Source organism: Hemitrygon akajei, chromosome 18 (assembly GCF_048418815.1).
Source record: "Hemitrygon akajei chromosome 18, sHemAka1.3, whole genome shotgun sequence".
In the NCBI taxonomy this organism is placed as follows: Eukaryota; Metazoa; Chordata; class Chondrichthyes; order Myliobatiformes; family Dasyatidae; genus Hemitrygon; species Hemitrygon akajei.
The window spans coordinates 53,185,228-53,253,118 of NC_133141.1; the positions used below are offsets into that span (position 1 = coordinate 53,185,228).

Genomic DNA, 67,891 nt, shown 5'->3' on the forward strand with positions numbered 1-67,891 from the left:
AAGAGCTGATTCTGGACTTCAGGAAGAGTAACACAAGAGAAAACAAACAAATCCTCAGAGGGATCACAAGTGGAGAGACCAATTTTAAGCTCCTGAAAGTCAAGATCTGACTCTGAGGATCTAACCTGGTCCCAACATATCGAAGCAGCTATAAAGAAGGCAAGACAGAGGCTATATTTCATTAGGAGTTTGAAGAGATTTGGTTGTCACCTAAAACACTCAAAAACTTCTACAGATGTACCGTGAAGAGCATTCTGACAGTTTGCATCATTGTCTGGTATGTGGGGGTGGGGAGAGGGCGGTGCTACTGCACAGGACCAAAAGACATAGAAAGTAATAATATTAGTCAGCTCCATCTTGGGTACTAGACTCCATAGTATCCACGAAATCTTCAAGGAGGAGTGCCTCGGAAAGGCAGCATCTATTATTAAGGACCCCCACCACCCAGAGCATGCCCTCTTCTCATTGTTACGGTCAGGAAGGAGGTACAGAAGCTGATGGCACCCACTCAGCAATCAAGAACAGCTTCTTCCTCTCTGCCATCTAATTTCTAAATGGACATTGAACCCACGAAGGGCTTTAAAAAATACATATTTTTGTTTTACACATTTTTAAATTTACCTATTTAATACATAATTACTGTAATTTATTTTCCTTTCTATACTAGTATTGCACTGCTACTGCCAAATTAACAAAATTCATGATAATAAGCCTGATTCTGATACCTTTGGTATGAAGTTGCTTGGGAGATTTAATTTACGTGATTTGTGATTTTTCAAAATTTTCAAATTAGCATCAAATATCCTAGTTTTAAAGACTAGAAATTTGATCACATCACCCTGGAAATTCATCTGGGCAATTGCCATATGAGTTCCACTTGCTCATGTGCTTTGAATTCCCCATCAGACATGCAAGAAGTGATGCCATTCCTCCTGCAGTGCTCCTTTTGGAAATTGATCTGTATTGATGAAAGGAATCTCTGATCTCTCCTGCCTCTCACCTACCCTCTAGCCAGCTACCACATGGTTCTGATCATTGCCAAATCTCTGATCCCCCAAACTCCCACATTTCCCCATCTACATTCACCCATCAAAGCTCAGCCCATCCCAATGGAGGCCTCGAGCTCTATCGTTACTCCCACCCCTTTCCCCATAACCAGGAACTGATATAGCCAGACAAAACCAATTCTTCACTATCCTAGCCTTAATTAGATATCCAAACCAGCACACCCTCTCCAGGACCCCTTACCCCCAAAGGCCTTTACCCAACAACTTAGATGCTATGTAATGCTGTTCAGCAATGTCAAAGCCTTGCTACAACATCTCCGGCTTATGCTTCTTGTAGACATGCCCAGTAAGACTCCAGAATTACTGAGGTTTTATAATTCTCTTCAGATCATTTTATTCTTTGCAATGGTCCAACACACCCAGCCACCTCACCCCTTGCTTCTCTAATGACCCCAGTCTCTGATCTCAATAATGTACACTGGCTCCTACCCCTTCTGAACACTGATCTCTCCCGCCTATGAACTACCCAACCCCTTCAAACTCACATGCAAGGAGTTTTATTTATCATCATTTGTCCTTTTCAATGTCAGGGAGGGGTGCCATATTTTCATCAGCTGCTGCAGTTTAATCTTGCATTTGCAGGCAGCATTTCTACTAACAGGAAATATTATATACATCATTTGTAGATGACAAGGCAAGAATAAAATGGAGCAAAACAATCAAAAATTTCAGGAGCTGTGGTGAGGAGATTTTTTATTCACCCGGGAGGCAGTGAATCATTGGTGCGTCAACCCAAGAATGTCATGGAGGATTCATTTCTGAGTACATTCATAACAGAGATCAAAAGATTATTGGATATTTATGGAATCAAGGGCTTTGGTAAAAGACTTAAACCCTATTCTAGGTTTCAGGGACTAGCCTATCAGCTTGAGCAGCCACATACCCCACAAATTTTAGACTTTTGCTACTTGATTTATCTGTTAAAAACATTGTATAATGTTCTATATTTCTTTAAAGAATATACAAGGTGGGTCACATCATAAAACATGGAAAAAAAAGTTACAAACAGCCATTTGGAAAATAATAAAGACAGAAAATTTGTTCAATACATCTACCTTGAAACCTTGCCAAAAAAAAAATCACAAAAATTATTTCACAAAAATCAATGGAAAATAACAAGTTAAAAACAAATTGATTATAATGACTGTAGAGAGGTAAACCCCACAACAACCAGAAACAGAACTGAAGAGTAACATGTATAACATTTCAGCTGCTAAACATACAATATACAAACAGGGATATTTTCAGGCAACATGTGGAAAATAACAAGCCAAAACCATAAAAAAGCTGAAAATATATTACCAAGACATATCAGGAGATATCGAAGACATCAGATTGATAGGCAACACTTATAACCACTCTCTCTGTAATATATTGGCAAGTGCTTTAATTAAAATAAAAAGCCTAGCACTTAGAAGGACTGAAAGACTAAAAAAACCTGCATTATACCAGTGATAAAGCCCAGAGTGAAAAATTTGGAAAAATAACTACCGTACCTGCTTAAATAATAGATGAAACAATCTGTCTAAAAATTGCAAAATGACAAAAGGAAAGCCAGTTTAAAAAATGAAGGAGCAACACAGTTGCTCATTCACAGTTCTGGCAATCTAGGTTCACTCCTGACCTTTTGTTGGGTCTGATTGAATTGGCACATTTTCCATGTGATTTCACAAGTTTCCTTCAGGTGCTATGGCTTCCTTCTACATCTTAAATACATGTGGCTGGAGTGGTTAATTGGCTCATTAGATTGTTCCTAATGTGTAAGTGTGTGGTAGAACGTGGGGAGAATGAACTTGGATTAGTGTAGATAGGTGCCTGATCAGTATGGAGCTGATGTGTGACTGACTGTATATGACAAAACAGGACTCCTCAGTGTAAAACGAGTTCAATGTTTCCACTAAAGGTGAGGTGTGATTACGGAATATTAAATGAAGAAACATGATACTAAATGCTGAGATCAACAGGAATGGTTGGCAGAAAAATTTACAAAAGCACAAACAGGATCCAAAGCTCCAGATGGTATTGTGTGGGTTCAACGGAAGGTTTTCTATGCATATTCCCAGGTGAATGTTCTGTTCCCTTCATTGGTAAGCAGTTTTCCATAAACAAATTTAGTCTGAGAGGAAGTCAGCTTTTATTCAGTATGATCTGTACAAGCTTTGCAACTCCTCTGGCTGCCTTACTGAACTCACATGAATTACTCAGTTGGTTGTCCACTGTCCTTTCAACCACCCCCTCCCCACACCAATAGATGGGATTGAGTTTATTTGATGTTTAGAGAGCCTGTTTTCATGACTGATTTCGTGAAATGTCCAGGGATACTTGCTTGAAGAAAGCTGAAACTTCCACAACACAAAATGCTGACGAAGGGTCTCGGCCCGAAATGTCGACAGCGCTTCTCCCTATAGATGCTGCCTGGCCTGCTGTGTTCCACCAGCATTTTGTGTGTGTTGTTTGAATTTCCAGCATCTGCAAATTTCCTGGTGTTCAAACTTCCACAAATTGGTTTTAAGTTGGCAGGTAATAAAACAGAAAAGGTAAAAATGCTTAGTAGATCAGGCTTGAAATTGAAATGTAAATTCTATTTCTCTTTCCACTGATGAGGCCTGACCTGCCGAGTATTTCCAGTATTTTCTCTATTTTTATTTCAGATTTCCATTTAATTTAATTTGGGAGATTTACTGTACATAGACTTGAATTGAGCAGATCATAATTAATGGCTTTAATATGAATTCAAAATTGTAATTTATTGATACATAAGCTAGGCATAATATGACCATAAGACATTAGAGCAGAATTAGGCCATTTGGCCCATCGACCCTGCCCTGCCATTTCATCATGGCTGATTTATTCTCCCTCTCAATCTCATTCTTCTGCTCTCTCACCCTGACTAATCTGTAACCTATCAAATATAATCGATGACTTGACCTCCACAACCATCTGTCACAACAAATTCCACAGATTCACCACCCTCTGGCTAAAGAAATTCCTCCTCAGCTCTGATCTAAATCAATATCCCTCTATTCTGAAGCTGTGCCCTTTGGTCCTAGATTCAATCACTATAGGAAACATTCTCTCCACATCTCCTCTGTGTAAAATGATAGAGTTATAGAAAAGTGCAACACAGAAACAGACTCTTAGGCTTACCTAGTCCATTTAAATTGACTACTCCCATTGATCTGCATCTGGAACATAGCCTTCCATGACAAATTCTCAAATGTTGAAATCAACTTTGCATGCACCACTTACACTGGCAACTGCTTCGACACTTTCATGAGTGAAGAAGTTTCCCCTCATGTTCCCTTTAAACTTTTCACCTTTTACCCTTAAACCATGACCTCTGGTTGTAGTCCCACCTAACCTCAGTGGAAAAAGCCTACTTGCATTTACCCTCTCATAATTTTGTATATCTCTATCAGATCTTCCCTCCATCTTCTATTTTCCAAGGAATAAAGTCCTAACCTATTCAATCTTTCTTTATAACTCAGATCCTCCAGTCCCAGCAACATCCTTGTAAATTTTCTCTGTACTCTTTCAACATTATTTACATTTCCTGTAGGTAGGTGACTGAAACTGCACACAATACACTAAATTAGGCCTCACCAATATCTTATACAACTTCAACATAACATCCGATCTCCTGTACTCAATAATTTGAGTTATGAAGGCCAATGTGCCAAAAGCTTTCTTTACAAACCCATCTACCTGTGATGCCACTATTAATGAATTATGGACCTGTATTCCCAGATCCCTTTGTTCTACCACATTCCTCAGTGCCCCATTATTCACAGTGTAAGACCTACCCTGGTTGGTCCAACTGAAGTGCAACACCTCGCACTTGTCTGTACCGAGTTCTATCTGTAATTTTTCAGTCCATTTTTCCAGCTGGTCCAGATCCCGCTGCAATCTACAAATTTTCTGATTCAGTTAACCACATCATCACCCAGATTGTTGAAAAAAATAACAAACAACAATGGACCCAGCACTGATCCCTGTGGCACTCCACTAGTCACAGGTTTCCAGTCAGAGAGACAACTCTCCACTACCACTCTCTGGCTTTTCCCACAAAGCCAACGTCTAATCTGATTTACTACTGCATCTTGAATATGAGCAACTGGACCTTCCTGACCAACCTCCCATGCAGGACCCTGTCAAATGCCTTATTAAAGTCCATGTAGACAATATCCACTGCCTTAACTTTATCAACTTTCCCGGTAACTTCCTTGAAAATCTCTATAAGATTGGTTAGATATGACCTACCACGCAAGAAGCCATGCTGACTATCCTAATCAGTCCATGTCTATCCAAATACCCTTGTATTTGGTCCCCTAGAATACCTCACAATAACTCTCCCACTCCTGATGTCAGACTCACTGTCCTATAGTTTTCACATTTATAATATAATCATGAAAACCTTCAATCAGCATTGAGATACCAACAAAATGTAACCACTGTTTTTACAAAGCATACTGTTAATTTTTTAAGTTAACCCATCCAAGATACTTAAGACTTGGCATTATTTTATTTTCTCTTCACCCTTTCCAGAGCCCCAGAATACTTTATTGTGCGGTGCAGGAATCTATTCCTACTGTATGTCTGAACAATCATCCACCAAGCAGGTGTTAGACCTTTTATCTGCATATGCAAAGGGTCTATTTCCTATTTGATGAACTGCAGTTGAGAGGGTGAGTAGTTTCAAGTACCTCGGTATACACATCACCAAAGATCTCACCTGGACTGTACACACCGGCTTTGTGGCCAAAAAAAAAGCACACGTCTCTTCCACCTCAGACCCCCAAATCTTCAAGACCTTCTATGGGGCCACCATTGAGAGCACCCTGACTGGCTGTATCACTGCCTGCTATGGGAACTGCACCAACATAGATCACTGGGCACTGCAGAGACTGGTACCGACAGCACAGCACATCTGTGGCTGTGAACGTCACTCTATTGAGGTCATTTACAACAGCAGGTGCATAAAAAATGCCTGGAAGATCATTGGGGACACCAGTCACCCCAACCATAAACTGTTTCAGCTGCTTACATCTGGCAAACAGTACTGCAACATTAAAGCCAGGACCAACAGGCTATGGGACAGCTTCTTTTCACAAGCCATTAGGCTTATAAATTCATGTCTGTACACTGTGGTGGAGCCACAACGCCTCACGTTATGGGATGGATGTAAGATTTAAATATATTCTAAATTCTAAACAGCGCATGCTGACTTTCTTTTTGGCCTCTACCAACATGGCTTCTAAGTTCCCACACTGGAGCTTTCAGAGGCTGCCTGGCAGTAAAAACCATCACTACTTGGTCAATATACTAAGCCTTGTTATACAGCATTTCAAAAGGTTCAGGGAGGCCAAAGAATTATTACACTGTATTACAATATAATTACATACTTGTAGCCTCCTGAGGAAAATAATGGTCATATGTAATCATTTCTAGCTCCACTACCCTTGACAGACAGGTCATTGCACAACTAAGAACCTTGAAGATAGTAAAACTATAACAGATTATCTTCAGCAAATTAACCCCGAACAGTATTGTGAGTATGATTCCTCTCACTGCATCCTTCTGGGGGACTTCCATTCCGTTTTACCTACAATAGACCCTCCAAAAATCACTGATGTATTGAAAGCCAAATAACCTGGTCTGGAACCTGATTTCATTCTTAGTAAATAAGCCAGTGAAACACAGCCTTCTTTTAAACTTTGTCAGACATCCCACCCTGCAAAAATTCATTTCAGGGAGGTAGCACTACAACCCCTGCCCCCCCAACCCCATATTCCCCCTCCCCTGCCCCTCCCCCAGTTGGCCTCCAAGGGTGTATATATACAGGACATTTGATTATGAAAGAACACAATTTATTTGATCACATATTGGAACTATATATATAGCTTTCTTGGGAGATTTGAGCATTTTGCCAGAAGTCTCAACATCATAGCAGTCTGTGTCAATGAATTTGTTAATTTTGCAAGACATCAGATTCACAAGTGTTTTGTGAGACAGCTGAATTCTGAATTCTGTCTCAATGTGACTCGCCATACCAAATGCCCTTTCTACATCACAATTAGAATTTGGCAGCACCAAAAGCAGCTTCATCAACTGGCAGAGCTCTTTGAATCTCAACTGCCCTGTGCTCACAGATTTTACTTTGGACAGCTCCCCCAGAACTCACCAACTGGCAAACTTTTGTAGTTTGGCACCAGTCCTTCAAGGTTAGTTGAAACATAATCCAGGACTTCCAAGTGGAGCTGTTCTCTTGCATCTGTCTTAATCCCATTTGGAAATCTCTCTGCTAATGAACGAATGACACCTGTTAAACTCACCTCAACATGTTTTTTACAGTCATTTAACCCACCATGGGCAATAGTTGCAAACAGTGCAGCGAGCAACGCTGACATTATTTTTGACCCCTATTAGGCAGGAGTACACTTTAGTGTAGTCTGGGGTGAAGTACGTTTTATATTTTCTTTTTTTTTTGGAACACTCTGCTATGGCGCTGCAGGACACTAAACTGAACTGATGGACGACGAAAGAGAGAGAGAGAGAGGTCGACTGTAAAGCCCGCCCACAGAGAAAACTGATAGGTCTACTTAGCACAAAGAGAGACCAATCAGGATGCTCCCTCTGTCACTCTCTCGCTATGTCTGTCACTCGCTCTCTCTCTCTCTCACACTCTCTCCCTCTCACTCGCTCTAAAAAAAAAAATCGATTTCCAGGATATTGTATATAATTTTCAGGCATCAGGGAACAGCTATCAATATGCAGGATACTTCTGGGAGAGGTGGGATGTCTGCTTTGTGGTTTACATGAATAAGAGCCATTGTTGAAATAATTTGTTTAAAGGCAAATTCAAATCATTTTGTTATGCACTTGTTTTCAACTCAGATCCATCTTCCTCAAACACAAGTTGACAACCTATTCAAATTACTCGATGTAGTTGTCAGGAAAAGGGTCCAGTTCAGTTGGCACTAGGCAATTATTAACAATATCCCATTAGATCCATCTGTTTTACTGACAGGGAATGTTGTGTTTCAATTCTCCACTCTTCAGAATAAAAACGTAGCCTCACAATTAGTCACCAAGCGTGTAGTAGTAGTGGCTCTCAACAATAGGTTAAATCTGACTGAGATGTTCATGTGTGTTTCAAGTGTACTTAGATGTTACCCTGTGGGAGTCAGTAATCTAAGCTGTTGCTTCTCAACAAGAAAATAAGTATGGCTACAAGTTAAAAATCTGAATCTGTTTTTGTCTCCAAGAGTTGCAGTGCAAATGCAAAATCAATCTAATGTAATATTTGTTTCTTCTCTTTTTATCATCTGTTATTTTTTTTTCTCTGTGTGTGTTTCCCTGGCTTTCTTTCAGTCCAGAGAATGGAGTTTTATTATGCTGTAAAATCATCAAGGATAATTCCTTCTGTATCTCTACAGTCAGATTCTGTTCTAGCGACAGAAATGGCTTAAAAACCAACCAACTCTATGAATGGATTAAATCTGTCCTCTAAAGAGATGGTTGTGTCATTCCACTCTCAAATGTTCCTATCCCAATTACTTTATGTACTCTATTTAAATGTTTCTGTATCTAATTGTGTATTGTTACTCATTTTGCTTTTTTTCTTTATTTTATATCTTCCCACAGGCAGCTGACATTTCCGGTCAATGTTTTCTTTGTGCAGTCTCAAAATAATAGATTTATTTGCACGTTATAGTGATGCTGTCAATTGTACTACCAAAATACTACACTTGGATTTCTTAGTTTTTGGAGAACAAAATTAATTGCTAAAACAGCTCCTTCAAGTACCATCCTTAAGGTTGAAGAAAGCAAGGGAGATGCACAAAATATGAAGAAAATATAAGAAATTGTTCCACTTCTATTCATATTTTTGCAGCAGTGCAGCTGCAGTTAATGTTACTTAAGCACTGAAAAGTCCAAAACTCATGTATGTTGCAGCATTTAACGTTGAATTTAAATTTCTGAGAATGAACTTGCAGAAATTTTAAAAGTTGAATCTCTAAAAGCTCTGGAAGAAATTCTCTTGCTTCCTGGATGAAAGAACAAAATAAAGCCAAAATAGGCCCCTCTTATATTGCTAATGGGACATAAAACATCCTAGTAATAAAACTTGGGGGGGAGACAGTCAAATTATTTTATCAGTATATTAACTTGTATTAAATTTTGATGGAGTCACATTTAGTGACTTGTGCCGAATTGGGTTGATCAATGGAGTTTGTTTTGGGAATTTATGCTGGGAATGTGCAGAGTGGGCAGTTGGCAACTCCTATCCTTACATATTGTTGATGTCGTATCAGCATTGACTAATTGGGGTGTAACTAATCAGCTAACACCATGTATTAAATCACACGTGAGCAAACTGGTGCTTATCAGTATGAATGTTGATCGGAGAACCTGAATGATAGAGATAGCTATTTGGTATATTTAGAAGATATGTAATAGGTTAAGGCCAATTGTTGAGGAATGAGACAAAGTCTTCAATGATAATTATCAGCAGATGAAATCAGTAAATTGTATACACAACTGTGTTCATTTCCTTAGTACTTGACTCTTGGCATTAACCTTGATTCTGAGCTCCATCCACTGTTACTTGGCTATGCAGTTGTCTTCCCAGCCCCATACAGATGGAGGTCCTCTCTTTTTGTATACCAAGCTATCCTGAGGAGTGATGGAAAATCAGGGTGCCTGTTCCATCTGAGCTGCAAGTCTTACCAAATCTGTGAAATAATGTCTGCTAACGATTCAGAATATAAACACTTCCCCTTTAAGAAGTACAGGCATGACTCAATCAGCAGTGGCCAACTACATGGAGTAGCTCCAATGACAGTAAACAACAAGGTTGTGAGTGTGTTGTGGTGAGTCAAACAGGCACACGTTGATCACCTTATTCCAAGTACATGTTTTCTAGTACTATTCAATTTATGTCCTTTATGTTTCAGATGAACTGGTAAATAAATTACTATGTTGTTCTGAATAAAATGGCAAACTGATTAACAATACATCACTGTTTATACAAATTACATTAAAGTGAATGATCTTCTTTATGTCTCTCCAACTATTCCTCTTTCTTCTCCTTTGATTTATATCCTTCATCCTTGCTGCTGTTCTCACAGGCAAACCCAAAGTACTTAAATAAGTTCTTCTCACACATTCTAACCTCAAATATTATTGTTTGTATACTGACTTTTCTTGGGTAATGGGGTGGAGATATGTCTCCATCAAAGGAGATGCAAGGTGCATAATCCCTCTGCTAGCCTGCAGGTCACCCCTGGGCTAGGTGTAACACCTGCTTAGCATCCCCCCCCCCCCCGATCAGGGTCACGTTCAGGCCATGGGAGCCGGTGGTGGATGGTTGGAGCAGCTGGTGCAGATCACAAGTCCTGGTTATGTGACTACTGATGCCAGGCAGTCAATCTCTGAAGATTATTGATAATTACTGGGACACCCATCTTGTAAAGACTGCCCAGAAGAAGGCAACGACAAACCACTTCTGTAGAAAAACTTGCCAAGAACAATCATGGTCATGGAAAGACCTTGATTGCACACGTCATACGACACATCACGAACGAACAAACTGACTTTTTCATCAGTTACATGTACCCTGTAGCAAAACAGTAACTTTGGTAGTATACTTGCTACATTGTGAATATTTTCATGTGTGTTTTCATCTTATGAATCCAAATATACTTCCTGGTTAATTATTATTTATTACAACAAGAGAAAATCAGCAAATGCTGGAAATTCAAGCAACACATACAAAATGCTGGATGAACTTGCAGGCCAGGCAGTGTCTATGGAAAAAAAGTACAGTCAACGTTTCAGGCAGAGACCCTTCAGCAGGACTGGAGAAAAAAAGATGAGTAGTAGATTGAAAAGATGGGAGAGGGGGAGGGAGAAACACAAGGTGACAGTTGAAACCGGGAGGGGGAGGGGTGAAGTAAAGAGCTGGGAAGTTGATTGGTGAAAGAGATACAGGGCTGGAGAAGGGAGAATCAGATAGGAGAGGACAGAAGGCCATGGAAGAAGGAAAAAGAGAAGGAGTACCAGAGGGAGGTAATGGTTCTTTGTTATATAGTTTGGCTTCATCTTGATGACTGAACAATGGAAAATGTATATCGGGACTTTGTTTGAGGAAAAACAAGTACAGACTTGTAAATAAGATGATCAACTACTTACCTTTTGGGTAGGAGCTATGTATGGATGCTAGCTAGTGATGAAATAAAGCAATCACAGAGATTGCTGGCCTTTGACCAAGGAGTGCTCTGATCTGCACTCTGAACACAAACTCCTGCCCTGCCTCCCATTAACTTCCCCTAACCTGACCCCTAACTATCCACATTGTCTCCAAAACCTATATAATACCAATGATAACACTCTGCAAAACTCCAATTTGGTCAAGCTTTAAGGTTCTCATTTGACTGTAGAGTTTAGATTTCCCTTTCTTTGGTTGCTTTGGAATGCTCTTTACCAAATTCATTGTCACAGGGATAGAGTTCAAATCAGTATATAGAACATTTATTCCAGTTGATTAAGATTGGTCTCAAATTATCCATGCAGCTTTTGAACTAATGACCTTGAGAGTGTCATCTGCAGGCATCATCTTCCTGCAAAACAGCTCGGTCATCAGGTACCAAATATTGGGCCATGCAACTTGTTCATCTTAGCTCAACTACTTTAACTGTGAGGGGAGACTTGCAGCTTGGGCAACTGCTGGTCTTCCACAAAAAAAAACTTGCCCAGGCTTGCACCCTGGAAACTTTCCAAGGCGCAAATCCATGGTCTATCAAGACTAATGGAGGCCTACACTACTACTTTAACTGTGCCACAATTAAATTACCATGAGCAAAAAGCTCAGACCAAGTTTTCTGATGTGAAGACTGTTCCAGGGATTGCATTAGCACAATATGGATCAGAATCACTTTATTGGCAGTATGTGAAACATATCAGAATTGATTGTGGTTCAGAGCCAAGCGCAAAACACAGGACAATCCCAAATCACAACAGCAAGCCAACAGTTTACGAGACAATAGCGCAAATAGCCATGAGCAGAATGGCCACATGTGCAAATGTCAACAATCAAGCTTAAATAAATATGAACAGATTAAATAATTATCAACAGAACAAGGAGAGCAGGAAAGACTATTTAACAGATGTTGTGCAGGCATGGTTAGCTTATTACACCTGAGTGAGTTTTGTTGAGAAGCTGGATAACACCAAGAAAGAAGCTTCAGATATAACATGTAGTCCTGGTGGTGATGGATTTGTAACGTCTTCCTGATGGCAACTTGGTGAATCAGGATCAGGTTTATTATCACCGCCATGTGTCGTGAAATTTGTTAACTTAGCAGCAGCAGTTCAATGCAATACATAATCTAGCAGAGAGAGAAAAAAATAATAAACAAACAAGTAAACCAATTATGTATATTGCATAGATAATTTAAAAATGTGCAAAAACAGAAATACTGTATATTAAAAAAAAGTAAGGTAGTGTCCAAAGCTTCAATGTCCATTTAGGAATCGGGTGGCAGAGGGGAAGAAGCTGTTCCTGAATCGCTGAGTGTGTGTCTTCAGGCTTCTGTACCTCCTTCCTGATGGTAACAGTGAGAAAAGGGCATGCCCTGGGTGCTGGAGGTCCTTAATAACGGACGCTGCCTTTCTGAGCCTATACCAATTGCTCATCGGAGCTATTCCCTGAAAAATGTCACTTTTATTCTATAACATCACAATGAATCTTAATCTCTTTTCGGGGTAGAACACAGCAGGCTAGGCATCATCTCGGCCCAAAACGTCGACATCGCTTCTTCCTATAGATGCTGCCTAGCCTGCTGTGTTCTACCAGCATTTTGTGTGTGTTGTTGTTTGAATTTCCAGCATCTGCAGATTTCCTCGTGTTCGCTCTTTTCGGGGTCATTTCTTTACCAGGACAGCATCATGACATGAGTATTTTTGAGGTCAGTCAAATTATTTATCATAGGGAACATGCATCCTTTATCATTAATGATAACTGGAACATGTAATTCCATTAACTAGCTACTAAATACTGTAAAAACTAAATATTGTAGATACTGGAAATCTGAAATTAAAAAAAAATATTGGATATACTCACCAGATCAGGCATCTAAGGAAAGAGAAACAAAATCAGGTGAGTGATGTTTCATCAGAACTAGATATGTTCTGCAAAAGGAGGCTACGTGTCTCACAGATTTCTTGTCAGAAACCTTCACAATGACGTGCTCCAAATGGCTCTGAAGGCCAGGGTTATCAGGAAACAGGGCCTGAATCCCGTGTATTGTTTTTTGCAATGCAGAACAGATAAACAAGATGGGAACCCTGGGACTTCCACACAACAAAAGGTGGCGACTGAAAAGCGTTTCAACTGGGTTTATACCATGCACTAATTGGTGACTTAACCATCAATTTTTTGTACTCCTTGGCAGCATTAGAACAATTTATTTGCTGATGTCAGCTAAGACGAATGTAAAAGAGAAAAACACAAACAATGCACTCTTCAAATTTATAGCAAATTGGCTTTTTGAACTGCAATAAGCAAATAACAATGATTTCAGTTATTGACCAAGAGAAAATATTTTTCATTATTTTTATTATGGTGATGACGTCAAAGTTGGTAGTAAAACACATTGAGAAACAATCATGTGACTGACAAAGCTTTTGATTGTGACCTCACTCATTAACGTTGCTATGGAGCATTTTATGACGCTCATCCAATCAAAAACAAAGTTTGACAGCTTGGAGTAGCGTCGACACATCCAGTAGCAGTAGAGCAAATGAAAGAACGATCCACCTCATGTCAATCAGCCAATAGGTGCTTGCAATCCTTGGCACCGTTCCAGAGATGAGCCACTACCTCCCTGTCATTGGCTACACCGGTTTCGAGCAGCGGGGAGGGTAGCCAATAGGAAATAGGAAGGTTGGACGCGCGCCCAGTGAGAGAGCGTGAAGGGCTGGTGGAGGCGGCCTTACCGCAGCTGAAGGAAAGTTAGAGCGAATGTGAACTGCAGTGTCAGGCAGTGGGGAGTAGTGAGGGGAGGGGAGTGGAGTTCCGTTTGTGCAGCTGGTTGCTGCCGCCATTTATTGTTCTTTAAATCCCATTCCCGAGTTCGGTCGATCGGCGATGTCATCGCAAGTGGCACAGCGAGTGCGGCCCAGTGGCTCCCCGACCTCCAGCCGCCCCCAGCCGCTTCGAGCCACCGTCCCCTTCCAGCTGCGAGCGGCCGCCAGCAACAATACTCCGACCGCCGTCGCCGGCCCCAGGCTGGCCGTCGGCTCCTCGTGCTCGCCGCCGGCTCCGGCCACCTCCGTGTCTGTGTCTCCGCCGACAAGTCGCAGCGCTTTTCACACCGTGGCCACTTCCACTAGTAATGCCCCCGGACCGGGCGAGCAAGAGATGGCCTGGAGAGCGGTGCCGTCCGTCGAGAGGAAAGCCAGTCACTCTGCCTCCTGCTGCACCTCTCCCGTTAGTAAAGGTACTGCACCTGCTGCCAGGCACAACGGTGCGAGCCCTGCTCCGGTAGAGCCACTAACCCTAGCCGTTTCAAACCGTCAATAAGTTGTGTTAACGGTGTTTAAATTTATTTTTTCCCCCCGGCAGAACCATCTTGGGTCAACAGCTTAATTTATTTCTTCCCAATTTCACCTCTTCCTTTCTATGTAAACATTGCAGTTTTTGCTTAGAAATCTCTGCTTGCAATATGTTTGATTTTTCCATTTGTGTTTTTGTGCACTATCCTCGCAGAAGAGACTCCCCTTAATGACAAAGCTTGGCATTGCAATCTGCTGTCAGAAGTAGCTGCAAGTTCTGAAATAAATTGCACGTTTTTTTGGCAAATTTTCTTTTTCGGACTCTTAATATTCGTAATGAAAAGTCTGATCGATATGTTTAATAATATGTAAAGCTGTCATTTGAACCTCAGATTTAAACGTCTCTTATGGCTGCAATCTATCTGGAAGCATGAATCAAGAGAGCCTGAAAGGGGAAATTAATTTCATGTCAGAAATAAATTGTAATCTTGTGTTAGATTTTGCGCTATTATGCAACAACTGATTAAAGCTGCTGCTCTTTTGATAGCACATTTTGTGGCTATGGAAGCTATGATATTTATTAAATTATACTCAACAGTATGTTTTTAATCCTATAATCCAGTGTTGTGCAGTAATAGATCTGTCAATACAAATAATGCAACTACCACTGCTTCATTTTTGAAATACATTTAATCAGCGCAAAATCTAAATATTATGCTTTTAATGGTTTAGCCCTTGTTTGTTCATTAAACTGTGTCAGATAAATGGGTATGAGTTTTTTTGTATTTTGGAAAATGATTTCAGATGGAATTTGAAAATTTTAATCAGTAGATTATAACTGTTGAAATGTAAATACGTTACACGAGTAATGTGCTTCCAACAAATAGAATCTGGATTTCACCATTTGCATCTCTCGATGTGCACAGCCATAGGTTTTCATAACTCCAGTAATCATCGTTTGAAATGATACTATGGGGTTCACTTTTTGTACATGCCTACCTGAAAGAGGCAAAATATTGGAGAGGATGTGGCCAGTTTAACTTTGAGCAAAAACTGGTATTTCAGCTTGTTATTTCCTCAGTGCAGCAGAGAAGTACTGGCTATAACACTTGTGTTCCGGTCTCTGGAATGGGATTTAACTTGTAAACACTTGATTCGAATTGTGCATTTACCTTGCAGCTAAAGTGAACTTAATTCTATTTCTCCATCTCTCACTATCTGACTGGAATTTGTATGTTCATCCTGTGAGTTAATCTCCAGATGCTCTGGTTTCTCTATCCTAAAGATGTGCTGGTTATTAAATCACCAAAACTATGGGTGGCAGAAGAGTTGGAGATGAGCATGAGAAAGTAAGTGGTGAATGGTGTTGATGGAATTGCACAGAGCCTGCACAAACTTGATGGGCTAATTCAACAATTTATTTTAACTTGGTTAACTAGATTATCATTAAAAACAATCTGGGCATTACTGGCAAGACTTAATATTGCTTGTTCACTGCTGATTGGTCTTTTGGAAGATTGGAGTGAGATAGTGCTTTAAGCTGTATGGTCTTTTTTGGTGTGGGTGTTGTTAGATCAGGAGTTTTGGTATCTTGACCCAGCAACAGAATGGAATACATTTCCAAATCGAGATGTATAATCAGAGAAATGTAGTATTCCCATGTCCTTTTTGATGGAAACCATCCATGTGAAGGTTTCTTTGTAGTGACCAAGGCAAGGAATTGCAGTGCATTTAGTAGATGGTACCACTGCAGTCAAGGCTCATGCTGGAAGAGATAAGCACCAAAGATGCTGTATGGGGGTTAGCAATAAAACAGTTGCTTTTTCCTGGATGAGGTTTGTATTCGTGTATGCTTTTGCTGGTCTTTTAACAGGATGACAAGTGGAGCACACTTGATCACACAACTGATTTGTGTTTTGTAGATGGTGGAAAGGCTTTGAAGTGTTTTTTTAAAATGAGTCATTTACTGAAAGATATCTAGTCTTGATTTGCTTTTCTACAGCCCTGGTGTACATGTTGATCCAGCTGACTTTGCAATCAATGGTATCTCTTGGAATATTAAGTGATTATGTAATTGAATGACATAACTTGTGTGGTTATATGATATCCATTCCAGTTTTGGAACTTAAATAATCTCACTATATCTGCCCTATGACCAGATTTTCCTGTTTTGTGGTTTATAAATTCTGATTGTCTGCATTCCAAATACTTCTATAAATATAATTAGTCTTTAAACAAAACCCTATACAGTTTACAAAACATTCTAATGACAGTGGGTAAATGATCTTTACTTGCAATGCTGCAGAAGAGGAAACCAATCATTTTTTTGGTGCAGATTTGTTTCACATCCAAAATCTAATGAACAGAAAAGTAGTGCTTTCAGAATAGAAACTTGCAACTTCTGTACTTTATTTTTTGCCAAAGTAACTAATTTGAGCATTTAGTTAAATCTTACTTGCAGGATATGAGATTAACCATCAACTTGTTTCTTGGTGGAGATTGGCTCATATCACTGAGGTGCACATGTGGAGGCTTGGGTTGTGAATGGCACACAGATGTTTCCATTTAGCACAGTCCCATGCAAGGGGTGCCACCCTTCCTCATGAATTTGGCCACCATCTACTATAGTTTGTTTTACTGTACTAAATATTTGGTTATAATGCTTTGTTCTTTGTTCCCATGCATGTTTGCCACAGCTGTTAAAAAGCTGAAGGGCTGGGCTTTATGTAGATGAAATAGTCTGCCTATTGTGTTTATTGGAATATGACTTAACAAAATTAGGATTGCCAACAATTTGCTAATAATTTCTTTTAAGGGTAAGACTGGAGACCTCAAGTCAATATTATTCTTCATAATTCTGGAATACAAAATTGGCCTTTGAATGTGTTCTGTAGAGTTGGCCTAAATTACACATTTATTTTTAAATGAGGCTTTTCACAAAATGTATCTGAAGGTAAAATTTTCTAGTTTGTTGCCATGTAATCTCATTTAAGTTGCAAGTATTAAGATTGCTTCTTAAAGTGAGGCTCTGGGAAGTAATTAACCATGGAGGTTGAAGGGACGGTTCCAAATAGATAAGCAAAGAATTCAGAAGTGAAAGAGCACTCATTGCTACATTCCCAAAGAGAAGGCTTGTCAGGAATTCATAACTTTGTCAACTTGTCATTTTGAAGTTTCATCGGCTGATAAGATATTTTGTGCATTTTTTTGCAGGTAAGTGATCTTGTTTTAAATTGTGAATATACTAAAATGGAGGGCATACAATACATTTCTTCCAGCAATTCATTAGTTACCAATAATTCCTATTGAAAAGATTTATATGAGCTGTCTAATCGCTGCAAACTCATTTCTGATGCTGGATAGCAACGTGAAACAATGTCCATCTCTTTCCCTCCATTTTGAAAGTAATGCATACACACATCTGTCAGTGATTTTTGCTACTTTTTTTTTCCAATTGTGACTATTTTTTAGTTTTTTAATCGACTGAAATTTTGACTTGGGCGGAGCAAGGAAGCGTGGCAGGTATGAGTCAAGTGAGTCTTTAATAGAAGGTGTAGAAGAAAATAGGAGTGCATAATTAGGAAGAAACATTTTTGGCCCTAGATTAAGGAGTATCCCAAGATGTAAATCAGGAAAAGTGGGTCCCATTAGGAACTGAAAAGTAAACAACGTGTACCATGGAAGTGTGGTGCTAATGAATACTTTTCATCCATATTAATCGAGACAGGCAGGGATGATGGTGAGTTCCCGAAGGGGTACATGGATTCTTGGGAAGAGGTCACTATTGAGATGTTGGATGTTATGGGACATAAAAGATGTTAAATCACCCAGGACCAAATGAGGTCTATCCCTGGTTTTATGAGAATGGAGAGAGGACATAGCTGTGGCTTTGATAGGGCTCTGCGTCTTAGCTAGTCACAGGTGAGGTTGTAAAAGACTGGAGGATAGCAATGTTCTTTTATTTAAGTAGTAGTAAGGGCTTGGTGAGTCTTTCTTCAATGGTAGAGGAAGTTATTGAAGGAATTCCCAAGGGATAAATTTGTGTACATTTGGAAAGGCAGGGCATGAGTAGAATACTAAGGAATGTTGGGGAATAAGGGGATGTTGGAGTTCAGATTTGTATTCCCAGATAGTCTGCATGGTTTTGTGTGGTGGAAATCCTGCCACACTAATTTAACCACTGTTGAAGAGGTAACAAAGGACATTGTAGACGAGGTAGTGGGAGATGTGTGTGTATGGACTTCAGTAAGACATTTGACGTGGTCAGCTGGTCCAGTAAGTTAAAGCACATGGGATCCAAAAATCTCCTGGAAGGAGGCAGAGTAATGACTGAAGGATGATTTAGTACAGTGGTTCTTGTTGGTGATGCATATTAACAAGTTGGAAGTGAAAATTGGATACAATTCGTAAGTTTGTGGATGATAATTGTTGAGATGAGATTGATTACAAGAGTTGTTTAAGATGAGAACAGGGCATACAATGGATCAAATGGAATGTTTGCCATCTGTTGGCAGATGAATTTAATCCTGGCAATGCATTTTAGAAATCCAAATAGAAGTAGGACTAAAAGTTGTAAAAAGTAGAGCACTAAGGAATGTTGAATAGAGGGGGCTGTTGAAGTTCAAATTTATAGTTCCAGCAAAGTGTCCACATGTAAAATTAAGATGATATGTTTGCCTTCATGGGTCATGCCAATTAATATAAGTTGAGATGCCCTGCAACTTTATGAAACACTAATTAGACCACACTTGGAATGCTTCATGGTTCTGGTTACTGTGCTACAGGAACAATCTTGTGGTGGAGAGTGCAGAAGAGATGGACAAGGGTTAAAGGATTTTAGTTATTGGGAAAAATTGGATAGATTGGGTAAGGAGGCTGAGGGGTGACCTGATTTAAGTGTATAATTTTATGTAGCCTGTTGGAAAAGATACTTGGCCTTCCAATGGTGATGTTATCAGGAAACCGGAGAGAACAAGCTTAAGGTGCAATACAAAATGCTGAAGGAACTCAGCAGGTCAGGCAGCATCCATGGAAATGTATAAACAATCGATGTTTTGGGCTGGAAAGGGGGAAGATGCCAGAACAAAAAGGTGGGGGCAGGGGAAGGAGAACAAGCTATAAGTGAAGACAGATGGGTGGGAAAAGTAAAGGGCAGGAGAAGGAACTGGAGAGGAGAGTTAAACCATGAGAGAAAGGAAAGGAGGGGCACTGGGGGAATTGACAGGCAGGTGAGAAGAGGCAAGAGTGGATAATAGAAGGGGGAGGGGGAAAAGAAAAGGGGAAGGGAATATCAGAAGAAATCTTTGCCATCAGGTTGGAGGCTACCTGGATAGATTATAAGATGTTGCTCCTCCACCCTGAGAATGGCCTCATCATGGCATAACATGTCAGAATGGGAATGGAGATGGGAATTAAAATGGTTGTCCACTGGGAAATTACGCTTTTGGTGGATGGAATATTTGAGGTTGAAAAGGTATCTTAAAGGGATTGAGAAATTTTTAGTAGTTGATATCAAAAATATGCTGTCAGAGGAGGTGGTGTATATACTTAATGGGCACTTCAATGGTTAAGGTACAGAAGAGTATGGATCTAGGGTGGGTAAATGTGTTTAGTGTGTATGCTGTCTTGCTGCTGTTATCAGGAAGAAGGTACAGGAGCCTCAGGACTCTCACCACCAGGTTCACGAACATGAACCATATGGGATAAATTCATCCAACTTCACTTGCTCAATCATGGAACTGTTCCCACAGTCATGGACTCTTCAGCTCGTGTTCTCAATATTTATTACTTATTATTATTTTTTGTATTTGTACAGTTTGTTTTTGTACATTAGTTGCTTGGTTATTTACTCTGTGGAGATCACAAAGATCTGTGGATTTGTAACTTGATTGCTATGAAATGCCCCCAGCATGTAGGTGAGTAGTGCTGTCAGGAGAGTTTGTATTTTGGGAGAGAGAAAGAAAGGTTAGTGTCAATGATTGCTTGATGGTTGATGTGGATTCTGGGCTGAAAGTTTTTGTGACTCTACAAACAATGCATCAGAATTAGAATGTCTCCACAGCAGGCCCAACAAAATATGAATTAATTGGAACTTCACATATTAGGTCCATTTGGTGAAAGCTTAATTTTTATTAACAATAATGGAATTGTTCCTTTTACTGTTTCTCAACTGAAGCACAAGTTTGTGGTACCACTCAACTATTTTGAAATTGCAAATACAGGTCCATACCCACTTTCTGCCATTGGGTTTTGCCACTAAACTTTGTAGATACAAATTTATTCATTAGTCCTCCATATTCTTCCAATGTGGTGTTGATGTCATTTATCATTCTGGCACATAGTCAAATTACTTGAGTTGCAGCAAATTCCAGCTGATTAGCTGGTTGAATCTTATCTGGAGGAAAAATACTTTTTATGTAGCAACTTGTCTACTTGGGATGATATTTTAAAATAAATAAAATCCCCATTAAAGTACAGTTTTTGATATGAAGTGAAATATTCATGTTTGATATTCTATCAGCAATTTTTCAATCTGAAAATGATTGTGAATTGGTTGTAAATACAATTTGTAAATGGGGGGGGGGGGTGCCATAATGTAGGCTTCAGTTATGGCATTGGAATCCTAGTTAAACAGAAACTTGGAAATGCCTTTTTAGAAGCAAATCCCTGTGGTAACTTGAAGCCAGCTTCTGAGATCATATTTTGAATGGGTACCTAAATTATTAATGGATAGGGGTTTTGGTTGGAATAACTGGATTGCAAGTGGTTATGACATGGCACCACTAATCCTGAAATAACCGGTGAAAGTGACTAAATTGGAGCCTATGGGGGGGGGGGGGGGGAGTCTAAATACCACTTTTTTATTACTTTTTTATTTAAAAAAAAACTCACTGGAGAAATTCAATTGAAAGGGCAGCATATGTGGTGTGAGAAATAGTTTTTTGGTCAGTAATCTTTAATGTGGCAGTCATTTGAGCATCTTTGTAGTTACAAATTTTTTTTGATACACTTGTTCAGGGTATTTGCTGTTATGCTGTGAACACCTGGCATGGAAAGAGCGTGGAAAGAACAGAACTGAAAGAAGACATGTGCAGAAATGGGTCAAAACTTCATGCTAGTGAAAGCTGCTTTTAGATGGGTGTAGCTGTCTGTGGGCCAGATCAGATGGAGCTTAAGAAAAGGAGAAGAATAAGGGTGTAACTGCTGCTGAACAGTAGCTCTGAAATGCAACTTGCACTGTTGCAGTCATTGTTCAAAAGTACTTTTCAGACAGGAGGTATGTTGGGAAGGTAAAATATTCTATGAATAGAGGGAAATGCACTCCTACAAGGAATGTATGTTTGTGGTTTTCTGCTGCTGTAGCCCATCCACTTCAAGGTTTGACAGGTTGTGTTCAGAGATGCTCTTCTGCACACCTCTGTTGTAATGCATGGTTATGAGTTGCTGTTGCCTTTCTGTCAGCATGAACCAGTCTGGCCATTCTCATCTGACCTCTCAGTAACAGGTGTTTTTGCCTACAGAACTGCTAGTCACTGGATTTTTTTTTTGGTATCATTCCCTATAAACTTGAGACTGGTATTTTCGCACACAACAGAGAATCAGCAGTTTGAGTTATCCAAACCACCCTGTCTGGCACCAGCAATCATTCCACAGTCACTTAAATCACATTTCTTCCCCATTCATATGTTTGGTCTAAACAACTGAATCTCTTGACCATGCCTGCATGCTTTGCATTGATACCAGATGATTAGATCATTTGCATTAGGAGCAGGGGTGCCTTATAAAGTGGGCACTGAGTGTAAATGCTAATACATGGTGTATATTAATAATCAGCCATTTTTCTTAGTCTCGCTAAATAACTAGATTTTTAAAGTGAAGAGTTTTTGTTGTACCATGGAAATTGACTTTGGACACAAGCCTTTGATTAACTTCTGGATTCACCACAACTTCTTTGACTTCGTCCTGCATCTCGCAAGATTACTTTGCTATCTACCTGCAATATTCTGCATTCTTTTGACAAATTTCGGGTGTTTTTGCATTATTACCTTTTCCACGGGAATTGGGGCTATCTAAAATTTAATGGAGCAAGTTGTATGTGGACTTTGCCTATGATGTTGACTTAAAGCCTGAGTTGTCAGTTTATTCCACCATTCATATACCTTTTTAAAATGTAATGCAGCTGTGAAAGATTGGTGGTTGTATGACTGTAAAGTGGAGGGAGATGTTTATTTGTAATAACTATTTCCTATGAATGAATGGCGTGGAATCAGGGTCTACAAATCTGAAGTGATGGGCAAAAGGGGTGGGTGGTGGAAGATTCGTGTTGGTGTGATGCTAGAAACAATCTGGACAATGAAAGTAATTAAGCCTGTCAAAATGGAATTGCATTGCACAGGCACTGGAGGGGGGGGGGTGAAATAATTGTGGGGGAATGAGACTGAATAGTTGCTCTTCAAAGAGCTAGAGTATAATTGCTGAATGACTTCCTTTTGTGTAACGATTGTTCTGTTATTTTGACGGAAATGTTTGTCTTTTTCCCTTTAGCTATTGAAAAGCCCAAGCCTCAGAAGACACTATCTTGTATACGCCGCACCTCCTCTCTTGACACCATAATTGGACCTTACCTGGTAGGACAATGGCCTCGTGATGCAGATATGCATTCTGTATCATTGGAGAATGAGAAAGCTACACAGGTATTTCAATAAAAAGACATAATGACTAATGTCTTAAATGCATTTTTTTGGCTGGTCTTTAAGCAATATCTGAATGTAGGATGACTTTCTTTTTAAAAAAAAAAATAAACATAATCAAATGTGGATTTGAAATGCTTCTATAGGAAGTGAAGTTTAGCATTGCTTTCTATTCTACATTCAAAAACAGTTACTTAATAGTGTACAATCTGGTTCCTGATCTTGAAAGTAATACTAGATCAGATTTATTTTATTCTGTGTTTGGCTGTGGAGAGAGGAGGGTTACTTTAAAAGGGTTAAACTGAATCGCAAATAGTTTAATAAATAGTTTTCCAGCAATATTCCAAAAATTCATTGGATATTTTAAAAAAACAAGTTTCTTGGCGTTCTAGTGGGCAGGTGACAAATGGGAATGATTTTTGTATTGCTGTTAATATATTTCCATTAGTGCAGCATTTACTTGGCTGTAGAAACCAGATAACAAAATGTCAAATTTACCACTGATGTATCATGAAGATGGTATTTGAAAAGTCTAATGACAGAGTATTTAAAATGTGTTGATATTTTAAGTTGCCTTTGTGACTAGTTTGAAGCTGTTCCAGACATTTCTGCTAACTTCGCTGTTCAATATGTCTGTGTCCAAAAAATGCACAGCTGTTATCAGTAAAGTCACCAGAATGCAGCTATCAGATAAGTAGATTACCTAATGTAAAAAAAAAAGTCTTGAATTAACCAAAGAAATTTGTATACTACACTGAAGAACCTTTTGGGTTTCTGACCTCATTCTAGGATGACTTTTATTATATGATATTCCGAATGAAGATTAAGGTCATGGTGGATAGGTAGCTGGAACAGATTCACCATTGTGGTATCCTACCTGTTTCAAGATTCTATGGTTGATTTGCAAAAGACCAGTTTGCTTTTCATTTAGGAACATTGAAACATTTTTTCTTGGATTTACTACTTTATTGCAGGGGTTTATTATGCATGATTTCTGAACATGATACTTCCATTATGATGGTTTAGATATTTGAGTGTCTAATAACTAGCATTTTGATTTCCTGTTTATTTGCAAATGAAGAAAATAACAATTTCAATTACCATTGAGAGGGGTGCTGGAGAATGAAACTTAATAGGGTTCTTTGTGTTGGATCACCTGGAAATTAGGCTGCCCAAATGAAACATTTTTGATCAATTTAAATGTCTAGTAATTATCTGATAAATCATGAATATCATCATATCAAAGTATAATTTTTCATATTCTGTGCCTGTACCTGGCAGTTGAAGATCACAGCAATGAAATGCCCACCAGTCTGTCTTCAATTTATTTATCTTCTCCCCCTCAGAGGGTAGTGAATAACATTATGCCTGTCTGGTGATGTTTCACTGCTTTTCTTCCCCCCCCCCACACACTTTTTTTTTCCTCTTGGACTGAATTTTGTAGGTTTTCTAAAATTTTGGAGTGACATTTAATGCTGCTTTATGCTACTAGGAGTGTTTAAGGAGCTTTCTCTTGCCTAGTAATGATGGATTTGCTTACTTTTAACTTGTGCCAGATTTCCAAGTAAGTTTGTGACTAGAAGAACTCAGTGCATTGTACCTGGTGCATTTTTAATTTTTTTTCCCCCCAGTTGTTGAAGCTAACTGCTGCTTAAGTTCCTGTAATGTACTTCTGCAAAGAAAATGGCAAACCAATGAACTTTCTTTGGGTGGTGACAGTGGGTGGAGAGAAATCAAGCATGTTGTAGTGCTGGGTATTTGGTGAATGGTGCTTTAATATGCAGTGACATTTTTTATTTGAGTAGTCCTACTGCTGACAGATTGATTAGGGAACTGCTTCTTGATGTTAGTTCCTTAAATCTTTTATTTTGCTAATGACTTGATGTCACCATTTTGAGATTTTTTTTTTTCCATTCAGTTTTGTTTCTCCCCCAAGAATTTTGCAATCTAAGCTAAAATTTCTTTGGTTCTATTCGACTAGGACACTCATAATTTGGGAGACTGGTGTTAAGGGGAAGATGGATCAGGGTATGGAGCAAGTTCAACATTGGTTCTCTTTAGAACCAATGAGATCTCCATCTCCTTCAGTGAAAATTGTACATTTATGAAGAAAGGTGAAATGCTGTGAACCCTGTTAGATTGGACTCTGCACGTTCATTTCTTTTTATGGGGGTGGGTGCACTGCTGGGATCTGCATCCTAAGATTCAAAGTTTTTTCCATTTGCATCTGTTCTATATAAATTTCATGCTTATCGATATGAGTAAGTCTCATGCTGGTGGGTGAACTGCTTTCCACTTTTGCATTTGATGTCTGCCTCAAGCTCTGCCAAATGTGCTTCAGCCATGTTCAGAAGAGAACAGTTGCTAACAGTGAGTTTCAATTTCCCACACCAGCTATCTTTGTCTTTGGACTGAAGCTGTCAGCTTAGTGCTGAATTATGAGCCCTTTTGCACTGTATGCTTGTGACCTCTAGGAACTTGGTTGAGGCTACTTGCTTAGAAGCTTTGTAAAAGCTGTCATACTTTTTTTACTTCAGCTGACTGGATTCAAAGCTAGATTCCAAAGGTGAATGCATAATGTTCGAATTTACTAACCCTCCTGAGCTTTGAAATAACGATACCTCTAACTTTGAGTTCTTGTGTGAAAGAGGCAATTTTGGATTTGATGCTTGTAATCTGCACATTCTAATTTAAAACAGTCTTGTGCACATCTTCTCTATGTTGTCTAGGTGTTTGAATTTGTACAATTCAGAGTGTGGCTGAATATAATCAAATTCAGTTTTCTTTAGCCTTTTCACATTAAGGATTTTTAAAAATTATCTTCTGCTTTAAAATGTAACTACAAGAAAATCGAGCAAGATGTGTTTACAGTGAATGAATGGTTATTGATATTAAGCCAGAAGTTTACATATGTGAGAGACTAAATTCATTAGGTTTGGACAGTAGGGCTACCAATTATTATATAATTGCTTGCTGACAAATGCTGCCCTGAAGTCAGTGCAGATCTCATTAACACAAGTGTGGAACAATTTTAGGTGATTGAGTGTACTTGTGCTTGGTTCATCATCTTGTTTTGCCTTTGATATTTTTAATCTAACTTTTACTCTTCCACCTATTCTATTTTTTTCACTCTACTTTTTTAAAAATAGAACACACTTCCCCTTTAACATCTCCTATATTGGAAGTGAGACAATTTGGTGGAAATCCTAAGTTTCAATTCACAAACTAGAAGAAGGCTCAATACATCTTGAATGCTATGACATCCAGATGAATAAAGGTGTTGGTGTCAGGGTTAAAAGACTGCATATAGCTGTGTTTTGCATGCTCTAAATAATCCAGTTCTCCATTATTCTGAAACTAGGATTGAGTTCAAGACCAGTGAGATAATGTTGCAGCTCTGTAAAACTCTGGTTAGACCACACTTGGAATATTGTGTTCCATTCTGGCCACCTCATTATAGGAAGGACATGAAAGCTTTAGAGATGGTGCAGAGGGGATTTGCCAAGATGCTGTCTGGACTAGAGGGCATATCTTAGCAAAATAGGTTGATTGAGCCCTAGCTTCTCTCTAGAGCGAAGGAGAATTAGAGTTGACTTGATAGAGATGTACAAGATGATCAGAAGCTTGGTTCAAGAGGATAACCAGCAACTTTTTTTTCCCCCGGGGTGGAAATGGCTAATAAAAAGGGGCATAATTTTAAGGTGATTGGAGGAAAGTATGGGGGGACGTCAGAGGTAAGTTCTTTGCAGAGTGGTGGGTGCATGAAACGCCCTGCCGGATGTGGTGGAAGAGGCAGATACACAAGGGGCATTTTAAGAAACTCTTACTAGACATGGGGATGATAGAAAAACGAAGGGCTATGTAGGAGGGTTGGGTTAAATTGATCTTGGAGTAGATTAAAATTTTGTCACAGTCATGAGCAAAAGGGCTGTAATGTAATGTCCTGTGTTCTGAAATGATCTGGTCTAAAATGATAGAATCATTGGTAGGACACCACATTCATGGGTCTACTCCAATCTCCATTGGAAATTTTGTTTGGTTAAAATTAATGCTAGAATTGTTAACAGAACCCCTTCGGGGTGGCACAGTAGCATAGTGGTTAGTGTAATGATTATAGCACCATCAGTTGGAGTTCAATTTGTGCAAACTCTAAAAACAATGGTATGTCTTCTATGGCCATATGGATTTCCTCCAGCTGTTCCAGTTTTCTCCCACATTCCAAAGATACGTAGGTTATGGCTAGTAAGTTGTGGGTATGTTATTTTGGCACTTGAAGCATGGTGACACTTGCAGGTTGCTCCCAGCACATATTCTGATTATGTTGGTCTTTAATGCAAGCCATGTGTTTCACTGTATTTCAATATTTGATAGACAAGTGACAAGTAAGATAATCTCTTTCAAAGGCTCTCATAGAGTATACAAATTTCTTTGGTTAATTTAAGACTTCACATGACATTTTTAGACATGTCTAAAAATTTGCATTCTGATTACTTTCAGTGGATAATGACTTCTGTAATACAGCATCATAAGCCTTCCAGAATAGTTTGTTGATGAAACTTAATCTGTTTATTTTCCTAACATTTTGTCATAGTGTGTATAGGAATTTATTTCTAATCTTCAATTTCCATCAACTGTACAAGAATTGGCATTTGTGTGTTAACAAATGCACTGTACTGAGATGGCTGAAACTTAGAAATAAAGTTGTATTCAACAAAAACTTTAATTTCAAACACATTTTAAGCCTCTTCCCATTTGTGTATGATTCTTGAGAAATCAGTTTAATGTTTCATAAGTATAGTTTCTCTTGTATGCTTTTTTTATCTAGCTTGTCTTCCAACATCTTCCAGGCCATCCTATATATTTTTTTCTGCTTTTTTTTTTCCATTTGTGAATATTTGCATATTTATTCTTGAGTAACCTTGGTCTTGAATTTTTTTTATCAGCTATGTCAATGACTTGACTTGTGACATTGAGTAGAATGTAATGGAGTCTGGTATATTTTTTTTTGGAGTTATAATACTGCTTGATATCAACACTTGCAGAGTTCATAACACTTGTAAAGTAAAATTTCTAGGTAATATTACATTGTGATTTCATATTGTCTGAAATACATTTTGAAAGCAGTCCACTCCCCCCCCCCCCCCCCCCACTGATTAATGAATGGTTTAGTGTTGTGCATTTTGCACAAGCTTTGGAGAGCTTGTGTTCTTCTAACCAAAGCCAGATCAAGATTTTTCTTCCCTGAGCTTTGAGAAAGCAAAAGATAATGGCTGCCTCATTGATGTTATGTAAGCATTTGTCAAGACAAGTTCAAATCTCCAGCTCTCAAAGGAAACTGAGATGCACAAGAAGGAAACTTTATTGACGTACCAGTGGATGCAAGCATTTTAGTAAACAAAATTTTTTACTTGACATGGTTATAATTGGCAAAATCATTTTTGCCTTCTATGCAAGTTGTTTTAAGATGGGGAAATGGTTTTGAGAAATTGTCTAAGAAATTGAAAGTAGATTTTATAATGAAGTTGCTCCTTTACTGTAAACAATGAGTATTTTAATAGGCCTCTATGCTGTATCATTCTGTGCCAAGTGTTGCAGAACTGTGATTAATTGAGATGCTTTGAAAAAAGGATTAAATTCTTGGTGTTAAATCATAAATCAAAAGTAGATTGATAAATGGCTTATTCAATGAGGAAAATGAGTTACTTTCACATTTTTTAAAAACTTATTCATGTGATATGGGTTCATACCACTTTGTCTATTCAACTGCTAAGTATAGGAGATTGGTTTCCTGTAGTGCATCATTAAAGTGAACCAATATGGTTTTTATGGCAGTGTTATATTTGTAATTTAATCTTTTAAATTTTGCTATTTCATCTGTTTTGGTGAAATTGGTGATTTTTCCATATCAATTTGTGCTTCTCTGCCCAGATCACAATTCCAAGCTGCTGGATTCTCATTCTTCTCACTCCTACACCCAACAGCCTTGCTCTCCTAATGAATTGGTTTTCCAATTCAAAACAAAAGCTTAGATAATCACAACCTTTTTCTGTTGTATTGTTTCAAGGCATATGATTTACTGCTGTGCATCTTAGCTAAGAGTCCTCCTCTTCATGTCCCTTGGTTGTCAGCATTTCATCCTAATAGCCCATGGCCATCTTAAAATCATTCTGTATTAATTTATGAGCAACTGATGTGTTCAGTCAGGACTTAAAACTGCAATACATTTTCAAGCATTAATCGTTTGCATTTAATATAATCTACATAATCCATTGTGAAATCTTGTATGCATTTTTCCAAAATGAGAGGGGAATGGGTTAATTAAATGATTTAATTTCTGAAAAATCCATGGTGAAAATTAGTTTGAGGTGCAGTATTTATTCTTAAATTTGTATACAAATCTAAATGTGGGCTATTTATCTAGGCCCCTGACAAAATTGAGGCTTGACTTGGCATAAATCAACCCTGAAACGCAACTGTCTTATTTTTGTGTGATGAAGTAATGCCAAGAAATTTGTTCTGTGATATATTATTTTTTTTAAAACTTTTTTTATTGTGTTTTCAAATAGTTACAGAATAAGTGTGTGAAAAAGAAAATGTGTTACCCCTCCCCCCTAACATCCCTATTAAGACAAAAATAGATCGCAAAACATTTGCAACATGCAAACAACTTTAAAACACATCTTCCATGCGTGTAGTGCACATGTGCATGAATATCTGCCTGCTTGGTTGACTGTTGATCCATGAATATACAGTTGCCACAGATTCTGCCATTTTAATACAGGACCACTCAAATTTGGATATCTGGCCTCTTTTTTCCTTAATTAGCGAGGTGCAGTATGTTCTCAGCCACAGTGGAAGTCAAAGTGGCCTACCACCCAGCCAGGATGAAGCATGAGGATGCTCATTGTGTTTGCAATGACACAGGTCAATGTGAAACTAATTTCATTCGGAGTGGCTCATAACTTGGTGCTGTTATTGTTAAGCAGTCCAACTAAGAAATTTCTTTGCAAAATTACTTGCAATACTTGTACCATGCAGTTCTAATTTAATTTTTGCATTAGCACTTCAAGCTTGGTTTATTTAGAACACTTCTTGAACTAGTAACAAAACAGGATGTCCCAATGTTTCATTTCCTGTGCAAATAGTGTTGCAGTCCATGGATGGAAGAACATTTTGAAATCTCAGTAAGAAATGAACACTACTTTTAATTGCCAGTCTATGTCTAATTCAATTAGCCATGTTTATTTCTGATTTGTTTTTTAGTTATTTGTGACCTGTCACTTGTTATATTATTTTCTTAAAGCTGCTTGTGAAATGGGTTTTGTTTAGCTGGGTTTGGAATTGGTAATTGAGATGAGCACTCTACATTTTTGTATTCCATCATTCTACTTATTAATGCTAAAGTGCAAAAACATTATTGTTTGAGAAATGTTCAATACATTTCTGAATTGCTTTTGTCACTGAGGGATCAAATTTTTTCATTCTGTGGTGTTATACAACTTTAGGGTAGCACGGTAGCATAGTGGTTAGCATGACGTTTTACATTACTAGCCACGTGGGTTCAATTCCCACTACTGCCTGTAAGGAGTTTGTATGTGCTCCCCATGACCACGTGGGTTTCCTCCCACAGACCAAAGGCCTTTTTTATTTTGAAATGTTGGTAGTTTAATTGGTCATTGTTAGAATTTCCAGTTTATCTTGTCTGAACATTCAGACTCCTGTCTGCTCTAATCACTATTTTTAATGTGGTATGGAATTGTATTCTTAAAAGGCAAACTGAATCCTTTTGGGTTTTAAACCAGAGCCCTTTTTTTGGTTTAGGAAGAAGGTTGCTATTTTTCCAGTATTTTGACTTTTGATCAAACAAGTTTTAATTTCAACAGATATTTACTACATTTGGGCCAAAGCAAAAGTAGTAATAATGTTTTTTAACTTTACTCCAATTCTAATCCACCACAATTTAAATTTCATAAAATTAGTCAGATTCTGCACTCTTGGAGGAATTGGAAACTTTCAGTCTTGCTTTCATGATCACAAGAAATTCTGGAGTTGCTGGAAATCTTGAGCAACACAAAATCTTGGAGGATTGGCAAGTCCAGCAGCTACTATGGAGAGAAATAAATCAGTCGGCATTTTGGGCTGAGACTGGAAAGGAAGTGGGCAGAAGCCAGACTAAAGCTTTCATGATCATTGTTTGACAGATAATTTTCTCAATCTGGAGAAATTTCATCTGTTTGTCCAAGCTAGCAACAATTTAATGTGATGTGCTTTTCTAGCGCACAGATGTATTCAGACCATTTTGTTATATTGTTCTTGTCTACTGTGGAAAGATTAGTTAGATATTTATAGGACAAGCACTCTACCAGGTTGCAAGTTTTTTTTGTTGTTGCAGAGTCTCAGATTTTTTTTAAATTACTGATTTCCAAGCCTTGGGTGGGACAGTGAAATTCATTTTAGTTTTAATTTGCTAAAGTTAAACAAAGGAAGGCCAATGCCAGTACTGTAATAAAACTTGATAATGAATTTGAGCAAGGAAATGGAATGAGTATTTGCTCCACTTGTATTTCATTGCTTTTCATTAGAGCTGTTTATCTAGAATCCTTGATAAGGTACTCTGCAAAATAAAATGCTTTATGGTACACTGCATTCCCATACTACTGCAGGGGAGGCAGTGCTTATCATAACTACATCCTTTTCATCTTGCTAGGACCCTGAGTTTCTCTAAGTGAAGCAGTAATTCGCTTGCATTGCATTCAGTGTTCACAATGTGCTCTCTTCCACTGGAAAAACCAAATGCTGGTTGAGTGATCGCTTTGCAAAGCAATTGCATTCAGTCAGCAGGAGCCACCCAGAGCTTCCGTTTGCCTGCCACTTTAATTCTCCATCCCACTCCCTCACTGACCTATCTCTTTGTGGCCTCCTGCACTGTTGCAGCAAGGTTACCTCAAGCTGAGGAACAACTGTTTTTTCTTTTAAGGCACATTGAAGCTTTCCAGACAATGTCAAATTCTCCAACTTTGGCTAAATTGTTTTCCATCTGTAACAATTCCCATTTTAAAAACAATTACAAACTTAACTAACCTAAAGTTCAACAGTATCAAAAGAAATCATCCTAATTTAGATGTTCTTTCACCCCACCCCATTATAGCTGGTACCCCACTTTTAACAATATATGCAAAAATAAATTGTTCAATTATGTACATTTTTCCTTAATCTTCCACACTGAATTAGCTGAAAAACCTGGGCACCTGAAACAAGAAAGTAAAGAATTAAAATCACAGCTACCTCTTAAAGAAACATCATAATTTGGAATTATAATTGTGAAAATGTAGTACCTGCACTAGCTAAAATTTACTTTGTTTTAAGTTCTAACCAAACTCATGACCATTTTTTAATATCTCTGCTATCTATACAATTGCTAATTCTTCTAAATGTTTTTTTCGGTTGAACTCAATTATGATACCCTATCATGATATTGCAGTCATTTACTTAATGTTCTTTTGGGTTCCTTTTCATGGCAATCTTCTACAGTGTATAACTAAGGATTCCTTACTGAAATGTTTTGGTAAATGTAAATTTTGCTAGTGTTCATTATAGCAAGTCAAGAGCACTTGTGCCAAGTGCAACTTCAAACTACCCATGAATTCTTGATGCTGAGTATTTTGTTGCATCAGTTTGTCTCGGCTTGTTTCACATAATTCACTGTATTCCTTCAGCACTATTGTGTTTGCAAAGTTGCATCTGTGTGTCACTTCAGCCTCCATTTACAATGTGTAATGTACTAAAGGGAATTATACCATGAGCAGTATTGGGCTGGGTGAACACAAAGGTAATGAGACCCACTTGTATAAGAAAAATTTGGATAACTGAATTTGGCTAAGCGAAAGGTCTTTTGACTTGTCAAAAATGGCACAGCATGTTGGTTCTTCCCTGTTCCTATGGTAGTGAACTATATAAACCAGAGTTTAAAATTGTAACTGAGTCCACAGGTGTGATTGGTGTGTTTTAAAGATTCCACTAGTTTCCCCATACTGCCTCCATTTTTGTTTGGAAGTGCAGGTTAAAATGGAAGACTGTTGCACAACAGGTGTCGCACAAGCTGATCAGTTTTAATTATTAATGCCTTTGCTTTCTGGTAAACTAATAAGATTACGATAACCTAAAGTGAGTTTGTGCCTTCAGCACATTGTTGCCTGCGGGTGAAAAAAATCTCCCAATATCTGAACTGGCTGTTACTATTTTTGAAGAGATTGGTTGCATTGCAAAATAATACAAAATTAGCTTTTGTGCTGACTTGTGTTACTATGCATTATCAGGGCACATCAAGAGGTGACTGTTAAATGGCCTATTTAACCAATGTCGATTTTTAAAAAAATATAGGCAAGCTCTACTTACTGCCCACATCCTTCAAAGTTGGGACTTTTCTGTGGTTTGTGTACTTTTTGCTCTTGTAGGCAGTTCTGAAATAATGAAAAATTATGAAATGCAGTATTGCAATAAAGATGTTTGTTTTCACATTAATAGAAAAATTAGGTATAATAGTTCTGCATTTGACAGTTTTTTCCACTTCCTCATAAATAGTGATTGCTTTAAAATATTCCCAGACCCTAAATTGGTAATAGTGGGAAAGTAAAGTAATTAAACTATTTCTTTTTAGCCCAGGAGTTCCCAACCTGGGCTCCACGGACACCTGGATTAATGGAGTCCATGGCCTTAAAGAAAAAAGGGATCGGGAGCCCCTACTTTCAACCAAAAAAACTTGTCAGATGTTCTGTAATTTTTGTTCCATAAGTGGTATGATGTACAATACCTCAAGGGCTGTAAATATTTCTGCATGTGAGGGGTTGTAGTTGCCTTGTCACATAACTGCAGTACTTTTTGTCGATGGCGTACTACAGCTTCTGCACCAGTGGTGGAGGGAGTAAATGTATATATCTACTGATAGTGCAGGAAGCTGCTTTTCGAGTTCTTAATTTGTTTTTGTATTTGAGCTATATTTGTTCAGGAATATGAAGAATATTCTATCATATGATCTCCGCCATGTGGACTAGAATGACTTTGGGGTGTCAGGCAATGACTCACTCATTTGTAAGATGTCCAACTTCTGTGCTATTGTAGGCATAATATGTGGTTAAAGTTAAAAAGCAAATTGCAATAAACTTTCAATTCCAATGCTTAGTACTCAGAAGGGTAGAACTCAAAAACATTTTTCAACTGTTGAAGCACAATAATTGCAAGCTTGTAGTTTTAGAAAGATCGTAACATTTGCTGGGTATATGGTCTTTGAGATCATTTCAGTTGTGCCAAAAGGACTTTGAATTATTTTTTTCACTCTGGAAAATCATCGACCTACAATTGACTAGTTAGGTTAGATCTGTTAGGTCTGTAAATCCTGGTTGTTTGCCTTGGTTTGTCTGAAATTTTTGTTCAAAGTGTTCAAATTTTTAATGTGCAAATGAAGATGGGAATATTACACATTCTTGAGCATATGTTGGCAGGCTTCAAGTATAAGGCTTCTTGTGATAGAAACAAGGCAATGTGTAGTTTGAGTTGAGCTGGAATGGATGAAGTCCCCAACATTTCATTTACTTGAGATTGCATTTGACACAGCTGTATTTGTGTGGAAATTGATTTCGATTGGAGGTGTTATGTTCTGGGTACACTCCATGGAAAGTGTTTAAATGAGGTTTGGTAAGAAAAGATTGTGTGAGTACAGATACAAAACCATAAATAAGAGATTAATTAGAATTTTAATTTTAAAAAAAATACTTGCATTCTAGCCAAGGTTCTTTTATGTTAAGCTTCTCTTGGAATACAGCAAACAATTAAAATTGGCATTGAAAGTTGCAAAAAGAAAATCTCTAGATAATAGTTTTCAGAATCGGGTTTAATATCACTAGTATATGTCGCAAAATTTGCTGATTTGCGGCAGCAGTATATTGCAATGCATGAAAATAACAACTAAAGCAATGTATGCATTAAAAAAATGTGCAAAAAAAAAAGGAAAAATGGGGTAATGTACATGGGTTTCATTATCCATTCAGAAATATAATGGCAAAGGAGAAGCTGTTCCTGACACATTGAATGTGTATCTTTGGGCTCCTGTAGCAACTCCTTGATGGTAATAATGAAAAGGGGGCATATCCTGGGTGATTGAAGTCCTGAATGATGGATGATGCCTTTTTGAGGCATCTCCCTTTGAAGGTGTCCTCAATGCTAGTGAGGCTAGTTTCCATGATGGAGCTAGCTGAGTTGGAAACTTTCTGCAGCTTTTTGCTGATCCTGTGCAGTGACCTCTCCATACCAGATAGTGATGCAGTCAGTTAGGATGCTCTCCACTGTACATCTGTAAAAATTTGCAAGTGTCTTTGGTGACATGCCAAGTCTCCGTGAACTCCAATGAAATATAGCTACTGTTTGGTGTTTGTAATTGCATCAATATGGTGAGCCCAGGATAGATCCTCAGATATTGACTCCTCAGAACTTGAAACTGCTCACCCTTTCCACTGCTCATCACTCATTGATGACTGGTGTGTATTCCCTCAACTTCCCTTTTCTGAAGTCTGCAATCAATTCCTTGGTCTCACTGATGTTGAGTAGCCGGTCAGTGATGTAGAGGTATCCGCACTGGACTTCAGTGAGTGGTCCTGGGTTTGAATCTGACCAGCTCCTTGAATGCTTTCAATCCCTATTGGGGACTTTGCCGCTAAAATTGCTAAAAGTTGCTGTCTGATGCACCACAAGATGTGGAAAGGAACAACAACTGGTGTTGAGTGCAAGGTTGTTGCTGTGACACCACTCAACCAGTCTCGCTCCTGTATGCCACCTCTTCACCGTCTGAGATTCTGCCAACAATAGTTGTGTCATTGGCAAATTTATAGATGGCATTTGTACTCTGCCTAGTCACAGTCATGGGTGTAGAGAGTAAAGCAGTAGGCTAAGCATGCATCCTTGAGTGTGCCAGTGTTGATTGTCAGTGAGCAGATGTTTCTTCTATTGGGAGGAATTTGAACTGAATGTGACATAATGTGAAAAGCTTGATAATCCTTTATACTATCTAAGTTGTTCTCTGCTTTGGATGTGTGGGGAAACGTTTCTACTTGGAGAAGGAGACCAGACTTGGAAGCTATAAAAGTATGACACCTGTCAAAATTCTTTGGATAATTTTGTAGAAACCTTCCTTTAACAAATGTGGAATTTCCTATCACAAGGATTTGAGGCAAATAATTCAAGAGGAAATCTAGATCGGTATCACAATAGAGCTAGAATGGGATACTTGGTAGTTAGCTTGGGGATGCCCAGCCTATAGATGCAACTTTTGAGGGCCTAAACATAATGAGCATGTCAGGGTTCTGTCAATTTGGCATATGACTTCATTTCAGTAATGCATGAGTCATTATGCATTTCATGAGAAAATGCTTCCAAAAACTGCCCGTTTTCTGCAGTGGAGACACTGGAGGAACAAAGTTGGTTTGACTGTGCTCAGAGATCCAAGAGTTTCTTCCCTTTTCCCTTCTCGCCTTCCTTGGGCATAGTTCAGTTCAGTTCAGTGTTCGTTATCTGCAGACTGCCCTGATTCAAAAATAGCCCAAAAGTAGTAATTAAAAAGAGCAGCTAGAAATATAACCCTCTTGAGAATATTGCCTTTGGTAGTGTTCACTGGTGCCATCTTCTTCTGGCTAAAGGTCTTGTGCATTTTCTGATGTCAGTTGTAGATAATCTGTTGGTAGGTCCTGATGAACCATTTTTTTTTCCTGTGTGGGATGGACTATTTTTGATAGTAACTTTGCTCAAGTGGTTTCTGTTGTCCTGGATCTGATTTGGAGTAGAAACAAAAGCTATAACTTTGAGCTACTAATTTAAGAAACAAGGCCTTGTGCTTTGATGTATTGAAAATCAAAGGTGGCAGAGCTAAAATGACTAAACTTCACTTTTTTCCAGTTTAAATATTTGGGTATCTGTAAGGTATTTTGCACAGGAATTGACTGCTATTCTGACTTTGACTTCACTTTTCAAAGCTGCCATTCATAACACAGTCTTAGTTTTAATCAAATACAATATTTGCCACACTTGAGGGTGTATGCTATCTATTTTGAATCTAAAACAGTTATCTGTGCTATTGAGGATATTTTGTGGCCTGTGTACATCCTTCCTTTACCTTTCTCTTTAGAAATTTTCCATGACTCCATTGTGGAATGTTCAAGTTTAACTAACAGTGTAAATAACATTTCTGAGCAAATGTTCAAAATAAATGTGAACATAATTGACCCTACTTTTCATGGGGAAAAGGTGGTTTGTTGATAATTTTGAACATTCTACCACATTGATGAGATATCAAAGAGACATTGAACTAATGACTGAATGTTATATAAATTTGTAAGGTGTGAAAATATGTAGAGCCTAGTGTGCACACAAGCTGTAAAGAAATGTAGGCTAACAATGCTGCCTTCTCGTTGAAGCATCAGGATTCTACTACAAAACTTGGGTGAGTGAATCAACCTTGGACAAGGTAATGCAGTCCAATACTAACAGTATTTTAAAAACTTAATAAATTACCTGCAATTGACTATACAGTACATTTAAATGGAATTGTAATTATATGAAAACAGATTTTTTGAGCTAACAATGATTGTGTCAAGCATTTGTATTTCGCCTTGGAGGTCAGTACCAAAATGTTTGCAGTACTGGCCTCTCATGATCTTCATGTGGATCCGCTATTGCTGAATTCCATTTTCCTGGTAATTTTGGTTGATCTCTGCAATGGTCAAACACAGAATTACCCTCCAGGTTCAAACTCTGAACCAGGCATATTACGTGCATCTTTCAAGGAGTTCTTTTGGAGACTTTTTTAAATGTTCATTCAAAATTTTTTGTATAATTAAATGAATTAAACATTCCAGCAAAAATACTTGGCATTCTGTAGTTCATTATTATTCAAATTCATTTTTAATTAATTTCAGCCTCCTGTTCCCTCCGGCAGTCTGTCATAATAAACTGCAGCAAATGCAATTTTTTCATTTTAGGTTATGTTTTGATGAACATGGAATCGCCAGAAATGCAAATTTAAAGGGTTTTCTCATCTAATGTGTACTATATAACTCTTAAATGCTACAACCCACAATCCTTGCTTTAGTTTTGTCAGTTTTTCCTGCTTCATACCAATCTTATTACAAAGTGCACAAAATGACAGGAAACTGAAAGCAAGTCCAAAGTTACGGCAGAATCATAACTAATATTGCAGTCCTTCCTCTTAAAACAGTGAAGCCTTTCTAGATTTCATTGTCCATATTTGCAGACAAAATCTACAATCTTTAATGGTTATGAGAGCCTATGGTAAAATTAATTTTCTATAAAGGAAAAATTGAATTGATTGTTCATTCCACTAGGTTAAGCACGTAAAGCTGAGCTGCTTCTGGCCTTGGATTTTGCGCTTCTGCTTGGATACTAATTTCGTCCCCTGCATACAGTATTTGCAGGGCCTCGTATTACTTCATTTCTTGCTAAGAAGCCCTTCGCAGCATGAATTAATGTAAAAGTACAGTAAAATAAATTCTTATTTTGTTCAATCAAAAATACCTATTTGCAGCTAAATGAATAGTGTCCATCTCTTATTACACTTGCTTTTGCCAGGCTTGCCATAGATTTTCATGCTAAAATCTTCAACAATTAAGAATTACGTTGGGGATCTGAGATGTCAGTAAATGTGACATGTAACAATCTCTGATCACCTAGTAGATTGCAATTCGATAATTATAGAGACTGCCTCTGTTCTAGCTACCACAAAATGTAGCCGTCATTTAGAAATTCAACATTTATCCAAGATACAAGCTGTGCTTGCAAAAATGTTAATTTTTAATCTTTTGCATACTCTCAATTGGACAAACCAACTTTCTAGTTTATTTCCTGTTCATTTATCACTAATCTCCAGGTTATTAAGGGGTGGAAAGTTACAAATTGCTATTAAAGGTTAATGCAGAAGTTCACAATTTAGTTTAACACTGATTCCATTTCCCCTCTTAAGATCAAAATAATAGTGTTGCATGTATATTGTTGCTTCTGCAACAAATACTATACATAATTTTTTTTGCTTCATAGAACTGAATCCAGCTCTGTCTTTAAATGCTGGTTATGGTGATGTTTTGCAAAAAAACTAAATTTGGAAAAAAAAAGTAATACTTTTGTTTTAAATAAGGGCTACTTTGTGTTTACAGACTCCTAGTACTTGGCATGAGATAGGACTGAAAAGGAAGAACTCTCACAAACGTTCTGCATCATGGGGTAGTGCAGATCAGCTGAAAGAGGTAATGCATATGCTAAAGCAAATAATATACTGTGGAATCCTGGTTAAATGCCTTTATCCACCTACGTGTTGTACAGCACCTAACTTAATTTGAGACAGACGGCCTGCGAGAAATTGCAGAGCAAATCACAGATAAAAGATTATGCCAAGTAAAAGAAATTTGAGCTTTGTGGAGAAACTAGTGGGCTCTCCTTTGCACATAGTCTGAAGTGGAGTTTCCATATGGGTGTCAGAGGTTTGTGAAATGAGTAAAGGAGGTGAAATTCTTTTGGGAGGTTAAGTAATCGGAAGATAAAGATTGAGGCACATTTTTTAAACCAGTGTGGAAACTAATTTATTCATATTTTATAAGGAAAATGAATAGATAGTGAAAATGGGGAAACTTGTAAAGCTTTGTAGAAATAGCAGCAGAATGAGCTATTAGTTTTTTCAGAGCTAGCTTAATGTCATCTAGTAGTCAGCTGTTCTGTATGATTGTGTGAAATGAACAGGATATGTCATGAAATTTGTAATGCGGCTGCAGTACATTGCAATACATCACTGTAAATTGTGTATATACTGTAATATTAAATAAGTACAGGTAGTCCCTGAGTTACGAACGTCCGACTTATGGACAACTCGTACTTATGAACCGAGGAAGGAGAACACTGTCTGCCATTTTAAGTCGGATTGTGACACCATCTGCCATTTTAAGTCGTTGCCATTGACACTGTGAGTGTTTAACTGTGTATTTGGCTTAAATTTTTCTTAGTAAGATTCACCCTGACCCCCCCCCCGTTCCGGTCAGCTGGTGGCGCAGTCAGATCAGCACCAGGCTAGAGAACGGAGGTTCCCGAGTTTGATTTAGTGACAGACCGCTTCCATGCTGAGTTGATGTCGATCCAGTGACTCCCGCACCATCTGTGCTAGGTTGATGTCGAGCTCGCAACTCGACCTCGTAAAAAAAAAAACAAAAAAAAACACTGCCACCTCCAGTTTAAATTCCCATGTTGAATATTGTGGAGGATCAAATACCCAAATCCAGCACAGCCCCCACTTGTCCCATTTAACCTGTCTCAATGCGGTGGAGTTTAGGACCCGGGGAATTCAGTGCGGTGGTCCTTAGAACCCAGCGGACCTTGGGAGCCGGCGCAGGTCGGGACCCGCCACCCGCGGTGTTTCTGTTCCAGTGCCGGGAAGCAATCGCGATCGAAAATAAAGTGGAAATAATAAAGCGTTTGGAAAGAGGTGAAACGCCATCGGTCATTGGAAAAGCGTTAGGCTACGTCGGTCAACAATCAGAACAATTTTAAAGGATAACGGATAAAGTGAGAATAATGGAGCATGTGAAAGGCCCTGCCCCGATGAAAGCTACAATTATTACTAAGCAATGCAGTGGTTTAATTAATGAAATACATACGTTTCTTAAGTGTTTTATATGCATAGAAAGGTAAAATATATACTATATACTAAGACGAACGTTTGACTAACTGACGCTAAATAATACCGGATGTACTTGTTCCGACTTACGTACAAATCCGACTTAAAGACGGACTCAGGAATGGAACTCGTACGTAACCCGGGGACTGCCTGTAGTGCAAAAAGAGAAAATAGTAAGGTAGTGTTCATAGGTTCAATGTCCATTCAGAAATCTGATGGCAGAGCGGAAGAAGCTATTCCTGAATCACTGAGTATGCCTTCAGGCTCTTGTACCACCTACCTGATGGTAGCAATGAGAAGCGGACATATCCTGGGTGATGAGGGTCCTTAATGATGGATGCTGCCTTTTTGAGGCATTGCTCCTTGAGGATATCTTGCATGCTGAAGAAGCTAGTGTCCATGATGGAGCTGACTGAATTTGCAATTTTCTGCAGCTTATTTTGATCCTGTGCAATAGTTCTGTCCTTGTCGGACAGTTTCATGCTGTCCATGGTACATCTGTAGACAATTGCAAGTGTCTTTGGTGTCGTGCTGAATCTCTTCAAACTGTTGTGCCGCCTTTATAGCTGCATCGATATGTTGAGTCCAGGATAGATCCTCAGATGTTGACACCCAGGAACTTGAAATTGTTCACTCTTTCTACTGCTGAACCTCTGGTGTATGTTCTCTTCTCTTACCCTTTCTGAAGTCCACCGTCAATTCTTTGGTCTTGCTGACATTGAGGGCAAGGTTGTTACTGCTGCAACACCACTCAACCAGCTAATTTATCTCGCTCCTGTACGCTTTCTTGTCGCCAACTGAAATTATACCAACAATAATTGACATCAGCAAATTTATAGATGGCATTTGAGCTGTGCCTGGCCACACAGTTGTGAGTTTAGAGAGAGTAGAGCAGTGGGCTAACCACACATCCTTGAGTTGCACCAATTGAACTGGTATCTGCAATATTATAATGCTTTGGATAAACCAGCACCCCTTCGCCCTCCTTTTATCCAAGTATGGTAGGAATTAGCAATGTTGAGAGAGCATTAAAGCTGGCACCAGTTACCTTTTGAAATCAAGTTGTGGAGGAAAGATGCACCATTTGGGAATTGTCTAATGCGCATTTAGAATATGAAGGTGGTCAACTTTTTTTTTGAAAGGAAATGGACTTGAAAATATGGCAAAGCAATTTTTAGGATGATTTTAAAAAGCCAAAAGAATCCTTGCCTGCATTCTAGTTTGTGCGCTAAATATTTTTGTGACAATCCAGGTTTTGTCGAATTCTCCCACATCTATTATGGGTATTGGGCTCCTAACAAGGCAGAATGACCAAATGCTTGCACCAATACTTGAGTATAAAATTCAAATTCCTTCCAGTTGCAGATGGCAAGTTTGTACTTGTACAAAAATCAAAATCAGAGCCTTGGCTTTGTGATGCCACTCTGGCTTTTGAGTCATATTATTGTGGGATTAAGGTTCAGTTTAGAAACATAGGCCGATAACTGAAGCTGATGTTTGAATGCAGTATGGAGCCATTACCCACAGTTGAATACCAACTCCATCTGAAACATGTTTGTCTTCTTGAGTGGAATTATGAAATCTCCAACTTGGAAATGAGTTGGGGAATTCCATGGTATAAATTATCAATTGAACCCTTAATAGAAATCATTAAAACATTATGTAGTCACTTAATGTTGGTTGAGAGTCTTTTAATCACACTTTTACAGCAACTATTTCATGAGTACATCATTGGCTTCAGTGTACTTTAGTACATCCTGAATTCCTGTACGATATACAGGAATCCGTATATGAATGCAGCTAAATGCCGCTGATTTTAATTTCTGGCTTCAATTACTGAAAACTATTTGTGTCCTTTCATTACTGATTGTCATGAGCATAAGCAAACTATTGTGGTCTATGGAAATAAGCTCTTAGTGAAGTCTAAACCTATGCTGTGTCGCTCTACTGCCTGGAATTGTAATTTCAAAGTTGAAGTGGAAAGAAGATCGAGTGGCATTCCCTAGGGCCTTTGAGAAAGGACATTCATGTTAAGATTTAAAGCTGGCTCGTTGCAAAAATATTCCCAATTCTACACTTTCACTACCCTTTCTAGCCCATCCTCTAATATTAATGGGATTTATTCCATTAGATTTTTTTTATAGATTTGGAATGTGCCTCATTCACCTTTAAGTTGCTGTTTGCCATACCTTTTATAAAGTACCTCTGCATATGAGCAAAACTTCCAAAGCAGGAGCATTTGTCATTAGTGTTAGATGGAAACAGTTTAAACTAAATATCAAATATAAAGGGGATTAACAAAGTACAGCATGTTTTTTAATAACTTGCTAATCTTACATGGATTTTACTTTAACTGAAAAATTCTGTTAAAGTTCAAAGTAAATTTTATTATCAAAGTACATATGTCACCACATACAACCCTGAGATTCATTTTCTTGTGGGCATACTCAAATCTATAGAATAGTAACTAACAGGATGAATGAAATATCATTCATAATAGTGTTGCAGACACAAACTATGAATAGAAATAGTGCCTATAGATAGTATTCACCCCCTGGAAGTTTTATTGTTTTACAACATTGAATCACAGTGGATTTAATTTGACTTTTTTTGGACACTGATCAACAGAAAAAGACTTTCGTGTCAAAGTGAAAACAGATCTCTACCTAGTGATCTAAATTAATTACAAATATAAAACACAAAATAATTGCATAAGTATTCACCCCTTCTAGCCAGTATTTAGTAGATGCACCTTTGGCAGTAATTACAGCCTTGAGTCTGTCCTTTGGCAGTAATTACAGCCTTGAGTCTGTATGTATAGGCCTCTATCAGCTTTGTACATCTGGACACTACAATTTTTCCCCATTCTTTATAAAACTGCTCAAGCTCCATCAGATTGCATGAAGATCATGAGTGAACAGCTCTTTTCAAGTCCAGCCACACGTTCTCAATTGGATTGAGATTTGGACTCTGACTTAGCAACTCCAGGGCATTAACCTTGTTGTTTTTAAGGCTTCCTGTGTAGGTTTGGCTTTATGCTTGTGGTCATTGTCTTGCTGGAAAACAAATCTTCTCTCAAGTCACAGTTCTCTTGCAGACTGCGTTATGTTTTCCTCCAGGATTTCTGTGTATTTTGCTGCATTCATTTTACCCTCTACCTTCACAGACTTTCCAGGGCCTGCTGCAGTGAAGCATCCCCACAGCATGATGCAGCCACCACATGCTTCAAGAGAGATTGGTGTTTTTTGATGATGTGTAGTAACTGTGTTTAGTTTGGCCAAATAGCTTAAATTTCGTTTCATCGGACCATAGAACCTTTTCCCAGCTGACTTCAGAGTCTCCCACTAGAAAACTCTAGCCAAAATTTTGTGTGAGAGTTGTTTTACAACAGTGGCTTTCTCTTTGCCACTTTCCCATGAAGCTGCGACTGGTGAAGCTCCCGGGCAACAGTTGTAGTACACACAGTCTTTCCTATCTCAGCCACTGAAGCTTGTAACTCCTCCAGAGTTACCATAGGTCTCTTGGTGGCGACCCTCACCAGTCCTCTTGCATGGTCACTCAGTTTTTGAGGACTGCCTGCTCTAGGCAGATTTATAGCTGTGCCATATTCTTTCCATTTCTGAATGATTGACTGAACTGTACTCCGAGGGACATTGAGTGACTTGGAAATTTTCTTGTATCCACCTCGACTTGTGCTTTTCAATAACCTTTTTGAGGAGTTGCTTGGAGTATTCTTTTGTCTTTGTGGTGTAGTTTTTGCCAGGATACTGACTCACCAGCAGTTGGACCTTCCAGATACAGGTGTAGTTTTACTACAATCAATTGAAACACCTTGACTGCACACAGTTGTCCAAAAATAGAACTCCTTTTAACTAAATGTGTGACTTCTAAAACCAATTGGCTGCACCAGTGATGATTTGGTGCTTCATATTGGGGATGAGTACTTATGCAATCAATTATTTTGTTTTATATTTGTAATTTAGATCACTCTGTAGAGATCTGTTTTCACTTTGACACAAAAGAGTCTTTTTCTGTTGATCAGGGGTGAATACTTTTTATAGGCACTGTAAGTACATGGATGGGAGGGGAATGGAGAGCTATGGTTTGGGTGCAGGTTGATGCGACTAGGCAGATTAATAGTTCAGCACAAAGTAGATGGGCCGAAGGGCCTGTTTCTGCGCTGTAGTGTTCTATGACTCTGACTGCCTAATTGACAGAACTTTATTAGAATGAATGGGCATTTTTATGGTGCCTCTCACAACGTGAAGACGTCACAAGCTATTTGGAGGTGCAGAAGTATATTTCAAAGTCATGATCAAGTTTATTGACAATTGCAAAAATGCATGTAGGCATTGGTGTGAGGAAAAACTTGCCTGATGTCGTACCGTAGGCAGATAGCATCAGAGGAACAACATTCACAAGAAAAACATAAATATACAATAAAGAATTTTAAAAAGTTCATTGTTGTGTAAAATGGTCAGACTATTCAGACTGTTGCTATACAGAGGCTGTGATTAAGGTTGTGACGTATAGTTGCTGTTGTAATATAGGGAATTTGTCTTGTATTCACCCATAACTGCTTCATCACCAATCAAAATAGGCATTCAGTTCTGTGACATGCCAGTGAGCGTTCGATTGAGACCTCACCACAGAGAATTGTAGTGTTTGAGACCTATGATTTTTGTCTAGCTTCAAAGTAAATAGTAGTGACTCTGTGTTCTGGTCCAGTTCCTGGAGAGCAGAGGATTTAATGGAGCCTGCAGCTGAAGAAGGGGTAAGGCACAGTGAGTATGACTGCTCAAGCTCTGCAAGATTGCACAGGGATCATGAGTGAACATCCCTTTTCAATTTCAGCCATAAATTTTCAATTGGATTCAGGTCTAGACTCTGACTTGGCCACTCCAGGACATTAACTTTGTTTTTAAGCCATTCCTGTGTAGCTTTGGGGGGGGGGGGGGGGTCATTGTCTTGCTAGAAAACAAATCTTTTCCTAAGTTGTAATGCTCTTGCAGACTGCATCAGGTTTTCCTCCAGGATTTTCTTCATTCATTTTACCCTCTCCCTTCACAAACCTTCCAGGGCCTGCTGCAGTGAAGCATCCTTGCAGCTACTGCCACGCCTCATGGTACAGATGGTGTGTTTTGATGATGTGCATAGTGTTTAGACTGATGGTCAAAAAGCTCAGTTTTGGTTTCATCAGACCATAGAACCTTCCTGTTGAATTCAGTCTCCCACACGCTTCTGGCAAACTCTAGCTGAGATTTCGTGTGAGTTTTTTCAACAGTGGCTTTTTCTTTGCTACACTCCGATGAGGCTGCGACTGGTGAAGCACCTGGGCAACAGTTGTTGTATGTGCAGTCTCTCCCATCTCAGCCACTGAAGTTAGTAACTCCTCCAGAGTTGTCATAGGTCTCTTGGTGGCCTCCGTCACTAGTCCCCTTCTTGCACGGTCACTCAGTTTTTGAGCTCTAGGCAAATTTACAGCTGTGCCATATTCTTTCCATTTCTTGATAATTGAACTGTACTCCAAGGGATATTCACTGACTTGGAAGTTTTCTTGTATCCATCTACTGTCTTGTGCTTTTCGTGGAGTTGCTTGGAGTGTTCTTTTGTCTTCGTGGTGTAATTTTTGCCAGGATACTGACTCACCAGCAGTTGGACCTTCCAGATACAGGTGTAGTTTTACTACAATCAATTGAAACACCTTGACTGCAAACGGTAATCTCCACTTAACTAATAATGTGACTTTTAAAACCAATTGGCTGTACCAGTGATGATTTGGTGTGTCATATTAAAGGGGGTGAATACTTGTACAATTAATTACTTTGTGTTTTATATTTGTAGTTAATTTAGATTACTTTGTAGAGATCTGTTTTGTGTCAAAATGAAAAGAGTCTTTTACTGTTGATCAGTGTCAAAAAAGCCAAATTAAATCCACTGTGATTCTATGTTGTAAAACAATAAAACATGAAAACTTCTGGGGGGGGGGGGGGTTGAACACTTTCTGCAGGCACTGTAAATAGCAATAAATAATGAGAATTGAGATAGTCCTTTAAAGTGAGATCATTGGTGTTGGAACACTTCAATGATGGGGCAAGAGGATAAAGTTATCCCCTTTATTCAAGAGCCTGATGGTTGAGGGGTAGTAACTGTTCTTGAACCTGAAATGTTTCAATAATTATATAATTGCTTCAAGGTAAAATAACCATGAAACCTGTGGCATTTTGCCAATAATGGCCTTTAAGATCTTTACCTTTTTATCACTTGAACTTTGGAAATATTTTTTTAATTTTCAAATGATATTAAGGTACTTGTAATCCAGTATGAACACACTAAATCATTAAATTCCTTGAAGCTGTTTTATTCCCAGAAGGTTATAGCTGACCTTCTGTCCTAATTCCCTTCTTTGTGTTCCTTTGTAATGAAGGATTCTAATAATTTCCTTTGACATCTAACTAGATTGCAAAGCTCAGACAGCAACTTCAACGCACCAAACTTAGCAAGCGGCACAGCAAGGACAAAGAACGTCAATCACCTCTGCATGGAGATCATACTGCCGTGGGTTTGGTACAGCAAGTAAGATGCAATTCCTTGTCATGGATGGGCTTTGTTCATATCATGCAACGCAAAAATGCTGGTGGAACGCAGCAGGCCAGGCAGCATCTATAGGAAGAAGCACAGTTGATGTTTCGGGCCGAGACCCTTTGGTCAGGACTGACCGAAGGGTCTTGGCCCGAAACGTCGACAGCGCTTCTTCCTATAGATGCTGCCTGGCCTACTGCATTCCACCAGCACTTTGTGTGTGTGTTGCTTGAATTTCCAGCATCTTCAGATTTCCTCGTGTTTTTGTTCCTATCATTGTGGTTTAGCATGGCAGTACGTTTTAAATGTAATCTAGTCTAACATTGATGTGAATCTCCATGGATGCTAGGTGGCTCTGTGCCTTGAGTTTGACTTGAGTTTAGTTCATGCTGATTTGTTAAGATCTTGAAAGACCTATAGTAGGGCAAACAATGTGTTTGCCAGATTTTGTATTTTGAATACTAAAATAGATTTTTTATATGGTCAGGGCATTGGTGTGTTGGGGAATACAAGCACTGCACAAGGGAGAAGTGTACTGACGTGCCTCATTTTTATACTTTCTCTGCAGTAACTATTTCCATATCACTGTAGGAATTTCATTTTGAGTTTTAAGTGCAATATTTAGCTGAATTTGGGAAACAATATTTATCAATAATGTATTGAAATATTTTATGGTATGGATTATTTTGAATATCTCAATGGTTGAGTGAATATTTAAAATCTGGAGGAATTGTTTGTATTTGGCATGAAATGTACAACACAAGCTTAAAGCTGGTATGACAATATTTTGTAAAAAGATCAAATTTGCCAATTTGTAAGTTAAAATTGTTCATTAAAAATTTTCACAGGTTTTTATTTTTAATTTGTCGAAGGATTTTAGATTGGTGGTATAGAATATATTTGAAGAAAAACTAAACATTTTATTGCTGTGTGCATTTAAAACTATAAACTTTGCGTCAAACTTTATTGCTTTTTTTAATAACATTGATGTATCTTTAAAAGGGAACTTCCAAGTTTGTACCAATTTTGCAAGCCAATCTTGCTTTCACAAAGTTAATTCCACGACTTAGGAACAGCTTGGAAGCAATAAATCAGGAAATTGAAGGGATGTTTATAAAAGAGCCTGGAGATAAAGAATTACTGAGGGTATGTATTTTTGTAATAAACCATCACTTAAATTTTGTTTTTAAACTTGCATATAGGTGATCCTCATGTTGTCACCATTTGGGTTTCAGAAATTAGTCCTTGCAGAATTCACAAATCACGACCCAAAAACTTTACGTGCAGAACAAAAATCACTCAATTTATGTGAGGGTGGGTTGAAGAAGTAAACTAACGACTCTTATTTCTGGATGCATGTACCATAAATAAGACTATACAAAAAAAATGGACTTAAAGGCCATTTTCTAGGAATACAACATCCCTACCTCCAGACCTGGATCTCTAATGACAAAATTTTCCCATTTGGAACGAGACAGGATGGTTTGTGGAAATGTCCTTGGAATAAGTTAAGGAACTGATAGGGAAGTCACTTGATTGTTTAACAATTGGATGTGTGGGGACTATAGGATTAATCATTGCCTGTGATAAAGTCTCCATGAATAAGTCTTAACATCTCCAGGTGAACAGAGTTGCCTGATTTTAATTAATCTTGGTTCCTGCCTATTAAAATCTCAGCTGGGATGCAAAGTTTTGGGTTCCACTACATCTTTTAAAAAAAAAACACGAACTGCATGGATGGTGAGTACTCCAGATCTATTATTCTGGGGCATCTTTACCTTGTGCAGTTGGATGCAAGAGTCATGTTGAGTCAGTGATCTTTTTAAATTCTCATGGGCCAAGTCATAAATTGGCAATATCCTGGAAGCTTGAGCTGTTAATTGAACACATTAGGATATTATTTTGCTCAGATGAGATAGTAAAACTGAAACAGTATGTTCTTTGTTCTCACCAAAGTTTGTGCAGCTACTAGAACAAGTTGGTAACTTATTTTCATTTCATGGAGTGATTTTTATTGTGACTTTTAACTTCTACAAGGGTGACAGGGCGGAGGTATGTCTTACCAAAGGTATAAGATGCTCCTTCCCTCCACTAGCCTGCCGGTCACTTTGGGCAAAATGTAGCACCTGCTTAGACCCAAGATCAGTATCACGTGAAGCCAGGGGGTGGATGGTTGTATGAGCAGCTGGTGCATATCACTGACGCCAGACAGGCACACTCTGAAGAGTGATAATGGCAGGGGTCACCCGTCTTGTAAAGACACTTGCCAGAAGAAGGCAATGGCAAACTGCTTTTGTAGGAAGATTTACTGAGGAAAAACCATGGTCATGATCGCCCTTGTCATACAAGGCACCTAATGAACGAACTTGTACTGTTTCTATTGCAACAATAACTGAGCTGCCAGAATGCTTTCAGCTATGAAAAAGATTAATTGGCATTTAATGAAAATTCAACTGGTTGATATTAGATATTTACAGATTAATATTTGATCAGTTAATCTTTAAATTAATATAGGTGCAGCTGAGCATTCTTTTGTGCCCAACTTTTTCAAATTTAAGTACCTGCAGCTGGTATTTTCTCTTCACAAGAGCTATACATTAGTTTGAGTAGTTATATCATTTCTGAAATGGTTAAGGAGAAAATATTGTTTTTGATACCAGTAGTCCTTCAGATAATCTACTTCAAAGCCAGGTATCAGGTAAAGCCTTTATGTCAACAAATACATCACTGCCTCGCTGCAATTTCTCATGGCAGTTGTTTGGAATCTTCATGTGTGTGTCTGTGTCTACCAAACTGATTTTCAGGGATGGATGAGGGAAGCACTTTTTCTGGGAGGATCTTGCAGCTTTGGACAAGTGAACCATTCCTAAATGGCCTGTTTTTAATGGCTTTGCTTGTAGAGAGGAATTTGCCTATCCTGAGACCATGTACATTGTGCTTTGTTTTCATCAAGGTATTATGAGCACTATTGGTCTTGTGTTTTACGTTTAAAGTTTGTTAAAACATTTTTAGTCAGCAATTAACTGTGAAACAATGATTCTGTGATTTGGATTTTCCTAACTCTCATTATTCTCTTATCCTCTTTCTTCTATCTTATAGATTATGGATGCACCCGATGGGCATAGGGCACCCTTCCCCTCCCAGCAATATAGCAGCATTTCTCAGAATGACCTCTCTCCTGTACCTCTTGAACAGACCAGTGGCTATAGTAGTCCCTCTCTATATCCATCTCCATCCCCATCTCCTTCATATCCAAATGGAACCCAAGAAGAAGGTGCTTGTATTATTGAAGACTTGTCATTTTTTGTTCGTGATAAAGGTAAGGTCTTGGACAACTTTGAGGGTTTCCAGTTTGCATAGTTTGTAGTAAGATGCAACTTAATTTTTCCTCTTTCTCTTCCACCACTGACTTGTGTATCATTGAAACAAATCTTCATAAATTTTCATGGTATGTACCAGAAAATTTGGATTATTAAGTCCTATAACGAAGTGTTTATCCCACTTTGGAAAAAGTTGGTGAATGAATTTAACTCCAGCAATAGTTTTGAGTATTGACCCTTCCCAATGACGTACTGATAAGCCGGTTGCTTATAGTCAAATACTGTTTGTCATATTTATGTTAATGGCAAAAATAATTGAGGGGAGTTGATGGGGATGAATGAAAAGAAATTAAATTGCAGGAGTACAGAGAAATGAGATGAATGGGATTGGACTCCTGAGAGCTGAAAAAGCTGATTGGACTCCATTGTCACTGTAGAATTATAACATTTTCCTTGTTATTAAATTCACTTTATTTTTGTCCCAGTATGAATGATTACTTTTAATCTTCCAGAATGCTTTTAAAAGTTTTTTTTTCTGGTGGTACCAAAACTTTCTTTGCATTATAGGCACCTAATTGTTTTTAATGTTATTTTTACCAAGGGTAAATGAGACCATAAGACATTGGAGTAGAATTAGGCCATTTGGCCCATTGAGTTTGCTCCGCCATTTCATCATAGCTAATTTATTATCCCTCTAACCCCATTCTTCTGCCTCTCCCTGTAACATTTTGCTTAGAGGTCGGTGACCAGTGGTGTGCCTCAGGGACCCCTACTCTTCATGATTTTTATAAATAACCTGGATGAGGAAGTGGAGGGATGGGTCAGTAAATTTGCTGATGACACAAAGGTTGGGGGTGTTGTGGATACTATGGAGGGCAGTGATGGGATGCAAAACTGGGCTGAGAAGTGGCAGTTGGAGTTCAACACAGATAAGTGTGAAGTGGTTCATTTTGGTAGGTCAAATATGATGGCAGAATATAGTATTAATGGTAAGACTCTTGGCAGTGTGGAGGATCGGAGGGATCTTTCTAAGGTGAGGACATGTTCGGCATAGCTTTGTGGGCTGAAGGGTCTGTATTGGGCTATAGGTCTTCTGTTTCTATGTAACCTTTGATGCCAATATTAATCAAGAACCTATCAGCCTCCACTTTAAATGTATCCAATGACATGGACTTCACAGCCCTCTGGCTATGAATTCCACAGATTCACTAAGCTCTCGCTAAAGACATCCCTCCTCATCTCTGTTCTAAATGGACATCCTTCTATTCTGAGGCTGTGCCATCTGGTCCTAGACTTCTCTTCCTCCTCCTCCTCCTCCCCCCTCCCCCCTCCCCTTCAAACTATATTGCTTTTATATTCTAGTGCTTTCAAAATGAATGCTAACATCACACTTGCCTGCCTTGCCATCTGCAAGTTAACTTTTAGGGAATCTTGCCAGCTATTAATTATGTAAAATGTGCATTTATAAGTTTCCCATAACCAGTTTGTAATATTGCTCACAGTTTTTCCACTCTTCTTTCAAATAGATAGTGGCATGAACTCTCCTCTCCTGAAATATGCTTCCTCTCCCAAACCAAACCACAGCTACATGTTCAAACGGGAGCCTCCAGAAGGTTGTGAGAGGGTGACTGCATTTGAAGAAACTCCGTAAGTAAACAATTTGCATCCAAACAATTCAGTGCATTGTCTCTTTCATAGAAAGATATTTGTGTATGTTGTAATAACTTGGTTGTTGTTTCAACTAAACTGAAGGCAATCTTGTACTCAAACTTTCCACAATATTGCTATCAAGTGGCTGTTTGGCTTGTAGCATACATCTGTTATGAATCAGTTTGCTCTCAAATTAATAACTAATGACATTCCTGTTTTCCCATTGGTGGTGTTTCAGCCCTTAGTTGTATTAGTTTTATGAAGCAACAAATGTAGATTTCTGGACTGTTTCCCTATTAATTATATATAGATAAGGCTTTGTCACTCTCTTAAAAGCATTTTTCTCCTTATTTCAGACAAGGTTGACAAATGATGCTACTCTAGCCATGCAAGGGCTGAAGCCTGCATGACCTTGAGGCATAAAAATTTTGAATGATCTTTCCTTTCTCACTAGTATTTGCCTAATTTTCACAGTGAAGCTAGGATGGAGCTTCATTATGTTAGTTAAGTGGAGTTGGCAAAAGAATGAAATCTAGGCCAAGATGAAAAGCTGAGGGCTTTCTATTCAATATTGACAGCCACGTGCTAATTGGCCTACTAGTGTTGGGTTTTCTCTCTTGTGATGCTTTTTAAATGCCACAGTCTAATTTTAAAAAAGAAAGAAAATCAACCATTTTGATTATTATACTCAACTTCTCCGTTTGGCTTATAAGAATTAATATTTTAATGGAACATGAATGAACAAAATAAAATCCAATGTGCGGAGTACATAGAACAGTAGGCTGATTGAATTCCAGACTATAACAAGGTGCACATTGTAGCAAAATGGTCACTGTGACTGCTTCTTTTACTGAGCTAGAGTTGAAAGGCTGAGTTAGTTCTGTTAAGACCTGTTTGCCCACTATTCAATTTTATACCTTGCCCTCTGAGTAGATTGTATGGTGTTCAAAATCAGAAGTAGTAATATGCATGTTGAGTATTCCTAAATGTGTTGAATCAAAGCTTATGGGAATTTTCACTTGAAAGGCAATGCATTTGAAGTCATCAGATAAACTGAAACCAGTTCTTGAATTAATTCTTATAGTAAAGCAGTACAAGCTGGGAAATGACATGCACAGTGTTTTGGGAGTGGATTTGAGTAAAATGCAAAGACAAAATGACAACTTGCTAAAACAGGCAGAGGGGGTTTGGGAACAAACACTAAAAATTCACTATAATATTGAAATTTGCTGCAGCAATCAAGTTGTAATTCATTTTTAAAACAATCTAAAGCAAACTTTTTAAAATCCCAGATAAAATTCTGATTTATTTTTCAAGTTTATAATGTTGATGTGCCAATTATCAACAGGTTTTACTACAAAAGCTCAGTAATACTGTCTGGTTTTAAAAATACTTTTCCAATGAAATGATTGTGGATTATTTTCTTTCTCCCCAGGGCTGTTTCCTTTGAGCAGGCTTTGCTGTACTCGTGTCCAGATAAAAACAAAGTTAATTTCAATCCTACTGGATCTGCCTTCTGCCCAGTCCATATTCTTAAGCCTCTCTTACCTAATGTTGACTTGATATTGAGGCACTTACCAGCATCTGTTTCATCGGCCCCCCCAAATACTGGGGTATCTACGAGCACTTTGACTTCTTGCCAGTCTACAACTCAGGTCTCATTCCAGCAACCATTGGAGGATTCAGGGACCACAGACTTTGCTGAGCTTTCTAAGGAACAACCTCTACAGTTTGATCCTTGGAAACTTGCTCAGACAGAAGAAAGTGCCTTTTTTCAGAGCTCATTAATAATTTGAACTGGTAATTCTGCAAAAGTTAATAGCTGACTGGAACTTCACAATTAACAAATTTGTGATGAGTACTACAGATTGTGGCTGTTTTAGCTGTTGATGCATTGCTACCTGACTACAGGTTTGTTTCATATGTTAACAGGCCAATAATTGTAAAATTATTGAGATTTGTCTGTAAATATTTATGCTGAGCATTTAATTCATTAACTTGGCACCAAACATCTGCTTATGTGAATCCAAATTCTTGGCATATATACATAAATGTTTGAGTCCATGATAACAAATTTTGGAGATGCCTTCTAGTCTTTCCTGCATCTTTTTAATTACAATAGTACATTTTCTTACTTGGCCTGAGTGGAAATGTTGCAAGTGCAGTCAAAGTTTAAAAACAAGCTTAAACTGAAGTAAAATATAAAGATGTGACACCATTCTGTCCTGCCACTATCTAGTAATTTTGCTGGAGTACTTTTTTCGGTCAGCTTTTAACCTTGTCTCATACCTTGTGTTCAAGATTGCTACAGTATTTTGAAAATAAAATTGTTTATACATTGAAGAATGCACATTGGAACTTTTTTCCTTAAAAAAACTTTTCTTGCTGTTTACTTTATGAAACGTGTTCGTTTTGCATTTTTAAGCAGTGTAGAGCAATGAAAGGTGACTTGTGTAACTGCTGTTGATTTAAAGACTGTAGAATATAGTTGGAGTAGAATTGATGCACAGATAATTTGAGCAGAATGAAATACTGGTATACTCTAGCTGCAAGTACACTTCCTGTCAATCAGACACTTTTTAAAAGCTCAGCTGCAAAAATGAATTAAATGGTGTTTGATCTGCTTTATTCTTTCTGTAGGTAAAAGTATAATGATGTGGCTTAAGCCTGTTAATGGAGATGCCACTTGGGAAATGAAATTTCCGTTTGTTCAATACTGAACAAAATTACAATTTCCACAAATTATCTTGCTGCAAAGGAGTAGGAAAGTATTTTAAAATCAAAATTTTGAGGCAATCTGGGTAACAATTCAAATAGAGAATTCAATTAAAAATAGATTAAACAAATTAAAAATCAAATTCATACTCAATTTCAAAACAAAGAATTGACTTTGAGGTTATACTGATCCTAACCTGTGCAATGAGATGGCAATACAATTAAGTGTCTTGATACAGTGCACAAGTGTTTTGTAATCTATCGAACTTTGTGTTCACACAATGGAATACACTTGCTGTCCATTTTTTTCAATATCACAGATTTCTCTAGTTTATTCCAAGCAATTTAACAGCATAATCTGGAGTTTGCCTACACCCTGGTAGAAAGTATTTTTTCCCCCTTGATTAGCAATTCTAAATGCAACCATTGAGAAGCTGAGTTACTTCTCAAATTATTCTGCACTCAATTTCTATTGACTTTTTGAATCATTTGAAATTTCTGTACTAAAGTGTTTAATACTTTTGAAATGAATACAAAGAAAAGTTCTGTGCCACCCTTTAGAACCAGAAATTGTGGTGGGGGGGGGGTGGAGGGAAGAGAATGGCTTAATTCAACAATTGGGTTGCACCATAATAAAGTTTAGTTCTTAGATGGAGACAAAGGGGGAACAAGCAATGAGCACAAGGTCTATTTGCACCTGTTATGTCTAACAGCAATTTGTATTTATCTTTTTACTTTCTCATTGTCACTGTTTCAAATACTTTTTATACTGAATTGTATTTTTAATTTCTAATATAAATCTGGGCTTAAATATACAAATGTAGTTTTTTTGGTATTTATTTAAACAATGTACCCATCTAAAGGGCTAGCTTCATTAAGTTCCAACTTGGGTATTAAAAATAACTATTTGAAGCCTCTAGCTTAAAAGCAAACTGTATAGATTTTTAAAAATTAATTCCTCTGCATTCCAGTTTAATTTACAGGTATATTTGGATACATAGCCAATGAAAATAATAGCACCGTCATTTCAACTTTTATCTTGATGTCTCAAATTTAAAAGATTGTGTGGAAACTTTTTTTCTGGAACAAGTTTAGAATTTATTTCTTAAAACTATTGTTATGGGCATGTACTATATGCTAGCTTTTTGGGTTTTGATGTAATCTTTTGCTGTATCATGCCTTTTCCAATTAAGCTGTAGGCTATACCATATTGATCTATAATTAAGAGATCTTCAAAACTGCTTTGAAAGAGGCTTGATACCCTGGATAATGTAGTGCAATTACTAAATTTGTGCTTGTACTGTAGCTCTGGCAAATCTTGGTACTTAACCCTATATTTCTCACCATGTCTTTCTGCCACCACAATCCACCTTTCTTGCTCCCGATTTTAATTCTAGAATGCAGTTTGTATCATTTTAAAGTACTTGCCAGTTTATTAATAGTGAGGGTGTGAAATGTAATTCAATTCTTATAATTGACAATCTGCAATGAACCAAATATCTGGATTGCCATTTTATTCTTTGTTTCATTTGAAAATTGGCTTTAGATATACTTGGCTCTGAAATCTATACAGGCCAAAGTAAAATATTGTGTAACTCTTAAATGTAGTTTGGTCTACGCATTGTCCCATTTAATTCTATACTGTTGCTTTGTGTTGTACAAAAAGTAACATCTGCAAAGAAAACTGGTTTTAACAGATTTCAAACTGTATTCTTGGTAATAATTGGGAGGTAGGATTGGCATGCCTTCTGAAGTGGTCAGAAAAAGCTTGGTGTTTTGCTACAGGTGAAGCTTAGATTCAGCAAAGTAACAACCATCTCTAAACAAATTTTGTTAGTTCTGTGGAGCCTAATGTTTGTTTTTAATTCCTTTTGAAGAGATGAGTGCTCATCTTACTTTTGTTGGTGGGCTGCTACCTTGGATTGTTCTAATCTTTGTAATGAAAGTTTGGCTTTGTGCCAAAGGAATTAAAGGATATTTAAGGAATTCCAGGATGATCAAGGAACAAGGCTTATTTCCAGGGCTCCCTACTTTAATAACATATCTATCCAGAAACAACATTTTGCTTTCTATTCCACCTCCCCACTTGTACCTGTCCATTTTTTGGTTTGTGGAATGGATTGGTAGTGAGACTCCCAACTCCTAATATGTAGTAAAGTGAGACTTTAGATCTGGCTGAGTGAAAGTTTGAGTATTGAATTGTACTCTTGCGGTAGCTACTGGGATTTGGACAATTAAGACTTTGGGGAACCTTATTTAAAAGTGCTGTTGCCTTTTGTAACCAGCGCCATCTGGTGGTAGAAATGCAGTATTGTAACAGTTACATGGGCAGGTCTTAACAGCTACAGATGTACAAAACTACTTTCCCTCCCTCTTGTTGAATTTAAGATTAAAACTTTTGATTTAGTTTACACTGCCATGTGTCTGTTAATTTAAAAAAAATCCAGCACCACTTGCTGTGTTGCCTTGGAAAAAAGAAAACTTTGCAAGTCTCTACATGTTTGTAACATGTTCTTTCCAAGGGAATCAAGCAGTGGAAAGTTTCAAAGCAGTTGTGTGTATGATCCTTGTAAATAGTAAATTTGAGTGAAACAAGATGAAGTTTAAAGCCTGACATTGCAGCATAACATTCCTTTGTCATCAAAACACTATCAGACTCTTCTCTCTTCACACCCCCCCCCCCCCCCCATTAAACATTAACTGTCCATTCACATTCGGAAACTATAAGGGTATCTGAAGAATCCTGATTGTATTGTTTACTTTTGTAGTGTATTTGTTGATCAGAATAATCTATGCTAACTGAAAATAATATCACATGAATGTTATGAGTAATGGAAATTGCTGGCCAAGTTAGTTAATGAAACACCAGATTTATATTTAAATGAATTGGCCTGAAAGCATATCTTTGTAGAGTTATTTTGTTTTATAGACACTATTGAAGATTTGGTTATCAATTGTATACATGTTTTGGAACGTTAAGCTTGGACAAATGTACACCACATGAGCTGTGTTTAGCTTGTGGATTTGTGTGTTTTTAATAGTTTGAGTTTCAGAAAATACCAATAAAAGTGTTAATTTTCACTGCAGACACCTTTTGTGTTGTGCATAAAGGAGATGATGAACTTTGGTGTAACTCTTCAATTGATTTATTTCCTTCTGACAATATCAACATTCTACGTGTATTAATGACTGTAGGTATGTACAACAGTCCAGCTTTTCTCCTTATTTTTCTCAAATCATAGACTTTAACACGTTTATCTGATCTCACCAACCTTTTGTGCAATCAACCACAATACACATTTATTGTGCATATGAACTTTTAAGAAAAAAAATCAGCCATTTTGCTGGAATGTTATTGAACAAAACTTGTCACTGAACCATAAGTAGCAGCCTCTGACCAAGCTTGTGTTTTCATCATGGCAAGTCCATCATTCTGTTGAAGGGAGGAAAGATCGATTACTTCACATGCTGTACACTTTGACTACATGGATTTGAGGGTGATCTGAAATTCTTATTCATGTTGTGCTGACTTTTCTGTTTCTGTTGTGCCATCTATCCATCTGCTTGTCATCATCCTCCTACCACTGTTTCAAAGTATTTTCTTTGAAGTATGAAGACTTTAGATGTTAGATTTTTTTTTTGCTGTCAATTTATTTGAACAATCTGAGTGACTGGAAAGTGAGCATTAATGAGAATTGACCCAGCATCAGCTCTGGAATGGCTTCAGGAAGACTGCCAAGTTCCCAAAAATGTTTATTTTGAGCACCAAATATCTGAAATTGATATATATAAAAAAACACTGCATGAATGTGGTATGGCCATATTTTGGGGAGGATTATATGGATGTAAATATCCATTTTCTTTCTACCCCAACCTGTTCTCAATATCTCATTTTCCAAAACATGAACTACAGTAAAACTCGATCTGCTATTCAATTATTCAGAAGTCCTAAGTTCAGTGTTGGACTCCATTGTGAGCTGTTTCTTGTGCTCCCTCCCTTAACTTGTCAGGGTACTATTTCTCATGTTTACTTTAAACTCACCAGGTTCTACATTTTTTAAAAAAGAATTAAAATAGTCTATTTTTGGGAGTAAAATACAATGACCAGGGACTTATGCCAGTTCAGCACCACCCAAGGCCTGAGGATTATTGGTGCGTTGTAGTTTTAGTGGAAGTTCATTTCTCAATGTACCTCAGATGGGGAAAAAAATCACAGGTCATATTTCGTTTTGTTCACAACATAATCTAATATTTACATGGTTACAAATTTTTATTGGCCTTCTGTGTTGAGATTTTTGTTTTTGTGCTGGCAAAGTTACAAAAAATGTAACTCAACCAAGTGTCAGTAGTCATGAAATAGTTACCAACTACTTGGTACTTCTAGGCTGGGGTTTCCCAACCCTTTTATGCCATAGACCCATATCAATAGCCAAGGAGGTCCATGGACTCCAGGTTGAGAACCCCTGCCCTAGGTAGATGGCCTTGCCTTGCAAAATGTGTACTTGAATTCCTGAGCAGATGTGGAAAAAGTAACAATTTTTGTAGTAGAGGTGATGGTAGCTTATGCCAATTTTAGTTAACGTTTACTCCAACTGAAAAATGTTAAATAGTGGGCCCTTGAGGATAGTGTTGCTGTCTCTACTAGTTAGAATGAGAGTTTTAGATGTCTGGTCCTTTTTGTCTGAACTAAGTCAGCTACTTAAACAAAAAATGTTGAAATAGTTTTCAATTTGATCTTCAAGAACTGGAAATACTGCTATAGTTATTTTGAATTGTTTCTTGTATCCTTCACATACACAAGGAGTAAAAATCTTTACGTTACCTCTGTCTAAATGTGCAATCATAGTTATAATAAATAAAGCAGTCAATGTAACAGAAATACACTCAAATCAGAGTGAGTTCATCAGTCTGATTAATCAGAAGCTGTCCCAGAGCCTGTTGGTCCTGGCTTTTATGCTCTGGTACTGTTTCCTTGATGGTGGTAGGTAGAATAGATTGTGGTTGGGGTGACTTGGGTCCCCAATGATCCTTCAGGCCCTTTTTTCACACCTGTCTTTGTAAATGTCCTGAATCATGGGAAGTTCACAACTACAGATGTGCTGGGCTGTCTGCACCACTCTTTGCAGAGTCCTGCGATTAAGGGAAGTACAGTTCCCATACCAGGCAGTGATGCAGCCAGTCAGGATGCTCTCAATTGTGCTCCTGTAGAAAGTTCTTAGGATTTGGGGGCCCATATCAAATTTCTTCAACCATCTGAGGTGAAAGAGGCACTGTTGGGCCTTTTTCACCACACAGCTGGTGTGTACAGACTATGTGAGGTCCTCGGTGATGTAGATGCGGAAGAGTTTAAAGCTGTTTACTCTCTCAACCCCAGATCCATTGATGTCAATAGGGGTTAGCCCATCTCCATTCCTCCTGTAATCCACAACCAGCTCCTTTGTTTTTGCAATGTTGAGGGAGAGGTTGCTTTCTTGACACCACTGTGTCAGAGAGATGACTTCTTCCCTGTAGGCCACCTCATTGTTTGAGATTAGGCCAATCAATGTACTGTCATTTGCAAATTTAATTAGCAGATTGGAGCTGTGGGTGGCTTCACAATCATGGGTATACAGGAAGTAAAGAAGGGGATTCAGTACACAGTCCTGAGGGGGGGCACCTGTGTTGAGGGGCAGAGGTGAGGGAGCCCACTCTTACCACCTGCTGGGGATCTGACAAAGTCCAGGATCCAGCTACACAAGGCAGAGTGAAGGCCGAGGGCTCTAAACTTCCTGTCGAGCCTGAATGGAATTATGGTGTTGAATGCTGAACTCTAGTCCAAGAACAGCATTCTCACATAAGCATCCCTCTTCTCCAGATGCATAGGGACAGTATGTAGAGTCCATAAAAGCTGTCCATAAATGGCTTCTGCTCGAGCTAAGTGGCAGACTCCCATGTTGCAGTAGCAGTTTTCGGTAGATTAGAATTTTTTTATCTAATCTAAACTCCCTCCCCCCTGGTGTAAATCTTGATTTTGCACATAATAAGGTTAACTTGAACTGTTTTGTTTGTAGCTCTATTTCAGATAATCAACTTCCTGACGATCACCACTGGCACACCTCGGGTGTGTGCTTAGCCCACTGCTCTACTCTCTGTATACACATGACTGTGTGGCTAGGCACAGCTCAAATACTATCTATAAATTTGCTGATGATACAACCATTGTTGGTAGAATCTCAGGTGGTGATGAGAGGGTGTACAGGAGTGAAATATGCCAACTAGTGGAGTGGTGTCACAGCAACAACCTGGCACTCAATGTCAGTAAGATGAAAGAGCTGATTGTGGACCTCAGGAAGGGTAAGACAAAGGAGCACATACCAATCCTCATAGGGAGCAGGAGAGAGTGAGCAGTTTCAAGTTCCTGGGTGTCAAGATCTCGGAGGATTTAACCTGGTCCCAACATATCGAAGCAGTTATAAAGAAGGGGAAACGGTGGCTATACTTTATTGGGAGTTTGAAGAGATTTGGTATGTCAACAAATACACTCAAAAACTTCTAAAGATGTACCGTGGAGAGCATTCTGACAGGCTGCATCACTGTCTGGTATGGGGGGGTGCTGCTGCACAGGGTTGAAAGAAAGAAACTGCAGAGGGTTGTAAATTTAGTCGGCTCCATCTTGGGCACTAGTCTACAAAGTACCCAGGACATCTTCAGGGAATGGTGTCTCAGAAAGGCAGTGTCCATTATTAAGGACCTCCAGCATCCAGGGCCTGCCCTCTTCTCACTGTTACCATCAGGTAGGAGGTATAGAAGCCTTAAGACACACACTCAGCAATTCAGGAACAGCTTCTTCCCCTCTGCCATCCGATTCCTAAATGGACATTGATCCCTTGGAAAGTACCTCACTTTCTTAATACAAACCCCATTTCCAGAAAAGTTGGGATATTTTCCAAAGTGCAATAAAAACAAAAATCTATGATATGTTAATTCACGTGAACCTTTATTTAACTGACAAAAGTGCAAAGAAAAGATTTTCAATAGTTTTACTGACCAACTTAATTGTATTTTGTAAATATACACAAATTTAGAATTTGATGGCTGCAACACACTCAACAAAAGTTGGGACAGAGTTAAAATAAGATTGAAAAGTGCACAGAATATTCAAGTAACACCTGTTTGGAAGACTCCACATTAAGCAGGCTAATTGGTAGCAGGTGAGGGATCATGACTGGGTATAAAAGTAGCGTCCATCAAAGGTTCAGTCTTTGCAAGCAAGGATGGGTCGTGGCTCACCCCTTTGTACCAAAATTCGTGAGAGAATTGTTAGTCAGTTCAAAAGGAACATTTCCCAATGCAAGATTGCAGAGAATTTAGGTCTTTCAACAGCTACAGTACATAATATTGTGAAAAGATTCAGAGACATCTCAGTGCGTAAAGGGCAAGGTCGGAAACCACTGTTGAATGCGCGTGAACTTCGAGCCCTCAGGTGGCACTGCCTAAGAAACCGTCATGCTACTGTGACAATTATAGCCACCTGGGCTCAGGAGTACTTCGGAAAACCATTGTCACTTAACACAGTCCGTCGCTGCATCCAGAAATGCAACTTGAAACTGTATTACACAAGGAGGAAGCCATACATCAACTCTATGCAGAAACGCCGGCGAGTTCTCTGGGCTCGAGCTCATCTCAGATGGACCGAAAGACTGTGGAACCGTGTGCTGTGGTCAGATGAGTCCACATTTCAGCTAGTTTTCGGAAAAAACGGGCATCGAGTTTTCTGTGCCAAAGATGAAAATGACCATCCTGATTGTTATCAGCGAAAGGTGCAAAAGCCAGCATCTGTGATGGTATGGGGGTGCATCAGTGCCCACGGCATGGGTGAGTTGCATGTATGTGAAGGTACCATTGACACGGAGGCGTATATTAGGATTTTAGAGAGACATATGTTGCCATCAAGGCAATGTCTCTTCCCGGGATGTCCATGCTTATTTCAGCAGGGCAATGCCAGACCACATTCTGTACGGGCTACAACAGCGTGGCTTTGTAGACACAGAGTGCGTGTGCTTGACTGGCCTGCTGCCAGTCCAGATCTATCTCCTATTGAAAATGTATGGCACATCATGAAGAGGAGAATCAGACAATGGAGACCACGGACTGTTGAGCAGCTGAAGTCTTATATCAAGCAAGAATGGACAAAATTTCCAATTGCAAATCTACTACAATTAGTATCCTCAGTTCCAAAATGATTAAAAAGTGTTATTAAAAGGAAAGGTGATGTAACACAATGGTAAACATGCCTCTGTCCCAACTTTTGTTGAGTGTGTTGCAGCCATCAAATTCTAAATTTGTGTTTATTTACAAAATACAATTAAGTTGGTCAGTAAAACTATTGAAAATCTTTTCTTTGTACTTTTGTCAGTTAAATAAAGGTTCACGTGAATTAACATATCACAGATTTTTGTTTTTATTGCATTTTGGAAAATATCCCAACTTTTCTGGAAATGGGGTTTGTATATATTGCTTTTTGCATGATCTATTCAATATATGTATACTGTAATTGATATACTTATTATTTTGATTTTTCTATATTGTGTATTGCATTGAACTGCTGCTGCTAAATTAACAAATTTCACGTCACATGCTGGTGATAACAAACCTGATTCTGATTCCTTTAACTAAAAGGGTTGCTGCAGTGAGAAACTAATTCACGTGAAAATATATTGGGAAATTAAGGTACTGCCCATTCTATTCCTAAGTTGCAGCATAACTTCCTGAGTTTTATACTGAGTAACTTGACTGACAAAAGCAATATCTTTACCACCCTATTCACTTATTGACATAGCCCAAGTCTATCCTGTATATCAATGCTCAAAGGTCTTCCTGTTTACTGTATCCTTTCTTACACTTGACTTTGTGATAGTTTTGCACTTGCCTGTAATAAACTCCTTTAGCTATTTCCCTGCTCATATTTCCATCTGATTTGTATTATTCTGTACTTAACAGCCTTCTCACTACTCAAAACTCTTGACAACTTTTGTGCTGTCTACAAACTTTCTAATCACCCAACCTACATTCAAACACCCTCTACCCCCATGATTTACTGATAGTCAACAGTGCATAGGTAACTGAGGGGGAATAACCCAAACAAATCAGTAATCAAATGCCCAACTAAGCCAATTCCTTCTATTTTCTGCACAGTCATGTACCTATCTAACAACCACTTGAAAGTGGTAGGTGAATCCAGAAGTGGCGAATTTGGAAGTTGATTGGTGAAAGAGATATAGGGCTGGAGAAGGAGATGGGAGAGAACAGGAGGCTGTGGAAGAAAGAAAAGTAGGGAGGAGCACCAGAGGGAGGTGAGAGAGGGGAATGGGGAGAGTGGCCATTACTGGAAGTTTAAGAAATTGATCTTCAGGTTGGAGGCTACCCAGATGGCATATAAGGTGTTGCACCTCCAATCTGAGTGTGGCCTCATTGCGGTAGTAGAGGAGGCCATGGACTGGCATGTCGGAATGGGCAGTTGAATTAAAATAGCAGCCACCCATTAAAATAAGGGTCTCGGCCCGAAACATTGACTGTTTACTTTTTCCATAGATGCTGCATAGTCTGCTGAGTTCCTCCAGCATTTTGTGTGCGTTGTTTGGATTTCCAGCATCTGCAGATTTTTTCTCATCTATCTTTTCTTCCAGGTCATTTATACTGTACGTATATATCGCAAATAGGTAAGGTCCCAGTATGGATCTTTGTAGAACCTCCCAGCCAGTATACTATTACCCTCTGTCTTAAATGGGTAAACCAATTCTAAATCTAAACAGCTGATTCACTGTGGATCCCATGCATGATGCTCCTTTGGATGAGCCTCCCATGAGAGACCTTGTCCAAAGCCTTACTAAAATCCATGTAGCTGACATTGAGAGCTTTACTTTCATCAATTACCTTTGTCACTTCTGTGAAAAACTCAAGTTAATAAGATGTGACTTGCCTTGTATAAAGTTAGGCTGACTATTCCTAACTAGACCATGGTTTTCCAATTGTTGATAAATCCTCTTCCCAAGAATCTTTTCCAGTGACTTCCATACCACTGATGTGAAATTCACTGATCTATAATTTCCAGGATTATCCCTGTTTCCCTTGAATAATGGAACTACATTATATCATTAGGATTGAGGAGATTTAGTATGTTAACAAAGACTCTAACAAATTTCTTCTTCTCTTCAGCTGTCCATCGATTTTCATTGATGACTGAGGCCTGGGCAGGGTTGTGTGGGAGACCAGCAGTTGCCCATGCTGCAAGTCTCCCCTCTCCATGCCACCGATGTTGTCCAAGGGAAGGGCAAGGGCCGATACAGCTTGGCACCAGTGTCGTCGCAGAGTAATGTGTGGTTAAGTGCCTTGCTCAAATTTCTACAGATGTACTGTAGAGAGTATTCTAACTGTTTGCATCAATGCCTGGTATGGAGGCTCCAATGCACAGGATTGATAGAGGCTGCAGAGGGTTGTAAACTTGGTCAGCTCCAACACAGGCACAAGCCTCCTCACCATCGAGGACATCTTCAAAAGGCAGTGCATAAAATGGTGGCATCCATCATTAAAGACCCTCATTATCTGGGACATGCTCTCTATTTCTATGATCAGGGAGGAGGTACAGGAGCCTCCACACTGTTTTAACAAGTTTTCTTTGAAGTTCAAATTAAAGTTTATTATCAGAGTACCTACATGTCACCACATACAACACTGAAATTCTTTTTCTGCGGGCATACCTAGCAAATCTACAGAACAGTAACTATAAACAGGATCAATGGACACCAAACTGCAAATGCAGATATAAATAAATAGCAGTAAATAATGAACATGAAATAAGATGAGTCCTTAAGTGAGTGCAGCAATCCCCTTTTGTTCAAGATGATTGAGAGGCAGTAATTGTTCTTGAACCTGGTGGTATGAGTCCTGAGGTACTTGTACTTTCTACCTGATGGCAGCAGTGAAAAAAGAGCATGGCCTGGGTGGTGACGATCTTTGATGGATGCTCCTTTTCTATGGCAACTTTTCATGTAGATGTTCCCAATGGTTGAGAGGGTTTTACCCGTGATGTACTGGGATTTCCCGCTCAAAGTTTGGTGTTCCCATATCAGGCCTTAATGCAGCCAGTCAGCATACTTTCCACCACACATCGATAGAAGTTTGCCAAGGATTTTGATGACATGCCGAATCTCCATAGACTCCTGAGGAATTAGAGGCACTGTCATGCTTTCTTCACAATTATATTTACATAATGGTTTCAGGACAGTTCTTCTGAGATGGGGATCAACCAGGAATTTAAAGTTACTGTCCTTCTCCACTCCTGATCCTCTGATTACTTGCTCATAGACCTCTGGTTTCCCTCTCAACCACAACCAGTTCCTTGGTCTTATTGACATTGAGTGAGAGGTTGTTGTTATTACACCACTCAGACAAGTTTTCAATCTCCCTCCTGTATGCAGATACAGCCCACAGCAGTAGTGTCATCAGCAAACTTGGCCACGCAGTCATAGATGTAAAGTGAGTAGAGCAGGGGGCTAAATACACATTCCTGAAGTGCTGATGGAGATTGTTGAGATGTTTTTACCAATCTGAACTGACTGGAGTCTGCAAGTGAAGAAATCCAGGATCCAATTGCACAAGGGGGTATTGAGGCCCAGGTCTTGGAGTTTACTGATGAGTTTTGAGGGATGATAGTGTTAAATACTGAGCTGTAATTTGTAAAAAGCATCCTAATGTATGCACCTTTACTGTCCAGATGTTCCAGGGTTGTGAGAAGAGCTAACAAGATAATCTGCTGTAGTCCTGTTGCTTTGGTAGGTGAATTGGAGTGGATCCAAGTCACCATTCAGACAGGAGCTGATATGCTTCAACAACAGCCTCTCAAAACTCTTCTTCACTGTGGATGTAAGTGCCACTGGGTGATGGTCATTGAGGCAGGTCACCATGCTCTTCTTGGGCACTGGTATGATTGAAACCTGCTTGAAGCATTTGGGTAACGCACACTGCCGGAGTGGGAGGTTGAAGATATCTGTGTATACATCAGCTAGTTGGTCAGTACAGGTCTTCATTACTCAGCCAGGTACTCTGTCCGGACTGGATGCTTTCCTCAGATTTCTGAATGGTCCATGGGGACTATCCCATTATTTCTCTTTTGCACTATTTATTTTAGTTTTTATTTTAACTTACAGTAATTTTTATGTCTTGCACTGTACAGCTACCACAAAAGCAATACATTTCACAAAATGTATCAGTGATAATAAAACTGATTCTGATTCAGATTCTACTTGCCAGTCCTCCTGGCCCTCACCTGTGGCTAGAGAGGACACAAAGGTGTTGGTCAAGGCCGCAGCAATCTCCTCTCTTGCTTCTCAAAGTAACCTGGGGACTTATTCATCTTAATATTCTTTACAAGACCCCACACAACCTCCTTTATCTTAAAATGCCCAAGCAAATTAGGATGCTCCACACTGATCTCCCTATCCTCTACGTCCTCCTAGGTAAATGCTGATTCAAAGAACTCATTGTCTCCAAGCACATATTCCCTCCTTTATTGTTGTGTGGTCCTATCCACTCCCCAGTTATCCTCTTGGTCTT

At 38.6% G+C, this 67,891-nt stretch overlaps 1 protein-coding gene across 2 annotated transcripts; it reads left to right on the forward strand.

Moving 5' to 3' along the window:
- The first annotated feature begins 14,033 nt into the window (after positions 1 to 14,033).
- LOC140741458 (glucocorticoid-induced transcript 1 protein-like) lies at positions 14,034 to 58,386 on the forward strand. Of its 2 annotated transcripts, XM_073071678.1 has the most exons (8): positions 14,034 to 14,569; positions 23,169 to 23,317; positions 39,526 to 39,615; positions 47,493 to 47,609; positions 48,618 to 48,761; positions 50,715 to 50,934; positions 52,462 to 52,582; positions 54,021 to 58,386. In XM_073071678.1, the coding sequence occupies exons 1-8, from the start codon at positions 14,218 to 14,220 to the stop codon at positions 54,379 to 54,381; spliced, it is 1,554 nt and encodes a 517-aa protein (XP_072927779.1). In that variant the 5' UTR covers positions 14,034 to 14,217; the 3' UTR covers positions 54,382 to 58,386. The 2 variants fall into 2 exon arrangements, with proteins under 2 accessions (XP_072927779.1, XP_072927780.1); XM_073071679.1 differs by lacking the exon at positions 39,526 to 39,615.
- Positions 58,387 to 67,891: the final 9,505 nt, after the last annotated feature.

Coding starts and splice junctions, on each gene's coding strand:
- LOC140741458 (XM_073071678.1), top strand. CDS start 14,218: ATGTCATCGCAAGTGGCACAGCGAGTGCGGCCCAGTGGCTCCCCGACC. Junction 47,610..48,617: donor CCGTGGGTTTGGTACAGCAA/GTAAGATGCAAT, acceptor TATCTTTAAAAG/GGAACTTCCAAGTTTGTACC. Junction 52,583..54,020: donor ACTGCATTTGAAGAAACTCC/GTAAGTAAACAA, acceptor CTTTCTCCCCAG/GGCTGTTTCCTTTGAGCAGG.